Source organism: Pocillopora damicornis, chromosome 6 (assembly GCF_964200805.1).
Source record: "Pocillopora damicornis chromosome 6, jaPocDami1.2, whole genome shotgun sequence".
NCBI classification, from domain to species: Eukaryota; Metazoa; Cnidaria; class Anthozoa; order Scleractinia; family Pocilloporidae; genus Pocillopora; species Pocillopora damicornis.
Window position 1 is genome coordinate 14,321,578 of NC_142675.1, and position 72,089 is coordinate 14,393,666.

Below are 72,089 nucleotides of genomic sequence, written 5' to 3' on the forward strand. Positions count from 1 at the left end.
CACCACAGTTTTTTTAGAAACCTACCCCCTTTATTTTTTTTCTTGCGGTGTAAACCAATATTGTTTTCAGTCTTAGTTTTTCAGCTTTGATATATTATTCATTGTGTGTAACCGTCGGAGAGCGCGGAACAAAGACTTTTGAGCTTTTTTATGTCGTGAAAATAGCCGATTTTGGATTCAGAAGAATTTTGTCCGGTTGTATTGAGTTGTGTTTTAGATAAGCAAAATCGTTAGTTGCTTGAATTTCGGGTAGGATCTTCAATTTATGACAACTTAAATTTGTAGTATTCTCTGTAAATTAAACATGTAGCAGGATTGGTCGACAAAGTTAAAGGTAGTAAGTGGAACACTTGGCTACATTTTCTTGTGGCCAAACGACTCTGGGGTTTTGAAAATAGTTCTGAAGTCCTTGCAGATGATGCAACGCCGGCGCTATAAAAGAAGGCACACCAGTTGAACAACATTCGAAGCTTATAAAAGATATCACTGTCGAATTTTCCGCGATTCGAGTGCCTATTCCCGAAAACCATCAAGTTGTGACTTTGCCAGGAGGTTTATCAAGAAGTTTCTCCACCCCTATATAACGTTAGTCTGGATTATATTCAGCAAGCACTCATAAACGAGGAAATTAAAAAAATGGAACTATTCTCCATGTATTTTAGCATTTATTCCCGAAAGGCAATAGATATATCATGGTGTAATGAGCATAAATCGTCATTTTACCTGCGTTTCGGCACACCACACCAGCGTCTTCACTATGTCCACAGTTGTTAACTCCCCATCCGCCATGGCTGCATTCTGATATTGATGTCTCATTTCCTACACATTTAATGCCATCCAGCCATATCTGACCAGTTCCTTGTCCAAATGCTGCAGCATCAGACACTGATAAAGCTCCTTCGAATTCAAGCTCATGACAAACTACATTAGCGTCCTGTAAGTCCCACGAGTTGTCACAAATGGTTCCCCATGTACCATTGTAAAACACTTCAACTCGACCAGAAGATGGTGATTTTATGGGACTCACCAAACGCACTGTTGGTGATATGAAAATACAATCGTACTTAGGCTAATAAACTTTGTTGTTATGTATTTTAGGGGAAACCAGCTAAAGAGTCAACCATATATGTCTGAAGGCACTAAGAACTCGAGATCTTTCCCTTTTGTTTTTTATTTGACACTGTAAACGGTAGCTTCCCCTCGCAGGATATTCACTTCCTTCTTTTCTCCTCTCTTTATTAAATCTCCGACTAACTCTGACACTGTAGAACGTTGACCTCACTCTTACTTAGATACGCTTAATACCAACTATGCAATAAACGCTTTTACACATACATTTATTAAATTTGCAACAGCGAATATTGCATTTCTGGTGTTCTGATTAGTTATCTTAACTTCGGTTATCAGCTCATACTCCGAGTCACCTTGTATGTAAATGAATTGCGCCAACTGTTGCGAAGCTGAAAAAGCTCCAAATATCCAGACGTCCAGGATTTGGTGAAATACAATGAAACAATTATTAAATTCGTGGTTGTTGGATACGAGCCTATTTATAGGCAACTCGGTGCTACGCGTCCCGTTGACTATTATCATCTCAGATCTAACGCCCGTTCATGGAATAGTTGTTAAATGTATGCGATCGGTAGGAATGGGTGGTCATGCGGGTCAACTCGCCTTGGAAGATTAAATAGTTCTTGTTAGAGCATTAAGCCAAATTCTTTCACGAGGATCTTACTAATGAACAACAACGAACCTAATGCTGCTGATCTGCCAATTAATCTTTGAGTGCGAAAGCCAAAAAAAGAACTTTGGTGTTAGTCCACAAGGAAGTCTTTTGATGAACTAATCACAACCCCTGGCGGAAATTGGACAAGACGGTCAAAATCAGAAAAATCATCGTACTAGCCAACACCCGAATTACCAACAAGCTCATGGGCTTTAACGGGAACCCCCCTAAATAAGTCTTTTAGGTGAACTTACAATTACAACTACAAATTTTTTTTACTTTTAATGATTTCTCGCCGCCTTACCTGCAGGTCGACAAACTACGCCAACGTCATGATAATGATTACAGTCATGAACTCCCCATCCTAAGTGAGAGCATTCTGATATTGATGTCTCATTTCCTCGGCATTGCAAATCATCCAACCATATCTGGCCTACTCTTTTTCCAAGTGATGCCCATGCCCATGCCCATGCGAACGCTGTTAAAGCGCCATCGAATCCAAGCTGGCGGCAAACTACTTCAGCGTCCCTCACGTCCCATGAGTTTCGACAAATGGTTCCCCATGTACCACTGTGTTGCACCTCAACACGACCAGAAGATGGGTAATTAAAAGGGTTTACCAAACGAACAGCTGTGTAAGTGGAAATAAAAGGGAGCGTTTAAAAAGGCTTAATCAAAGAGTAATTCTAATTTACCTTTTCAAATAGTTCTGGTAAGGTAATGAGCAAATTAGAAACCGCGCCCTCTAAAATCCCTTTAGACCCAAGACTTACTTAAATTTTTAAACAAATCACGTTCCCAACATCACTTGTCCCAGACTGTGAACAACCGAACTCACATCACTGTACTTCTACAAACAACACCAATTTCTTGTTATTTTAAAAGCGTCCATTTCAAAATTTATCTGAAAAAAAAAATTAAAAAAAACCCCTCAAAATAAAAAAAACATGACAATCACGATGAATTCCCATCAAGCTTCTCGTCAATATCGTAAAAAGATCGTGGTTATCGGCCGTGAGGACGATGCTTTGTTAGAGAACGGACGCCTTCGATACTTATCCACCAATAACGATGATACCTGGTGATTAACTCGCTCTATTGAGTTAGAAAGAGCCTAAAAAGCAGCTAGAGCAAGAAATTTTTAAAGGGAAAACACGAGACCGAATGAAGTAATTCTTCCAGTTCGAGAGGTTGCAGAGAAAGTAAATAAGACCCACGCTAAGCGCAAGAACGCCTAGTTGATCTATTCTGATTCCCTGACGACAATGTCATCTGCACATGTAGGAAGACATGAACTGAACGGTCTCTGAACATTGCGAAGATATCATGTTTTAGTTACACGATCAATAAAATGCATGAAAAAATCCAGCATGCTCATTGGCTGAGAACTAGTCAGTTCAACCCAAACAGTGTGGACAGTTGAAATTGAGTGCAAAAAGTTCAAATTAAAGTAATTGACGGAAAATTCGTGGGGGCAAGATAAAACAAAATGGCGGACGGGTTGAGGGAAAGTAACAACGTTATAATTCAGAGATTGAAGGAGAAGCAAGGAAGAGGAACACCCAAAAAAGCGCAAAATATTATGACTAGAGTATTAAAAAGCACCTAACAGAGGCCTTGAGCAAAGTACACCCCGGCAACCGTTCGTAAGAGAGACTGGGAACATTTCGAGCGTTCTATCCTTCGTGTAATGTTACTGCTATTTACCCATACCTAGCAGAGGAAGAATGCAAAAGCTCGATTATTCGTAACAAAGAGCTCGAAATTAAAAGCTGCAACCAAGTTCGTGAGGAAAAGACTAATTGCTCATGCAGCAAGGCAAAGGCAAGCGTCCGAAGAAGGCGAGAAGTAAAAGAACAACAAATGAATGTTACGCTATCAAATGTCAATGGGAACTAACTATCGAGCACACCACGCTCGGCGGAAGGCACGACGGAATTCTGTCTCTACTCTTCTGCACTGTTTACATTCTTCTCTTCTTCTCTACTTTCCACTGATTAGCTCTAGAGAACATGTTTACATATTCACCATTGATATACATGAGTGGGTATGCTAGTAGACAAACTATGTACGTCAATTTGTGGAAGTTAGCCGACACTGTCGCATTTAGGAAACTCATTGCGGACAGCTTAAACCTAAATAACTTCGGAATTCGAGTTCATACAGTCACTTCATTCCAAATATAAACGAAATACTACATCATACTGAACCAAATAACTAACTGACTAACTTCACTAACTAAACTAACAGGAAAATGAGCCGTATGGAAAAAAATAAGTTGGAAAGTGAAGTCTTGAAGTACTTGTCCATACAGTTTGGGGGCTCCTGACCCAGCATTTTGGTCTTGGTCTTTACAGTTCAAGATTTTTTATTTAGATTGGATGAAAAAAACAAAGAGCACGTTGAATTCATTAAGAACCCGAGAAAAACACAACAGTCCGGACTGTCCGCAAAGCTCAAAGGCGTTCTTCCAAGATTGTTCGCAACTGTAGAAGAAAGAATTCCCGTTGCAATCCTCAAAGATTTTTTATGGCGTTGTACTCTCAAAATGCATAAAACTGGTCTACTTTATCTTTCTTGAGAGCAAATTTTTTCCTTGCAAGACTATTGCAAGCGACAGCCGATGGGAGTGAAGAAAATTAACGACGTGATGAAGTCGGTCATTAAAGGAACAACCCTGGAAGAAACAGTGAAAACCGTATCCAATTACAGCGCCAGGAAAACTGTTTAAGTTAAAGACAACAGGCCTAAAGCGAAAGTCTATCGTCAAAATAACCGGCCACAGAAACGAATAGTTACTGAATGGTTTTTAGGAAGAATATCAAAGAATACAACGGCAGTTCTCCCACGCTATCAGCCACGAAAAATCAACATTCCGCTAGCTCGAGGAGATAGCCTTACTTACAACTTCAACCGAACAGCTTTCGGGTTTCAGATGACAAGTTATATATCTGGCCAGAATGATCAACGTCAGTGTTTCATAAACATAAACCATTTCCACCATTACCAAGTCACTTTCAACATGGGAAACACAGCAGCTCCTGAAAAGCCACACTTAGCTACACTATATGAGGAGGACGGTATTTCTGGTTTATCTCTAGAAAAGCTTCAAACTTTTGATCGATTTCGTCTTAATTAGAATCGACTACAAACATTGATAAGACGAGTTCTTAGAATAAACAAGTTTATAACGAGTAGTACCAGTACTCATTAAGGATATACCCTGAACAGCACTCCAATTAAGCGGCAATTTTTTGGTCGCCATGATCAATTGAAAAACAAGTTGTCACTTTCAAGCAATAACCTTGATGTAGACGGAACCAGCGAGCCATGACACGGAATAGGCACGACTAAATATGAAAACAGAGTCATTGTTTTCCATGTATATTATTAACAAATAATCATATGATCTATCTCTATTGCACTCAAAATCTTGTGATTACCTTTAGAAATTGCCGCATTTCGTTGATGTCTATGACAACAAATGATAATCTAATACGTACCTGCGGGTCGGCACACAACACCAGCGTTACTATTCTGTCCACAGTTGTGAACTCCCCATCCTCTGTGGGAACACTGCGATATCAAAATCTCATTTCCTACACAATTTACGTCATCCAGCCATATCTGGCCAGGTCCATATCCAAATGCGGAATCACCAGGTGCTGATAAAGCTCCTTCGTATCCAAGCTGATGGCAAACTACCTCAGCGTCTTGTAAGTCCCATGAGCCGTCACAAATGGTTCCCCACGTACCATTGTACAACACTTCAACTCGACCAGAAGATAGCGAAGGGCCACGACTTACTAGACGAACTGTTTGTGTGAGGAAAAAAAGTTTGCTAAAATCCATGATAAAGCCGGTCGACACATAACATTCATGTGGCCAATTTCAGAGAGAGTTAAAAAATTAGATTTAAAATATAGGGTAGTTTGCCTGGATACTCCCCTTCGATCATTTAGTGTCTCACAATCAGTGAAAAAATTGTACTGGGAGAGAGATCTGGGGGGGGGGGGGGGATCTTGGGTGATCATTAAAAAGGGAACGAAGACAAATAATTGTTATGTTATCCTATAACTATTGGTTACACCAAAATTTTTTTCGCGTTGGTTCATTCATTCTTTCCACGGACGGAGCAATTCAAAAGTGAAGGGAAGAAATGAGGTTTCCCTGATTTTACTGAGATTGTTACGCCTCTGTATACATTCATTATTGCTTTACCTGCGGGTCGGCAAACTACACTAGCGTCATAACTATGCTGGCAGTAGTGAACTCCCCATCCCATGTGATTGCACTGTGATATTGATGTCTCATTTCCTACACATTGCACATGACTTAGCCATATTTGTCCTGCCCCTCGTCCAAATATTGCTCTTCCTGGTGCAGATAAAGCTCCATCGTATCCAAGCTGGCGACAAACTACAGTAGCGTCCTGTAAGTCCCATGAGTAGTCACAAATGGTTCCCCATACACCTTTGTATTGCACCTCAACTCGACCGGAGGATGGCGAATTGGTGGAACTCATTAAACGAACTGTTGATAATAAATACGTAGAGAATATTCTGAGTAGTTGAACTCCATAGTTGTTCGCCAATTCTCTGCATGAATAGAACCAATCAGTAAATTGTGAACCATACATCTGAGCAAGAGAAAATCATGATAATAGGAAAATATTTTCTCTTGATCTAAGTAATGAAGGAACCCTATTAGTTATTTTTTAAGTATAGGGTAGAGTTGTCCTCTTCTAATAGAATAATGAGATATAATCCCTGGTGGCAGCCCTCAGCGATGAATTTATGGTGAAGGTAATGAGTCATATATTATAGCTAAGGTTCATCAAGACCTGAGGCAGCCAGCTCATAACCATCTCAGTTAGCAAAGCAGGGCCAGTGGCATAGTGGAATTTGCTGTAACGATAATGATGCGTAAGTTAAACAAACCCATTAGCTCAGGGTGAGAAAATACCTCGTCTTACTAAACATGATAAATACTTCAACATCAGGTGTAGATAGCAGTGCCGCCAAAAAAACTACTGAATAACCATAATTCACGCAATCAAAACATTGCCAGAGACGTGAAGTCCCCTGAACCCACAAAAATGGAAAACTACGCCCTTAAGAAGACGGACAAGACATGGTCGCACCGCCCACGACCTGCCTGAACTGAAAATGGAGGGTATGGTCCGAAGGAGACCATTGAATTTTGTACTAAGAAATACGTTGAAGTGCGCGGCAAAGAAATGCCAGCTTTGATAAGCCATGTTATCAGACAGATGTTAAGCGTTCCTGGGCATATCCCCATACCCATCAAAAATCAAGTCAGGATCAATTTCCTAGGAAATGGGGCCTAAACATCGATTCTTATCACCGCATCAGCATAACTCGCTCAAACGCAATTAGAAATTTTTAGATTTTTTGGCGGAATAGCGTGTCTTGTTTGCTCTAAATGGTACATGCTTGTTCCAATAGACGATGGTAAGAAAAGTTAGCAATAAGGAACTGTTGAGGACCATTCGAGGAATGAATGCTGCATTAAAGCACTGAAATTAGATTGAAAAGGAACGAATTTGGTTAAGAGTGTACCCAAATTTAATTTGCGAAGTGGGGGAGCTTTTTATGTGATTTAAAAATTCACTTATGAATTAGGGAAATCCAACGAAGACAACTTGTAGACTTTTAACTCTCTTTTTCAATAAATGCAATTGCCTGTAACTAAGTACAATAATGTACATGGGTTTACAAAATAGGGCATTTCACGCGTGAAGTTTAAAAAGTGATCAATACAGCTTTCCATTATAGGTATGGAAAGTAAATCAAAGTGCTCTATGAGCAAACTCGTGAATTGACACATGATTTTTTGGATTATGTTTAATGTTATCTGGTTTAGGGAATTTTGTGATTGATTGTCGTATCTAGAGTACAAGCAGTAGTTCAGTGTTCGCTAATGTAGCAAAGAAACAAAGTAACGTTGGGATAAGAAGGCATTACAATTGAAATGATCATGCTATTACATTTGACAAGGGTGGATGATGTCATGTGTTTTAAACGTATATCATTTTTGTTTCTGGTTCAAAAGAAAAGGTTGGAAGTAAATGTGGGTGAAAAGTGAAATTTACTGTCTATCATTGTTAAAATTAGAAAATCAAGGCAATACTGTCTTAATGAAAACATTAATGATTCCCTCTTTATCAAATGAGACAAACGGGAACGAGTTTTGAGTGATATTTCTGAGCCAAGACTGCCACCGTCATTTTGGATCTCCGCCTGGGTAGATTTTAGTCACGTGCTAGGCAACGTATAATCACTAACAAGATAGAATTTCATTTCAGGCCTATTTATCAATTTTGCGGTGTATAACTTTCGCATTTTAGTACTTAATACGTATTTTGAATCTTCAAATTGTCTTGAAACTTAAAAGAAAATTGTTCGTTAAAAATTCACTGAAAATCGGTAGCTAAAATTGTTTGTTTAGGTGTAATTTGATTATCGTGTAAATTTGTAATTACGTCAGTCGCCGGCATCTTTTGTTGCTTCACACAGGAAAAACACACGATACGAAATGTAATGATCGTTTTTAACTCGTGAATTGCGCGCATGCGCAAGAGCGAGTTATAGATACGATGTGGGGAATGGAATTCGCTCGCTCGCTCGCTCGCTCGCTCGCTCGCTCGATTGGTCGATTCCTGTAAACTTTTTTTAGATTTTAGGCTTTTGAGTGCATTTTATAGTTTTTGGCGAGCAATAAACAGACGAAATGGCGACCTTTGTTGCTAAGAATAGTGGTGGGGTGAAAAAGAAGCCAATGATAATCTTGAAAGAGTTTTTTTTTCGTTTTAGTTTCAACAAGCGGCGCCAGCGACTGGCAGGCATGCAAGGATTCACACTGAAATAACAGAACAACCTTCGTTTTTCATAAAATTGTAATTTACAATCCTTGAACTTGAAAACAATCCCAAGATTCATTGAAAATATCACTTACTGCGAAGCGCTCGGAGTTTACAGATGTTCAAAAGCTTTTTCTGTTATAGCGTGAGATTGAGGACAAAGTTGATCATTACGTTTCGTCGCGTGTGTTTTTCCTGTGTGAAGCAACAAAAGATGCCGACGACTGACGAAATAACAAGTTAACACGAAAATCAGATAACACCTAAACAAACAATTTTAGCTACCGATTTCAGTGAATTTTTAAAGAAAAATTTTCTTTTAAGTTTTTAAGACAAATTGAAGATTCCATATAGATACAACGTACTAAAATGCGAAAGTTACACACCACGAAATTGATAACTAGGCCTGAAATGAAATTCTATCTTGTTATTGATTATACGTTGCCTAGCACGTGACTTAAATCTACCCAGGCGGAGATCCAAAATGACGGTGGCAGGCTTGGCTTAATTATATCACTCAAAACTCGTTCCCGTTTGTCTCATTTGATAAAGAGGGAATCGTTAATGTTTTCATTAAGACAGTATTGCCTTGATTTTCTAATATTTACAACGAAAGACAGTAAATTTCACTTTTCTCCCACATTTACTTCCAACCTTTTCTTTTGAACCAGAAACAAAAATGATAGACGTTTAAAACACATGACATCATCCACCTTGTCAAATGTAATAGCATGATCATTTCAATTGTAATGCCTTCTTATCCCAACGTTACTTTGTTTCTTTGCTACATTAGCGAACACTGAACTACTGCTCGTACTCTAGATATGACAATCAACCACAAAATTCCCTAAACCAGATAACATTAAACATAATCTAAAAAAATCATGTGTCAATTCACGAGTTTGCTCACAGAGCACTTTGATTGTCCTCAATCTCACGCCATATCAGAAAAAGCTTTTGAACATCTGTAAACTCCGTGCGCTTCGCAAGTGATATTTGCAATGAATCTTCGGATTGTTTTCAAGTTCAAGGATTGTGAATTACAATTTTATGAAAAACGAAGATTGTTCTGTTATTTGAGTATGAATCCTTGCATGCCTGCCGGTCACTGGCGCTGCTTGTTGAAACTAAAACGAAAAAAAAACCACTCTTTTAAGATTATCATTGGCTTCTTTTCTACCCCACCACTGTTCTTAGCAACAAAGGTCGCCATTTCGTTTGTTTATTGCTCGCCAAAAACTATCAAATGCACTCAAAAGCCTACAATCGAAAAAAAGTTTACAGGACTCGACCAATCGAGCAAGCGAGCGAGTGCTATTCCCTACATCGTATCTATAACTCGCTCTTGCGCATGCGCGTAATTCACGAGTTAAAAATGAGTTTTGAAACTTTACGATAAGTTTACGGCTCGGAAGGAAGGTCATCCTGTTGGGGCGATTAGCTGTAACATGCTTTACTGAACAAACAATATGTATTGTGAGTAAACTAAACTCGGAATGCTTGCTTGACTAATGGTAGCGGGAAGAAATTCGTCTCTAATTTCCAGATATCTGCGGCAACTGGACTTCGGAAAGACTGAGAGACAATACTTGCTTTCATTCGTCTTTAATGCTTCAAAATACTACAAAATGTAAGTTAATGTAAATCTCGAATGTAAAACGTGATTTTAGAAGCTTGGATTCTTTAAATCTCGAGATATTAGTCTCGAAGGTAACTCATAACTACCTCATCGATGGTTAGATGCGAGCAATAAATCAGGCCCCGGTTGTTCGAAAGTTTGAATGAAACTCTGTTCGGTAGATAACGCTATAGGTTTTGCTCTCACTTATCAACCAGATAGCAATTTATCCGTTTGATAGCGTTGTCCGACCTTTATACAACTGGGCCCTGGTCTAAAGTAAGTGAACATTACTCACGTAAGTAAATAACAACACGTGTATTTGACGTGTCTCAATTGTCTTATTATCTGCTTCATCATTTAATTTAAAATTTATCAGTTGTCTTTACACAGAGATGACAATAATCCTTACTTGATTTAAATTCTTGGCTAATTTTACCTAAAAATAAAACTCTGACTAAAGGTGAGCGCTGGCTCAATCCAGTAGCTGGTTCACCTAAAGTGATAGGTCATTTTGCACGAACGGACACATAACACTCGAATGACAAAAAAAGTTTGCAGCTCTGATGGTGACCACCGTCGAGGTTTTCGAAACGCAGTCTCTAATACCGGCAACAGTTTTTCTCAAGGCTACCTTCATCCTGACGATCAGACCAAATGATTTAAAGTTTACTTATCATTCGGGCAAATTCTTATGATAATGCTTAAGTTGACGCACTGTAGCACTTACCAGTAACACTTGCTGCTTTAGTGAGAGACACCAAAATACCTGAAAGAAAAAACACTTTTTTAAGTTTTCTAGATTGAAATTATTTCTATATCTTGTATTTTATGTAATAAATACAGAATTAAAATAACAAATTATGGAGGGGCAAACTCCACCCAGATTTTACCTCCTCGGCGCGGTCTGAAATTAGCATACTCACATAGACGAGCTTAGGATACTCTTAGCTAATAATTATGTAGATATTCTATCAATAAACGAGACTAAACTCGAAGAAGATACATATGATAATGAAGCCCACATCCCTGGATACGAAATAATTCGTCGTTACAGAATTACAAACGGCGTGGGAGGGGTATCTTTTTATGCAACAAACTCTGGAAATTTTATCATTCGAAATAATCTTTATATGAATGCCCTGAAAACTTCTGCTTGGAAATTCGAAGGCTCAGATCAAAACCGGTTGTAGTTGTCACGTGGAATAGACCACCAGACGCTCCTACTGGCATCTATTCGCCTTTCGAATCTCTTATCGGGAAACTTATCAGTGAAAATGTAGTGTATTTCGCAACGGGAGATCTGAGCGGTAATATGACTTCTTCCCGATTTGACTCAAACTGATGAGTATTGCTGATGTTTACGGACTTAGCGACTCATCTCAGGGCCGATAAGGATCAGACCTGAAGCCCACATCCCTGGATACGAAATAATTCGTCGTTACAGACAGAAAAATTGCCCTGAACTGGATGTCTAATGGAGATAATACAGTAACTTATAGAAATTTCCGGAAATTTGACGGACAAAGCTTTCGAAATGACATCTTATCCCAATCTTGGGAGAACGTTTATGGATTCTCCATTCCAAATTTGTACGCATTTTTGGCCCTAGCTAACAGATCCGCTCCACTGAGGACAAAGCGCGTTCGCTTGCGTAGTTCTCCGTGAATCACATCAGGAGTAAAAGGTTCAATGCATAAACGAGACGTCTTAAATATTAAAACCATTGACCAAAAGCTCCCATTGATTGGGTGTTGTACAAATGACAGTGGAATGTAACTAAAATATAAATAAGATAAGTCAAATCAGCATACTATCAAAAAAGCTTTACAGAGTACAAGGGTGCTTCTCGAAAGACTTAGCAGAAATCAACGAGTTAACGTCCCGGAAATCTGAGAAAACTCCAGTGACGGCACTTTTAGAAGTGAATAAATTGACGATAACTAATCCGAAGGAGATATCAAACGGGTTTAATAACCACTTTTCCACCATTGGTCTAGAACTTGCCTGTGAGATTTACTCGGATGGCTGAGACTACCAAAGACATCCCATGTGCACAGATACACGATTTCATCTCCATGCAACCAATGCAAACAAAGTCTTTTCACTTATGAACAAACCAAACACGTCCAAGGTAACTGGCTTAGACAGAATATCTGCAAGACTTGTTCGGGAGCGCACCGACCTCATTTGCGATAATTTAAATTAAACTATCAGACAGGGTAAACTCCCAGAAGACTGGAAATCTGCTAGAGTCACACCCCTTTTCAAGAAAGGTGATCTAGTCAACGTAAACAATTACCGTTTTATCTCGGTTATCTCAGATTTGGTCAAGGTATTGGAGAGAACAGTTTACGAACTATTATATGCCTATTAAGAGAAGCACGATATAATATGCAAACATCAGTCGGGATTTTGTGCTATTTACTTAATTGTTAAAGCTTTGCTTGAGACAAGTAACTCCTGAGCATATAATATAAACGTTGGTAGGGTCAGCTGGGTTATTTTTCTAGATCAAGAGAAAGCTTTCGATACGGTTGACACAACAACAGTGCTCAGTTAGTGGGTCCCTATATGACAGCCGACTACTAACCAGCGGTGTCCCTCAGGGAACCATCCTCGGTCTACTGTTAATTTTATTATACTTATGTGACATAAATCGGACCTTCCAAATTGTTTGTCAAACTGTGAACCGAGGATGTACGCCAATGACATGCATCTCGCATATGCAGATAATGATGGCGGCAACATTGAATCATGTTTTAATGAAGACCTATTGAATTACATACTTGGTTAAATGCAAACAAACTTACTCTATATATGAATGAGACCGAATTTATACTAATAGGATCTTGCCAAATGCTAAGTATTCTTACTGCTTCCCAATCAGTCACAGTGATTGGTGCTCAAGTGTAACAGGTCTTAACTCCAAATCACTTGGTGTAACAATTGAAGACAAACTCAGCTGGAATTGCCACATCGAAAACCTAACAAAAAAAAGATCGCTTCTGGAATTGGGGCCATGAAACGTGTTAGACACTTGGTTACCTAGATGACCTTTCATCTTATACATCAAGCTTAAATACAGCCTCTCTTGTAACTTTACAAGAAAAGCTGCAAAAATTGCGAATAGAGCGCTCTGACATTCTCACTTATGATGCTGACACTGGCCAATTGTTAGGAATTGGAAAACAGTGGAACATACAAAAAGGCCACCATGGTATTCAAATGCCTACATGGGTTAACTTCGAAATTCTCTGAACGCAATACAAGCTACGACCTGAGGGACTCCAAGAACAAACTCAATGTTCGATTTGCACGCTCAAATTATTTAAAAAATAGTTTCAGTTACAGTGGCACCACAATGTGAGATAGCCTTCCTTTCAAGTCTGGGTGCGCGCAATTCCTCGGGATGTTTACACGAGAAATCAGCAAACCTCTCTCAGGCACGGCATTCGTGAAAGCATCAGTATAGTGTAATTGATATAGTTAAATAATTAATTAGTCAATAGTTTTTAATCCTTTCGTAAATAGCTGATGAATTGCCCGTGATTAAATAAAGTTTATGAAAATAGGGTGGGTGCTGTCGAAAGAGAAACGTAGAGAAATTTTTTGTGGCTTGACTGCGTTAATAAAGGGAGGTAAGTTTCTAAAGAATCTGTGGTGCTGCGTCGGTGGGAAAGTATAACGAGGTAATTTAGCTTTATCAACTGAGTTGATAACGTGAATTGGCCGACGTAAAGAGTTAAAAAGCTGACGTTTCGAGCGTTAGCCCTTCGTCTATCGCAGGGCTGACGCTCGAAACGTCAGCTTTTTAACTCTTTACGTTGGCCAATTTACATTATCAACTCAGGTTATAATACCAAATTACCCTAAACTTCGTTAAGACCTGTATTGTTTATGACTACTCGATGTCACCAGCCAGAAATCACTGTTCCTACTCTTGTAACGTATCTGTGACAGGGGCACTGAAAGCTGGGAGAGTAATCAAGTGGCCCTTATAAACTCGTTTCAGACAAACTTTCGCGCATTCTTCCATTCCCCCTTGTGTTTGGAGGAAGTTATGTTTTTCTAAATACATTACTCATCAGTCCTACATTGCCTCGTATTACCACTTTGTGGTTCATTTACTGGACTGGACTGTATCAGTGTATCCGAAGCGGACTAATAAATGAAATACACGCACAAATTTTTTTTTTTTTAAATTGAAACGATCATCTCTCAGCCAAAGAACGATGTCAATCACTTATCCACTACTTTTAATAGGGGCAGAAGTATATGGATACACCTGTTAAAGCATAAGTATATATATCCCTAATCTCAAAGCACAGCGTTAAAAATACTCCCTTAGAATGTAAAGGTAAACGCTGCAAGCGTTACACTTGTGCGATGGGAGGCAAACAACGAAAAAAGTGTTATTTCGTTAAAAATAAGTTTTGGTTCGTCCTCATGTTAAATAACACTTTTGAATGAGACATGTTATGATTCTTCTCACGATGTGGTCACTTTGGATGTGGATCGTGACGTTTCAGGCAATGAGGTCGATTGAGTACGCGTCACCTTTAAGCTGTTGTGCTTGGATGAAATTATACGGCTGTGATTGGTGCATCTTCAGATCAGGTTCCCTTTGTGATCTGCTGCCACACGGCTCTCCTGCTTTCGTGTTTCAGAGCACGCCGACAACAACGGACACCGCTCGCTCTAGAACGAAGTAAAGTTTATTGATCGTGATCCCCAATTCTGCACACGCAAGGTGAAAGAGGCAATTTACATAAGACTTCACCTTAACAGCATTAATAGGGACAATGGAATAGAGATCTTAGAGGCCTGGATGCCAACGATCAAGAAACACAACAGCAGGAGAGCCGTGCGGCAGCGGATGCACCATGGAATTCCATCCAATCACAGCCGAGAAAAACAGCATGTAAATAACCCGTACTTAATCGATCTCATAGCGCGAGGAAGACTTGCAGTTTGCAGTCGAAACGACTCGATCCACATCTAAAGTGACCAGATATTAAGACAAAAAATGAAAAAATATATTGACAACAGAAATAGGGAAAGAAACGTAGTTTTGCCCATCCCTCCACATTTTAGAAGCTAAATATTTGATGCATCTCTTATAAAATGATTTTCATGAATTTGAAAACTTTCAGGATTTGTTTTCATTACACGTAATGTTTTTTAGTAAGAAGATGACCTGAATGGATCTAATGTTATTTGTTTCAGTTGCACATGCACTCGTAAAACTTTAAATAGTGTTTCTGTTAAAAATGTTGATAAGATGAACTTGCTCCTCTTTAGGAAAGTAATCATGAATGGTTCTGATCCTAGGAGAACGTAATCACATACGAAGGATGAAATTCTGCTGGTTTTTTTTTAATATAGGACATTTAATTGATATCGTTCTTTGGTGATAGAATGATCATTTACATAAGGACAAATGTTTTCGTCGCGTGTGACTGGTCTGTGTTTTACTAATCCGAGCTATGCTCATCCGTGTTTTACCAGTCCGTGTATTTTACTCATCTTCGTTTTACTAATTTAGTTCAGTCCAGTCTAGTCGAGTCCATGATTTACAGTATGTTTTTGTTCTTTCAGTAAACTGATGACTACTCAAGTTGTGATCAGTCACCCACGACCCTCAAGACTTCAGGCGCATGGCTGACGCAATAGATTTATGCCTCAGGAGCGCACCGCACACAAGGTGCGCGACGAAGAGTAAGGTCAAATCAAATGAAATCTGTACATCTCAAAACATGATAAATGAGCTGCTAAATATTTGTAAAATATAGCCACGACGGTTTGCGAAATAAACTCAAAGAAAGAATAAAATTGCTTAAAAAGGTAAAACAAAATGAAACCTTTAAAACCCTAAAACATGGCTATATGTGTAACATATAGCCGTATGGCAGCTAAATAGATACGCGAAAATCAGCATGAAGACAAGCATTAAAAAAGACAGCTTAAGACTACATTTGGCTTCTGCTATAGCACAATTTGGTAACAAGTAGTAATATTAACAATAATAATAATAATGATAACAAAAGTAGTATAATAATAATTAAAAGTGGCTAGCTTGAAAGGCTCATGTTTCCCGGCATAGGATAAGATATAGACTGGACCATTGGACCCCCGGACTATTGGACTATTATTTGGACTATTTTTTTGGGACCATTTGTTTGGACCATTTTATTGCGGTGGGGTGGGGGGGAAAGAGGTAGACCATTATTATTTAGGGAGGGGTGGGATGCAGTCTATCAGTACTCAGGGGGGGTGGGAGGCATACTGTGGGGTGGAGGACGAACTTTTAGTAGGCAGAGAGGGGTGGGAGGTAGTTGTATTCGCAAATGCTACTGATTAATAGAGTTTTTGTTAGATCACAGAAATTATTTTGAGCGGATTTTCGACTAACTATTTTTATGTCAAAATTTTTGCGCTGGGTCGTAGCCTTTCCTTATTTTTTGTCATACGAATGCGAAACCAGCACCTAAACACTGGACTAAAATTGTTATTGAAAATATCGCCAATTCTCGTTTTCGGTCCTCCAGTGTTGGGTCACGCGTATGCCCTCAAAGTCGACTTGTGTTAGTGCTAAATGATACTCACTGGTTAGCATGAATCACCCAACAGATGCTTCACGTTTCCCTTTGTGAATACAGTATATCATTGCGAAATTTATCTACCTTCCTTTTGTCATTAATCTTAACACACGACAGAGATCACGCATCAAAATATTTCCATATCTGTCGTTTGAGACAGATTTGTCGATTTAAAGACTTTGAAGCCCGTTTCCTTCCATTCAAGTATTCTTCTGTACTTTCTACAAAGGTTCTCGAGCTTGTTACGGAAGCTCGAGGAAATAGAGACTTTGACAAGAAAACAAGCGGGAGCTAAGTATAAAAGAAAGACGAATAAATTGAGGAGTCAGCCACTTAAAACTGCCCAGACATGCACCGCCTGCGGTGCTTATTCGAGTAAATAAGGAAATTGTTCAGTAGTTACGAGAGAGAGGGGAGAGCCAAACATTGTGTTACTGTTGTCAAAATGGTCGAATTTTCGCGTTTTCGAACTGTCCATGGAAAATAATTTCGCTAATTCACTGATAAGCTCCTCTTCTGCTGTGGCACCCTATCATTATGTAAGCCGCATGACACTCACTTTTCGATCATGTTCCAGTCAGTCGTAAGCAACCTTTTGGTGAATAAATATCTACTTGTTTAACAGAACTTGGCTTCCTAGAAGGCCCTTCGTTCCACTTTCGAGTTAATGACGATTTCAGTGAGCCTTGAATGAAACTCAAAGGCGTACACAGGGGCAAATACAATGTGGCGCAGCTTTCAATAATTTGTTTGTCCGAGGTAAGATTTAGCTAATTAACTAATTAAAAGATGAGCCTGTATTGCTGATGGGTGATGAACGTGCAGTGGATTTGCACTAAGACAGTTTAATTCTTAACTCAAAGTTAATTTTTATCGCGTGATAGCATATTCAAACTTCGCCCTCATTACAATGATCATGCGATGGACATCTCGAGTCACAAACTGATTTGTTTAAAATTCATTAACAAAAAGAAGTTATCATGAAAGAATTGCTTACCTCCAAGAAGAAACATAAACACTCCAAGCTTCATTCCGAATACGTTGAAGATCCTGATAAGTCGCATTCCACAATAGTTTCCTGGTACAGCAGACATATTCAGCCTTGAGGGCGTACAATAATAAGACTGTTGTTTAATCATTCAGTGGAACCAATGTTTGTCTTAAAACGTCTGTAACATATGCAAATCAGTCCATTTGTGACGATATATTTATTATCGGCGTATGAAATTAAAAGTAGCAGATTTCAGAAGGAAATATTTTGTTTGAAAAACATAATGAGGGTATTGAGTAAGTTATGTATTGTGTGCTTGTTCTAAGCTAGTGTCTTATTCGCTTAAACTTGTCGAGAAGATAAGACAACCTCGGTTTTAGAAATAAAAAATGTAACGTAAATCAAAATACGATAGCTCAAGATTTCGTTGAAAGCTTGTAATCATCCCTCGGGTGGGCTCGCAGTTATTTCTCTTATGGTTCTGAAAAAGAGTTCTAACTCGCTCAGCAATTTGATTGTTCAGAGTCAATAAAAAGGCATTTAAAAATCAAGCTAAATGGTCGGTTTAGAAGTGAGATAGAGCTTGTATTAGGTACCAAATTGGATAATGTTGCATTTGCAAACGCTATTGCTACTAAAACCATAACCCGAGAGGTGATTTATTTGAATCAACAATTATAAGATTTTCCCGTCCCAACAAACTCTCAGATGACAGTTCTTTAATGCTTCTTATTTTGTTGAGTATGGGGAAATTAGGAAACTCAGCCATCTAGAGAATTTTTCAAAGCCAACAAAATTATACGGGTCCATGGGGCAAGTGCAATTCATTGTCTTTGATAGATTTATAAGTGCTTATTTACATCAAATTGAACTCGAAATCATTTTGTTACGTATTGATAATTTACCTGAAAAATGGATATAAAAAACTGCGATGACCGGAGATCGCCATGATTAGCTAGCCGCGATGGATCCGTTAGCATGATCACACTCACTCTGACACCGTCATGATTTAAGTATGAATTTTAACAGTTACGCCAGTTGGCCATATTTTTCATCATTCCTGTTTTATCCTGTTTTGCTCTGTTTTGTTTTTTAATACGAAACTATGTAAACTATTCGAGTGTTAGCTGTGTTATATTTTTATTACCGTACGTAAACTTGCAATTTAACTAAGCGTGAAAACCTTCAAAACTCGGACTGTCCATTTCGTTTTCTCTCGAAGAATTTTCGCTTCTGCTCACGTTATAATAACTTCAAAAACTCATTAATAATTCATAAGCCCATTAACCTATCAAATGGTAGATAATACATCACGTGCAGTGACTTTATATCGATAAACCTCATCCTTATTAGTATGCGGTGTTTTATCAGATATAAAGACACTGCACGTGACTTATGAATATTAATTAATTATCAACACAAAAACTGACACAACAAATATATTACCTGTGCTCATTCTTGTCCATTATCCTCACTGTATCATTACCATTTACATCTTCCAGAAAACGCTGAATTCCGCACACAATGCTGCACAGCGACCGGGGAGGATACCTTTCACCATTCTATTTGCACAGTTCTTCGACAAATTTAATTAGACAAAAGTTCAGTGATTCAGCCGTCATAGTGGCTATATCAGTGTCCAGGCGTTGCACTTTAGACTTGTCAGTTGTGAAGGTGCAAGGCTCGATTGCTGGATTTTTGTTTTCCCTACCATTCTGCCATTCTACTAAAAGTTTTATTGACCACTTTGTCACTGCACCTGTTGACTTTGGGATAGCATTCTCGATTAAATTCCTCTCTTCCTCGGCATTTTTAGGCTTCCGAAAAGCTCTGGAACAGGACGCCATGTCCTCTTCGGTTAGTAGAAGAAAAGTACAAAACACGTGTTTTGATTTTATTGCATACTAATTTAATCCCTAATGTTTTTCTCGTATGCTAATTTCTAACGTTCACAAAAGCATAATTGTTATGAACTCTCTTGACACACGCTTTTCCATGAATGTTTTTGAAGCCGTTCAAGAAACTCGCAGCACGTGTTTTATCGGGTCAAAAACCACTCGGCTACGCCTCGTGGTTTTAAACCCGATAAAACACTCCTGCTCGTTTTTTAAACATTACGTAAACTACGGCGCTTGGCATGTTTTCAAACCTTTTTTGGTTCTTCTGTTGCTACTTGCCGGCTCGCTTGTTCCGAAATTTCAGTTTCAATTAACGAAAAAACTTGAGAGAGGTCCGGGAATTGTTTGGACAGAGCAATTTGGCAAATGGCGTGACAGCTTTAGCTCAGCTCTAGCTCAGCAAACATTATTCGAACATACATACATTCTCTTGTGATATATGCAAAAATCACGGTCGAGATGAGTGCAGTGATAATAACACTTACCGAGACCATGGGTATTGTTCACTGATAAACTGGGTATTCTAGATAATTATTAGAAAACCGCAAAATTCATATCTGTTATTTTAACGAGATAAATTTGAAGAATCAGTCCCGTGATTTAATCTAAGATCTTTTGAACGCGAGGTTTGGCCCACTTGCTCGTGGCAAAAATTCCAATCTCTCGTGTTGACTGCTAAGCTCTCCATCTGAAACGCACCAAAATATCAGAACATTGAATTAACTTATTTAAAGCAAATAAGTCTTGAAAGAAAGGGACAGCGCATAGAACCACTCAAATAATCAATGTACTATATAGCCTCCCACATTAAATAATCTGTTTACTGAGTAAAAAACAGTTCCCGCGAAAGAATTTTTTAGCTGCAGGGAGGGAAAGCGGTTAATTGCAAGGAAGCGTCAGTTGCTGAGGTCGGAAAAAAATAAATTGTATTGTCATTGACTGGAAGAGGTTAATGTTATTTTTAATTCCTTGAGCTTTACGGATCCTTGAACATAAAAGTAAACACTCACAGACCTCATTTTTGAGTTTGCATCACTTTCCAAAAACTATCATGCTGATAAGTGCAATTTCTAAATTTATATTATAAGACAGGAATAAACCAGGCTAACTGTATTCTGCCTTACCACATCATTATAGTTCTCCTCGTTTTTAATTCTGATCCTCACTCACGTGGTCATAGCAACTAGGGCCAAAAGTACCAATACGAGTCGTTTGTTCATCTTGATATCTGAATTGTTAAGAAGAAAACAAATTTAACAGAGAAAAAAATTAAATATTCATGATTAATAAACGTTTTGCGAGTTTCAATTTGTTCTCCCTTGTTAATTATTTAGTAGTAGATTTCTTCATATTGCAATGCGCGTGATAGGTTCTCCATTTTGTACTACTAAACTTCAGAAGATGCAGGAAAAAAGGGTTCGTAGCTATCACTCAGGAAAACAGGTAAGGTTATGTCCTCAAGATCGCGCACCCTTCCACCGAACAAACTGATCGATATATAGATTATGCCTGGGAAATTTGAAAAAGTTTACACTAAAAGGACAAACTGAAAAATTACGATTTACTTAGTTATGTTTTGTTTGACGCGTCTGGTAATGATCGGTTTGAATGAAACAAAGGTGAAAAAAGTTTTGTAGGGTGCTGGTTTTTTGGGTTGTAGAGAGGAGATACCTTAAAAAATGATTTCATAACGGTCTCTGCCTGCCTGCTTAACACAAAGCGCGACAGTGCGGAGAATCTTTCTAATGCCTGAAAATGTGAGAGGTTCTGTCACTGAATAAGTGCTCTCTAACACGTGTGGAGAAGTGCCGGTAGGTTTCACCGACGTAACAGGCACTACAGCCAGCACATACAAACTTATAAACCACATGTGAACGGAGCCCGTCAGCTTCCATGTTTTAAATCACGCCTCTACCGGTTTTCAGCTTAATATAAAAGAGGCTATTCATATTCAAAGAGAACAACCATCTTTGAATCAACAATTACACCATGTAAATCTAAAACTATCTTTTTAATTCTCACACTTGCATGCTTTACCTCTCTTCTTGTTGTCACTATTCATCATAATTAGCATTGTTCTACTAACTATATAATTCAACTTCCAACGATTAGTACAGAAGGTGACAGAAGTTTCTGTCGAAACATGTTTTACAAACTCAAAAGTTTTGTCGCTTTCTTTAAATTCCTGACTTGCCTGCTAATATCAAGACCCTTTTATGTGATACGTTTTACTTGGAAGTATTTTTTTCATTACATTAAAGTTCACACGGCAACCAGGTGGACAATCAGACATAGTTTGATGCTACTCTGCATGACAGGACGGAAAACGCGTGCACTGTAAGTACCTCCCGTTGTCCCATACAAAGCCTTAGAAAAGTTTTCTAAGGCTTTGTATGGGACAACGGGAGGTACTTACAGTGCACGCATTTTCCGTCCTGTCATGTTTGTAGATTTAATGAATGTAACCGAAGAAGTTACAATTCATAGACCCAACGTTTAGACACTCCTGTCTAGTGCCTTCATCAGGGGTGATCTAAACGTTGCAACAAGAGGTCCTTTTCTATGATCACTTATTAGCGGCCTTTTTTCTGACGAGGTGTAAATAGGCGTCAGGAAACAAACCGCCATCGTCACGATTTAAAGGAGCGTGGGCGGAGTTAATATGCCAAGCCTCCAAACAAAGGCGCTGGTGGTAACGCCGATTAGTGGTGATAATTTTAGAATTATCCTACCCAATTGTATGGTTAGTTAGGCATATATGCTCCGATAAAGCTGAATTTTCCTTTTTGCAAAGGAAAACCGCTTTTTGGTGCTCTTTTAACCGTGTACCAAACTGACGTTTGGTCTGTCCGATGTATTCGTTGTCACAGTCATTGCAAGGAATAGAATAAATGGCGTCGGTTCGTTGTTCTTTCGTGACAGGATCCTTAGGTTTGGCGGAAATATGCCCCAAAGTCTGAAAAGGTTTTTGAGCAACTTTAACGTTGTGGCTATTCAAAATTCTCTTGATGGGTTATGTAACACCCTGTATGCAAGGAATAACAGCAAAACCAGTCGCTGGTTCCCTTTCATCAAGAGCGTTACTATTTGTAACTGGTTTTTGGTAGTTACGGAGAAAAGTTTTTGTATGGCCATTTGCCTTTAGGACATTGGAAACATATTTCCTCTCCTTAGCCTTCGAATCGTGTGAAGATGGTAGACAGTCAGCCCTCCTAAGTAAAGTTTTGGCTAGAGACTTTTTTATGGCATATAGGGTGGTTGATTTAAATGTGTCCAGAGGGGTACAGGGTAATTTAGAGACAAATGTCTACCGTAAACCTACCCACACCGACAAATACCTCACCTTCGATTCTCACCATCCTATTTTCCAGTGGGAGACGACTGCTCTTCCGGTGAAATCACTGCCATGCTTGGTCATGAATTCCAGTGGCTAAGACGGTCCGAAGATGGAAGTTTTATTTAACCTTTTTCGGCAAATTAATTTTGTTGCACTATTTGCTTGACCAGATAGAATTTTGGAAACCGGAGCAATATCCTTAAAGTAGCGATTCTGCGAAGTAATCTGTACTTCTGTCGAGGAAACATACATCGATGTATAATTTTTGAATTACAGTTGTCAGTTTTTGGCCCATTTGTAGTACAAGTCTTCACTTAAAAAAAAAAGATCTAGTTAAGATGCTACCCTTTCAAATGAGCAATCAGGCATAGTGTAAAAGTTTTGGTAACTCCATGGTGAATTACGAATAATCAATGCCTGGTGACTTGCTATTGAAATGTTGATAAGGCGGCTGATTTCATATTATAACTATCGACGAGATCATCTAAAATGTTTTACCTTATGACAAGCTTAGGTGATCAAATACAAGCGAGATGTTTACTTTTGCGCAATACATAGCAAAGACTTCAGCAGACTGTTTGTCTCTTTCGTTTAAACGATGATGGGGTGGATTTTCCATAAGAATTAAAGCTTCGGTGCTAGTGCCTTTGAATTACACAATAGGATGCCCTAAATAATTATATTTTGAAAAAAAGGGAAGCAAATGTCTCACTTCCTGGAAATAAATTTCTTCGGGATATTTTTGTGCTCAGTACATGTCATCCCAAGGTTGTTCTCTGGATAGTTATAAACGGACTTTTAGTGCCGAATCAATCAACTTTCGTGTCCAAAAACCAATGAACGGTGGCTTAGCCCGACTGTGAACTAAAGACATCGGAGATTAAAGTGGCTAACGAGGTTGTGAACCCACTGACGGATGCAAGGTAGGCCGCAGAAAAATGATTCGTTCACTTTGGTAGAAGATTTATTGGATTTCTTATTAGGTTTGGCATGACAGACCATTCAAACGAAACCTCATAGAGTAAGAGTTGAAAAATCTGAACTATATGCGCCATAAAGGTGAACATTACAGTGACTGGACAATAGTTTATGACAGTACAATATATCTGATGTATTAAATTCAGATATTACTTGTAAAGCCCGTGTTGGAGTAACTGATGGAAAAAGCCATACAGCCAAAGACAATAGGATTATCTTAATGTATTGTCTCTATTTACCAATCTGAAATACAAACACTCAACCAAAAGCAAAAGCTAAGAAAAACATCTCTGTCCAGAAGGGGTGACGCTAATCGACAATTAGTTCACGCTTTTCCCTGTAAACTCAACAAAGGCTCAGTTAAGAACACCCAATCCCACCCAGATACATTAGCCTAATTTATACATTTTGTTTTGTAGAGCAAAGCCACGACGTTTGAATCGCTGTCGCGCCAGAGTCGTTTAGCAAGGCAGACCTTGCCGAACTTAGTTTAAGTTTGATTCAGACGTCCTGCTTCTGGCGTGCTTTCCTCAAACTTAATTCCTGAATTGAGGTTGAGACGGTAGTAGCAAAAAGTCTAAACTGTGTTCACAAGAAATAGCGTTAACGAATTGTAGAGCAGTGTGACTAGCATCAAATTTCTCCCCCAAAAAAACCAACCCCTGAAAGGAAATGATCACCTGCTGAAAAAAGACCTTGATTGTTATAAAAGTTGTCCTTGTGAGCACCCTAAGAAATGTATAAAAAACAATATGGATGCTTGAAGTGAAGTAAACCAGAGCTAAAGGTTTTGGCCCACAGAATAAAAGCTGAGAAAGTATGTTTGGAGTCCCTCCTGTTTAGTCAGAGTGTAAGTTTTCGTTCTTGCGATTCTCTACGTGATTTAAACGAACCCTTCAGAGGATTTTTCGCCAGGGAGTGTCGAGATAAATACTCGGCCGAGACTATCGATAAGTGGGATGGGATTTCTGCACACCAATTGTTTAATTATGATGACGGATTAAGACAACTTGTTTTGAACTTGATTGAGAGAACTTGTTTTGTGATTGGGTGACAGTGATGTAAGATCAAGTACACAACAAATGCATGTGGTGATGGTAAAGTCAGCTTTCGCGCATGCTCCCTTTTAAGGTGACACAGCGGCAAAATGAGTGTGTATGCATGTAACAAGCGAGAAATTTGATGCATGTAAAGGAATGGGGACGACAATTTTTTTAAAGTAAGACTGTTGAGGCATATTGGTGGCATTTTATAAATTCCCATAGTCAGTTTTCATTTTGGTGGAATAAGCTGAAATTTATGTCGGACCTCCTCCGTCACATATCTCACTCAACAAAAACATGTTGCACTAGTAGGTGTGAATTGAGGGGCTGAGTAAGAGCATCCGTAACATGGCTACGAAGTTTGTAGCGACTGAAAGCTAACAACTAAAATAAAGGGAATGTTGGTTACCCTTCAGAGCCTTCCACGAGAATAAATTGTATGAAATTGTTCAACTGGTTCACATCAATAACAGTCCAAAAGAAACAGTATGGTAAAACCTGTCCCTGGTTACCGACCCTGATAACTCATGTAACAATATACTTAGAAACATTACGCGCTTCTGATTGGCCGAAAACGAATGCATTTTTCCTGTAAAACGAGTGCAAAGTTGTAACAAGACTGTCAAAATTTCGTCTGTCTTGACTATCTGTGATGCCTTTTTCGTGTAAACTATTAACGACTAACAATTCTCGTGCAATTTGGTGTAAATAAGCACTTGTAATTTTTTAAAGACTAAAAGTCGCACTCGCCCTACGGGCTCTTGAAACTTCGTTGCCTTTTAAAACGCGAGTGAGATTTACTCGTGCATATTAACACTAAATTACACTCGAAATCATGCTTTTAGTTATAACTATGCTGTTTTAAACATGTTTCGAGGGGTTCAAGTCCCTGATTTGTTCCTATGCGCCGCCTTATGACATATGTGCCGTTGCTCCTATTTAGCACGAAAATATGTTCAGATATTTTCCCGCAGACACGATCTGTTCCGAGAAAAAACATTTTTGAGCTGTATTTGCTATCGTTTGCTATATTTTTGCCGCGCGAGGGACAAAATGTTTACGATCAGCTTAACGTTTACTGTGTGGGATGTTCCGCATTTTTCAGCGTTCTCTGGTACGACTTTATAGACAAAGAAATATTTCTCCTCTTCTCCAAACTCTCTGTCACATTGAATGAAATTTTAAACGCAGAATTATCGTATTGGACATAAGCTTTTGAAACTAGAGAATGTCACTTGGGGAATATATAGACAATAGCCTCTATTGGGCGCGAAAATAGGCACGGATATTTGTCCGCGGACATTATCTGTTTCAAGCTACGAACAGTTTTCTGAAAGCGAAACTCGAGGAAAATTGTGAGCATCAAGGAACAGGTAGTGTCCAGGGACAAATGTAGGAGCATATTTTCGCGCCAAATAGCGAGTTATGTGTTAATCATCCTTCGATATTTTGCAATGCGCGTGAAATAATATTTACGAACCGCTTACTATTTACGGTGCAGGAGGTTTTCTTTTGAGTGTTATCTGTTACGGCTTGATGAACGAAGCAAATATTTCCCTTCTTCTGTAACAAACACAAAATGCTCTTTCATCTTGAAGAGACTGCTTCTACGCTTCTTATCTTGTAGAGCATAGAGAAGTATAAACTCGGACTTCTAGAGAAGGGTCAGGAAGGAAGTCAAAGGTAGACTTCAACGATGAATTTAACCGTGACGCGCAAAGGTGAAAGTTGCCGTATGACGTGAAAGTGAAAAATAAGGAATCGCATTATCAGCTTGCTGGCCCCTTCTTAATATCGCGTAATAAGCGCAAATTTTAAAACAAACAGGCACAACTCGATAGATTCCTTCTAACGAGGCGACGTTCACTTACAAAAATTACAAGGTGACAAAGGAGTACTCGGGTTCCACACATGGCAGAGATTTTTAACTTATGCAGATGTAATTCAGTTTCGAAAAAAGAACTTCAAGGGACGAAAGGTCAATTGCATCAAATAACGTGACTTTTGAAAACTCACAGTCAGTAACACCTTAGACTTCGGAATTTGCTCTAATTGACAACCGTATTGAAGCGCAATGGGATAGGACAGAGCCCCACTTTAGGTTGTCGTTGTGTTTCAATATTTTGAAATTTTTTTATTTAGTGGATAACCTACGGTACAAAGATGAGACGAAAAATATGGCTATGGTCAGTCTTCAGAAGGAAATTAATTACGATCCATCGGCTCAGCTGATTGAGTAGTCGTATCTGGAAAGTACGAAACTATCGCGCTCTTCGGCCAAATTGTACACCTTTTAAACAGTAGAGACAGTACAAGAACAACTTAGAAAAAACCGCATAATGAGACTTGTGCTCAGTTTTCAGTGCCTGAGTCTTTGCCTTCGGTATCAACAGTATTGGCGGTCCAAGTAAAAGCAAAAAGAAATGTTCGACAGCTTCCCCAGAAAAAAGGAAACTTTGGTTTTCCCGGCAAAAGAGTTTTCAAGCGAGGATGGTCATTCCATAGAGCTTGTTGCGGCAAAATGTTCAAACAGTTCGCCAATCAAACACTGACGTGTACTTAACTACACTATCAAATCCTCGACGTTTACGTACAACCTCTTGTCGTAAATTCTCATGTTGATCAGCCTCTAAAAAGAAAAAGAAAACAATAACATTATGAAACTGAATGTGCTCCCCCTTTACGTAATATCATGAGTTATCCACATGAACTGTCAGGTACAAGTATTCTTTAGAATTACAGAACTTCATCATTCGCTATTTTTTTGGGCATCTCGGTGCAATTTTGCAGTAGTCTTATCATCTTTTATATAATGACTATAAAGATTTTTCTGTTGTTGGAACACTATATTTTGCTTCTCGCATACCGATAATAACCGATAATAACCTTTACTTTGTTTGCTTCAAGGAAACAACAGGAAGAAGCAATTCAAACTTCGCACAAATTGGAAGTGATGAGGAAATATCAAGTTAGGCCATCTGAATGACAATCTATGAATTTAAAGATACTCCAGCGTAAAAGAAAATTATCCACCATAATTTTCACCTTGTGTAGACTTTCCATGTCTTTAAGCTGTTTTTTTAATTCGGTGAAAGCTGGTCTTTCATCCGGGTCATTTTGCCAGCATCTCATCATGATCTGATACCTAGAATTTTTTATATGGAATACGATATTATTTCATCTTGCGAACACCAAACATCAGTTGATGTGAAAGAGTTTATAGAATATTTCCTGTTGTAAGGAAGGAGAAAGACTTGATAGAAGCTTACAATTCATTATCCACGAGTTGTGGTTTAGGCATTCTGTAGCCCTCTCCAAGTAAGTTGGCAATTTTTTTTCCATCCATTCTTGGGTAAGGTGAACCGCCTGAAAGAGATCAACAAGTCAATCGGCATGTTAATGTCTTAAACAATGACCATCACTGAAAGCACCACCCATATCATTCGATGGAGTATGAATTTGCATGGGAAGTTTATCTAACTGAAGAAAATGCAATGTTAAACGCGAAACTTTTTGCCGTACCGGAGTTCCCGTGTGTTTTGCGTTTGCGTGTTAATTACCTCTGAGTGTTTGTAAATTTTATTAGCTTTATTGTGTACTTGTGGTTGATATTTATATCGTTGCTTAATACTACGTATTTTATGTCGAGTAATTTGTCAAGTTTTGTGGATAAATTAACTCCTGTGCATCAACGTTTATGTCCACTTTTTAGAGGCAGCCTTGTTGTTTTTTTAAATGCCTGTATAGCTATGCACGTAAAATCTTCTCCTCTACTGTGAGTTCCCTTTTATGTATTTTCCTTGCTCAAGTTTAGTAACGATGACGTATGGATATTTTAAATAAAAGTATGAGCCCAATTACTTCGGTTACACAATTGCTCAATTCAAAGAAGTGTATGGCAAAAAAAATCCACAAAATCTCTTAAATTTCTTTCTCAAACTAATTAATTATCCATGAGGTTATCTTCCAATGAGGGAAAAGAATTGCGTCACGTGCATGAATCTAGATACTTGATAAAAACGCATATCTAGATCACTAGTGATTGATTTAGGAACACTTTCCTTTAGCAGTTTACTTTCCTCTTCACCGCTTTTTGGGACACGAAAACGGCTAACTGCATTACTTTCTGCCATAATCAAGCTCCGACTAACCATGGAGCTATAAACTAAATGAGCAAAACTACTATAAACTTAGCATACACTTTAAATTACCCAAAGAAACCCCAAACAGAAAACAGATGTATGATAGCTGATAATGATTTCCAAAATTATGCAAACAATGAAAAGAACGTAACAATAGTGTTACGATTTTATGTGGTAAATAATATAGGCAGTTTAAGAAGCAATCTAAACCTCGTGCTTCGGGTTTTGATGGTGGCATCCAAACATCACGAAACAAATAAAGGCACTCGGTCGAAGCGGCCTCATGCTTTCCTTTGTTTCTCAATATTTGGATACCGCGATCAAACCCTCGTACTCGTTTTCTATATACAACATCAAATGTTACCTATGGTGAAAATCTCGTAAAGAACAACTCCATAACTCCATCTGCAGGGAGGCAAAGAAAACATGAGTAAAATGGCTGGTTGAAAACATACACATTTTATGAGGCAGACGAAATATTTTGTTTGACAAAGTTTTTAATCCTTATTTATAGTATTAAAATTTACATAATGGAAATTTATAACCTAGTGCGGGCTTCTATCATCTTATTGGTAACTATTGAGTCATCACTGTACAAGGTCTATAATTTCCCTTCCAGTTTAACCACGGGTCTTAATCGTTTTAAAGATTGAATTTGAGGCATATAGTGAAAAGGTAAGTATGCCAAATATCATGAGATTCGGAAACTGAATGGACATTTAACTCTAGAGGCAACGAAATTAGCTTTAGAGTTAACGATATTTCGATTCCCGAACGCGATACGGGTAATGGTTGGAAAAAGATAACTAACTTGCTGATTTCAAGTGAGGCTTTGCGCCATTTGGACTCTTATTCGGATCGGTAATTATCATTTTCAGTTTTCAGGTAGCACGCAATTATTATATCGTGGACAAATTGTGTCTGTTGTGTCATACAACAATTGGTCGATGCCTGTAACTGTGCGTATATCGAGTTGTGGGTGCACTTGGAAAGCCAGGGGAGCGCTCACGAAGCAAGAATTGCTGTCAGCCGCTCCTAAAGGAATTCTTACGCTTCTCTTGTGCTCTTCAAACTTCCCACAAACATCCATACCAATTCCTACCTCTATTTACGCACACTAAGCATGAACCATTTGTTTTATAGACGCAATCTTTAAGAGTTATGATCAGGTATACTTACACGTCACTTTTGGTGGTATATGCACCATAGAGCAACGCCTCATAAGCTGTCCACTTCACTGGAAGACGGCCCTAAAGATTTGGGTAACAGAACAAAAATAGTAAGCGATCAATCAACGACATTTACAATTGAAATAGTACTCTATAAGTATCCGTTATTTAACAAATAGAAGTGGGAATAAACACTCGACTACGTCTCGTGTTTCTCCCTACACTTCTTTCGTGCTCTAGCCCGAAAGGCTTCTCTATTTGTTTTATAATAAAGAATCCCTTAAATTCCCCATGTATTACTTTCAATGTTCAAAACAAACTTTATTTCCAAAGCGAAGAACAGTGTCGTCAGCATGCTCTATACTCTCATAGAGCACGCTACAATAAGCCAATCAGAACCACTGTTAGAATGGTTCAAATAATCTGATTGGCTGTACAAGACAAAAGCTGTCAAAAGTGTCAAACCATCAACGTTCAAAAACCATCAAAGTTCACACTCTGCGATAGTTTACAAACTAAAATAATTCGGCAGGTCGAATTTAACACTTTTGCCTGAAATTTTTAATTCAGAATCTTGAAGTGAAATGTTAAGTGAACTTCAGCCGAATTATGGCTCATAAAAACACGCGGGTTTTTTCACATGACAAGGTAGAAAACAAACTGTTCAAGGCGAGTGTTTTTTAAATGAACGACAGCCGAATTCACCGGAACATGAAGATCGCTCGGGATGACAGCGCCGCAAAACTCGGCTGCAGTGACTGAAGTGACTTTCCACTCAACACATTGGAAAGGATATCAGAGGGAGCTCTTATTTTTTCACTCGAAGGGCGGCCGATGTAGTTTCTGAGGCTTGCTTTACTGTGATGACCGGAGATCGGCATGATAAGTGAGCCGCGATGGACTTCAGCATGATCATATTTGCTCAGACACCGTCATGATTAGTATGAATTTTAACAATTATGCCAGTCTGGTTATATTTTTCATCATTTCTGTTTTTTTCTGTTTCGTTTTTGAACTCTGAACTTTATATACTATACGAGTGTTGGCTGTGTTTGATTTTCATTACCGTACGTAAGCTTGCAATCTTACTGAGCGTGAAAATCTTTAAAACTCGGAATGTCTATTTTGTTTTTCGTTTGAGGATTTTCGTATCTGCCCACGTTTTAATAGCGTAAATAACGGCGCCTGGTATGTTTACAAACCTTTCTTTGGTTCTTCTGTTACTACTTGCCGGCTCGCTTGTTCCGAAATTTCACTTTCAATTATCGGAAAAAAGCTAAAAAGAAGTCCCGGAAAAGGTCGAACATGGTACAATTTGGCAGATGGCGTGACAGCTTTAGCTCAGTTCTATGCTCTATACTCTCATAGAGCACTCTCTTTCACCCAATGACAGCGCGCGTTATATCCGAACTTTATTATAATTCCTCATCAGGTCCAATCCAGAGATTCCATGATCGAAACCATGAAAATGTCACCTCTGCCACGAGAGTTATTGCGTAAGGTGATTATGCTGAATGTTATATAACTGAGTACTCCCCATTTTTGTATTACCTTTGTTTTTCGTTCATAAATATTTTCCTGTTGCACATCTCTAGCCATTCCAAAGTCTGTTACCTTACATGTTCCGTTTTCTCCAACTAACACATTACGGGCTGCAAGATCTCGGTGGATGATCTAAAGGAATGGATTGTGAAGGAAGCGAAGATCAGTGATTAAAAGAGGAAAAAAACTGAAAAAAGGTTCAGTTCTGAAAAAAGGCCATATTTAGCGAAATCAACAACGTGCGTATTTCTTATAAGCCTAAGTGATAATAAATTAAATGTGCTAGTACTGATACAGTTTCCAAGAGAAATGGAGAAAATTTTCTTTCGATAATCAGTGAACTTTTGGCAATTGAAAACTTTAAAGGAGTCGATGAGACCAAAATAAGTCGAGAGTGAGGTACATCTGCAAGGCTGCACGACGATCGCCAACCGAAAATAGAAAAATGATGATAATAACAAAAAAACATGGGTGATAGCATTGAAAATTGGAGGGTGCACCCTACAAACCCGAAACCAAACAGTAAGAATATGTTTGCTCCTGTGAGGTGTATTTTTAAGATATCAAATAGTATGCATGAAGGAAAAGCTTACCATGACGGTACGCCCCACAAGGAATTTTTACAATTATATTATGCCTTTCGTATTTGTGACTTACAGATTTTGAGGACAGGTAACTCATGCCATCGGCGATTTGCCAGGAAAACTTCATCAAATGTTGTGACGTCAGATTCGTTTGTGGTTTAATATCCGGGTCTTTGTAGTAAGTGTCATTTAATCCACGGCTCTTTCTTAGGTAACCAAGCAGATCTCCAAACGGAACATATTCAATCAGTACCAGAGGTTCCTCTGAAAACCAAAAGAAAGCGTTTTCCTTAAACTTGAAGCAAATGATATTGACGAGATAGTCTTAGATGGTAAATTTACAAGGAAAATGCGTATGGTAAAACAAAACCTACACAACCAAAACATACCAGATTCTGTAACACATCCCAGAAGTTTGATGACATGAGGATGTTTTTTGAGCTTCTTCATCGTTTCAAGTTCTTTCATCAAATCTCTCTTGTCCGATTCAGCAGCGTTAGCTGGAGAATTAAATGCAAATATTTATAATATGCATGACAAAAACCTAAAAAAGGAAAAAAAAAAAGGGGTAAGAAATATTCTGAAATCAATACTTGACTCACTTTTAAGCATCTTAATGGCCACTGTAGTCGTATCAGGTCTCCCTTGAAGTCCTACTGCCGTTCCCTTGGCAACCTGTCCAAAAGAACCTTTGCCAATGACTTTTTCGATTGTAACATTATGTCTTGGAACTTCCCAGGAGTGTTTTGCTGGATGAAGAGGCGCGTAACCTGGATTTGTACTTTGTACAAATCCATTATCTTTCCTGGGTTCTTTGAGATCCATGTACTCAGAGGAAGGCTGCGTAACTGCGCTTGAATAGCACTGACTTGGTTCGATTTCTTCCCATGAGCGGTTTGCTGGATGAAGAGGCGCGTGACCTGGACTTGTACTTTGTACTATTCTGTTATCTTTCTTGGGTTCTTTGAGATCCAAGTCTTCCAAAGAAGGCTGCATAACTGCACTCGAATGGCGCTGACTTGGTTCGATTTCTTCCCATGAGCGGTTTGCTGGATGAAAAGGCGCGTGACCTGGACTTGTACTTTGTACTTTTCTATTATCTTTCTTGGGGTCTTTGAGATCCATGTCTTCCGGAGAAGGCTGAATGACGGTACTTGAATGGCGCTGACTTGGTTCGATTTCTTCCCATGAGCAGTTTGCTGGATGAAGAGGCGCGTGACCTGGACTTGTACTTTGTACTTTTCTATTATCTTTCTTGGGGTCTTTGAGATCCATGTCTTCCGGAGAAGGCTGCATGACTGTGCTTGAATGGCGCCGACTTGGTTCGATTTCTTCCCATGAGCGGTTTGCTGGATGAAGAGGCGCGTAACCTGGATTTGTACTTTGTACAAATCCATTATCTTTCCTGGGTTCTTTGAGATCCAAGTCTTCCAAAGAAGGCTGCATAACTGCACTCGAATGGCGCTGACTTGGTTCGATTTCTTCCCATGAGCGGTTTGCTGGATGAAGAGGCGCGTGACCTGGACTTGTACTTTGTACTTTTCTATTATCTTTCTTGGGGTCTTTGAGATCCATGTCTTCCGGAGAAGGCTGAATGACGGTACTTGAATGGCGCTGACTTGGTTCGATTTCTTCCCATGAGCAGTTTGCTGGATGAAGAGGCGCGTGACCTGGACTTGTACTTTGTACTTTTCTATTATCTTTCTTGGGGTCTTTGAGATCCATGTCTTCCGGAGAAGGCTGCATGACTGTGCTTGAATGGCGCCGACTGGGTTCGATTTCTTCCCATGAGCGGTTTGCTGGATGAAGAGGCGCGTAACCTGGATTTGTACTTTGTACAAATCCATTATCTTTCCTGGGTTCTTTGAGATCCATGTACTCAGAGGAAGGCTGCGTAACTGCGCTTGAATAGCACTGACTTGGTTCGATTTCTTCCCATGAGCGGTTTGCTGGATGAAGAGGCGCGTGACCTGGACTTGTACTTTGTACTATTCTGTTATCTTTCTTGGGTTCTTTGAGATCCAAGTCTTCCGAAGAAGGCTGCATAACTGCACTCGAATGGCGCTGACTTGGTTCGATTTCTTCCCATGAGCGGTTTGCTGGATGAAGAGGCGCGTGACCTGGACTTGTACTTTGTCCTTTTCTATTATCTTTCTTGGGGTCTTTGAGATCCATGTCTTCCGGAGAAGGCTGAATGACTGTACTTGAATGGCGCTGACTTGGTTCGATTCCTTCCCATGAGCAGTTTGCTGGATGAAGAGGCGCGTGACCTGGACTTGTACTTTGTACTTTTCTATTATCTTTCTTGGGGTCTTTGAGATCCATGTCTTCCGGAGAAGGCTGCATGACTGTGCTTGAATGGCGCCGACTTGGTTCGATTTCTTGTAGCGTCACCACTTTCTATTAAATCAATGTACCCGTTCAACCGTTTGGAAAATGGGTTTGTAACAATGAAGTCAACAACAGGTTATACTAGGCAACAACAGCTCACGCATTTTCATCGGACTTATGTTATTTTCTTCCTTTGTCATGACTAAAATCAATAAAAAGTATGCTCTCCACCATTGAAAAGAATCATGATCAGCGGATTGATCGAGATTTATGGAATTATTTGAAGATTTATTTGAAAAGCAAATCTCCACCGAAAGCAGACCTTTAGATAAATCTAATAAAACAACCGAGAACATCCACGACAGAGTTCATAACCGGTTATGGGTTATTTATCACATGGTATCTACCACCCATTTTAAATGCATTCCTTCTGCTTTTTGGGAAAATCCTTTTTCTCTTCGTTCAAAAATTTCCAATGTCTTGTAAATGTAGTACATTAAAAGTAAGATCACGAACTTTCTCCTCGCACCGATATAACCTTAATGCCTTAGCTGTAACTTACGTCGTAAACACTTCTTTTTTCTTCGTAAGACCTACAATTAAGAAAAATAAGATCACAATAATAATGAACATTTTAAATAGTAATACTAATAATGAATATAGAACTTACATTGCGCACTTTCCATACAAGTATGTTCATATGCGCATGACAAATTATGAAGCTAAGGTAAGGATAACTAGCACTGATGCGAATTTACAAATAAAAACCTAAGAACTTCCAAGTCACTGATAACTGATTAACTTAGTCATAAGCTCGCTTGAAAAGTAGGTTTTAATAAGAATAAATTAATTTATAATCTTCGACGAGGCATTTGAAGTTAAATCCAAGACTTCGGCGTATTTAGGCAATTGAAGGGCCATGATTTCGCCCAAAATCATGGTAAACAGTATTATGATATGGCAAGATAGACTTGAGGTCAATCCAAGCATTCTTGAATAAATGCTCAGGTAATGAAAGACTATTTAAAAAAAGAACGAAGTAAAAATTCTCGAGAACTCAAAGTTCACGGCAGCCATTTTGGCTCTAACATGCAAATATTTAGGAAATGAATTTCATCAGTTTTTTCATTTTATTTTAGGATGATACCATATCTGAAGAACGATCTCAAAACCATCCCACGTGAGAGCAAATTCTTACCTTTGTTTCTCTACAGTGCCTAAGGAGGAAAAAAAGGTAAAAAATCAGAATTCTTTGGATAGAGGTAAAAAAGATTTGTCTTACTTCATGACGGATGCTGTCCCACCGCTCTAACATAAGTAATGAAATTGTTACTCACCCCTCCTGTGTAGCCGGATTATGTAAATTACCAGAAGAAGGATTATGAAGGCAGGAATACCAATAAACGCTCTTAACATGACATCGTTACTTGAGCACTTGCATTCTTCAGGACCTAAATTGATTGGTTTCATGAGGCTTAATGAAACAACAATTGAGCAATGTTTTACCCTGATCCTGGCTAAAATACTGATCTAATGACATGGCTTAGGCACGTGAACGAAAGAATGCTCACTATGACTGTCTTAATACCAAGGCAAAACAGTTTTCTTGGAGTCCCGTGAAGGAAAAAGGCAAACAAATAACGTAACGTTTTTTCTTAACTATTTCCTCTAAAACTTTAAGAGAAAACCAGGTCGACAATGTGGAAAGGTAAAATAAAGTAAGAAAGGTTTGAAATTTTGGCACAAAAACCGATGTTGACATGAAACTTTGCAAACGATTGCCTCGACTACGGTACCTAACCTGAGAAATGACTTGTCAGAGGTCTACAGTCTAACGTTTACAGGGTAGTCCCCGACCGTCTGTGACAGAGCAAGTTTGTTAACCTCTTAATGTTTTACTTGCTTCAGTTCGTAACATCGAAATACGATCTCTAGTTTTCAGCGTATAAAAAAGAAAAGCAATTACCAGTGGGAGTTGTTTGGGATGATGTAGTAACCGTTCTTGATTGTAATCTATCATTATTATTACGAACCCCTTGATGATAAATGCAATATTTCAGCAGGATGCTCCGATCGCAGAAACAGTTTTAAGGTGGTCCTGCATTACGCGATAATTTTCAAGGACTAGTATAACCATTAAAAGCCACATAAAAGTGTAATAACAATAGTGATGCAAAATTGTCTGAGAAATCCAAGAAGAGCACTTATTTCCAAGTGTTAAACAGAGAAGCGCAAGAATCAAAGGGAAAATTAAGTCAACTTGTTTCCAAGGAATCGATGGTCATGGACTATTTAATGTCAAGTTTTAAACAATGTGACTTGACGAATGTTTAATACAATTATGGATGTATGCATGTATACGTATGAAAATTATTTTCCCCAGTAGAATAACAGGCGTTATAGCATTTTAGCTTTCTCAAAACTTCTTCAGATTAACACGCATTAGTCCCTCTTACAGGGTTGAAAATAAACCCTCCTAAACCCTCTGTTCTCTTTCCTTCTGCTGAATAGTATGTCGGAGGAAAGAGAGCTGTAACATGCCATTAAAAAAATAAATAGCAGTAGAATTTGCTGAAGCCTTGTACTTTGCCAACGGCTTTGCTGACAATATTGCTGGCTGACGTCGGCCTCAGATTCAAAAAGTAGCTTAGATTTATCAGTAATCATACTTAAATCTATTTGACTTACCAACAAGTAGCAAAAACCGTACGGTTGCATTTCCCAATTCATTTTTTGCAAAACAAGTATACCATCCTTCGTCACTTGAAGCAACATTCCTAACCTCAAGAGTTGAGCAGTTAGTCATTTTTCTGCCGTTGGTATCATTTCCTTTGTACCATGTGATATCAGCTGGGAGGTTTCCAATACTTACAGGACAACCAATAGACCTATCTTCTCCTAACTCCAATTTAATAATGGTGCTTGCCTGGGTGGCTGATGGTGCATCTAGAAACAGAACAGGTGAATGAAGAATTACCCTCTCAGTGAAGGTGGATATTACACGGCGTGGTGAACCTCGATATCAAAGGCCTTTAAGGATATGAAAATAATTACATTCTCTAGCCTTTAAGCAAACTGTGCGAGCAATTATTGAAGAATAAAATTATATCTGCCCTGATTGTATTTGTATTTTTTAAAGTGATATTTCTTTAATTAAATAGACTTAACTATCTATAACATGTCGGTTTTTTTTCATTTCTAGTTTTATAGCCCCATAGTTTCTTTACATGAAAATGACAACGAAATTTATGATGGAAGTCCATCATATGCCGGGCTGTTAACGTGCCCAAAATTGAATTCAAATATTCCTCCTCCAAAAATTTAGTTTTTCATAGGTCCGTATACAAAATAACTTCGGACCTGGAGATTTTGCCCGAAGCCATATTTTCAAGACTTCTATCAAAGTGCAAATAATTAATATTTGTTATTATGAAATTTTCGAATTTGACTGACTGTGTTCTGATTGGTTCACACAACTGCGGTTATCAGCTCATATTCCGATTCACCTTATACGGAAATGCATTGCAACATGTTGGAAGTTGAAGAGTCTTGCTGAAAATATTCAAACTTTCTGGATTTAATGGAATTTACTGTGCAACTGTTCCATTTTTGCTGGTTGGCTATTTACCACCTCATATCCAACGCGCGCTCATGGAATAGTTGCAATAATTATATGGAAAGGTAGTCCTGAGATTAACCTAAGAGTTCTGATTGGTTCTAAGTTGGTCGGGGTTTTGCCAAGGGCTTTGTAGCAAAATGTAAGTTATTTAAAAGATACAGGCTACAGTTTAGAAAACGAGCCCTGTAGCGGCTGGTTACTCAAATGTTCCGCTCTTTTGTTTGCTGTTGTTGTTGCTTTTTTGAACAAGTACCATAAAATTGTACATAGAGACGATGAAACAACTTAACTAGGTATGTTTTTTAACTTTGGACTGTTAAAGGGCCCTGACCGCAAACTTAAAGAGTTCGTATGAAAAATAAGATACTTGATAGATAGGTTTTACCTCAACCATCGGATGATCACAGGTAACAAAATGATCATCATTGGTGAATTACTGTGGAAAGAGAAACAATTAGGTCCGAACTAATCAAATTTTGACGAGGGTTTGAACTCGTGCTTCCATGGAATGCCTTAAGTTATTTTTGCCAAGCTTTCAAGAAGCGAATTGAATCGGATTTAGAGGGCTAAAATGATTAGAAAATAATTGTTTGCAAGATCATAATCTAACTGACCTTTTAGTTGGCGGCACACTACGCCAGCATTTTTACCATGACCACAGTTATGAATTCCCCATCCTCCATGGTTGCACTGCGTTATCGATGTCTCATTTCCTTCACAGTTAACGTCATCCAGCCATATCGGACCAGTTCCTTGTCCAAATACTACATCAGCAGGTGCTGATGAAGCTCCATTGTATCCAAGCTGGCGACAAACTACATCAGCGTCTTGTAAGTCCCACGAGTTGTCGCAAATGGTTCCCCATGTACCATTATAAAACACTTCAACACGACCAGACGACAACGAATTGGTGGAACTTACCAAACGAACTGTTGTCAATGTGAGAATATAAGGAAGCTTGTTTAACATTGTGAGGGCTCATCATAAGATCTGATTTTGTTCTGGAAATGATGCTTAAACACTACATAAAGGTCTATTAAAGTCAGCGACGGATTACGATGTGTATCAGGAGCCTCCTTGAAATATTTTTGAAAGAAAGATTGTTCTGAATAGCTTGTAAGCGGATATTTTACATGTATGCTATGGATGGTTTTACTTGTACTTTAGTTAGCACTGATTCACTAAAAATAGCGTTATACGCAGCACTTTGTAAAAACGGCTAAAAATGAGTAAAACAACACGAAAAGTTAATCTGTTGGCTTTGAGTTGTTTATTGTGAGCGTGTATCGCCAAATTACCTGCAGGTCGGCAAACTACGCCAGCGTCCTTATAGTGACGACAGTTGTGAGCTCCCAATCCTAAGTGATTGCAGTGTGATATCGATCTCTCATTTCCCACACATTGCACGTCATCCAACCATATCTGGCCTGTTCCTTGACCAAATGCTGCGTTACGAACTGCTCGTAAAGCTCCATCGTATCCAAGCTGGTGACAAACTACATCAGCGTCCGGTAAATCCCAATAGTCGCTACAAATTGTTCCCCATATACCACTGTATAGCACTTCAACACGCCCAGCATGTGGTAAATAAGAATTCACTAGACGAACAACTATAAAGTGGACATAAAAGTTGATCAGTAGTTGTTAGTAAACTAGTAAGAACTGGCATATTCAAATGTACTATCAAAGCCAGGCAGCTTTGCCAATTCGGTATAGGCAAACTTTCGAATAAAGCGCAGGGTTAAAGTAAATAATAATAATAATAATAATAATAATAATAATAATAATAATAACAATAATAATAATAACAATAATAATAATACCTTTTTATATCATATCAGGAAAATCAACTTCCGAGGGACAAAAAAACTGTCTTGTTATTAACTGAAAATAACAATTTTCATTTCTAAAATTCTACAAACCAGATAATAATTTTTTATAAACGCTCGAAACGTCAGTTTTTTTACTCCTAACGGTGGCCAATTTACGTTTCAATTCAGTTGTTAACACTAAATTACCTGCTATACTCTCCCACCGACGCAGCACCACAGTTTCTTGAGAAACTTACCCCCTTTAATCTAAATGTGTTTGAAAGAGCTTCTTGATGTATACCATCTCAACTCTTGCAAAGTCAAATTCTAAAATCAATCATCCTGAATACAATTTATGGGTATCATTAGAGGTTGCAGTCGTGTGCTTTAAAGATCAGTAAATGGAACCACTTGCTATCTGTTGGTAGGAATAAGATCGCGACATGGAAGGTTTAATTGAATTACTGTCAAACACGCAACGGCTTTATCTTATTCTGATTAGTCTATTTTTTATGCTTGTTAAATATGGTAATAAAACGTACTTGTATCGTTACTCTACCTTTGGGTCGGCAGACCACACCAGCGTCTTCACTATGCCAACAGTTCTCAACTCCCCATCCTTGGTGACCGCACTGAGATATAGATTTCTCATTTCCAAAACATTCAACGTCATCCAGCCATATCGGACCAGTTCCTTGTTCAAACGCTGCGGCTCTGGGTGCTGATAAAGCTCCATCGTATCCAAGCTGGCGACAAACTACATCAGCGTCTTGTAAGTCCCACGAGTCGTCGCAAACGGTTCCCCATGTACCATTATAAAACACTTCAACACGACCAGACGACGACGAATTGGTGAAGCTCACCAAACGAACTGTTGTCAATGTGAGAATATAAGAAAACTTGTTTGACATTGTGAGGGCTCATCGTAAGATCTATTTTTGCGCTGGAAATGATGCTTAACCAGTTCATATGGGTCTGTTAAAGTCAAGGATGGATTATGATGTGTATCAAAATAATAGGAACCTCCTTGAAATATTTTTGAAAGAAAGATTGCTCTGAATAGCTTGTAAGCGAAGATTTTACATGTATGTTATGGATGGTTTTACTTGTATTTTAGTTAGCACTGATTCACTAAAAATAGCGTTATACGCAGCACTTTGTAAAAACGGCTAAAAATGAGTAAAAAAACACGAAAAGTTAATCTGTTGGCTTTGAGTTGTTTATTGTGAGCGTGTATCGCCGAGTACAAATACCTGCAGGTCGGCAAACTACGCCAGCGTCCTTATGGCGACGACAGTTGTGAGCTCCCAATCCTAAGTGATTGCAGTGTGATATCGATCTCTCATTTCCCACACATTGCACGTCATCCAACCATATCTGGCCTGTTCCTTGTCCAAATGCTGCGTTACGAACTGCTCGTAGGGCTCCATCGTATCCAAGCTGGTGACAAACTACATCAGCGTCCGGTAAGTCCCAATAGTCGCTACATATTGTTCCCCATATACCACTGTATAGCACTTCAACACGACCAGCATGTGGTAAATAAGAATTCACTAAACGAACAGCTGTAAAGTAGGCATAAATGTTAACCAGTGGGTATATTAGTAAGCTAGTAAGAACTGGCATATTCAAATGAACTATCAAAGCCAGGCAGCTTTGCCAATCCGGTATAGGCAAACTTTTGAATAAAGCGCTGGCTTAAAGTGAATAATGAATAATAATAATAATAATAATAATACCTTTTTTATTTTAATAATGTTCAATAATCTTTATTTTCCAAATAAAACTAAAAAATATCATATCAGTAAAGTTAACTTCCGAGGGAAGGTCTTGAAAATTGAATATGTACAATAGAAAACTGTCTTGTTAATAACTGAAAATAACAACTTTCATTTCTAAAATTCTACAAACCAGATAATAATTTTTTATAAAAATCATTTAGCAACAACTAATAATAAAAAAAATGCATCAATTCTCTGCTTTAAATGGTTTATCATTTGCTTTTATTTCTATGGATCAAAGATAAATCAACAGCATAAAAAGAAAAAAACTGATTCATAACATGATAGTCGCATAGCTTCCTCCCTTCTTTGCAGCAACTAGCTCTGCGAGTCTACAATGGTATCATTTACATTCTACCGCCGTTCCACTTGTATTTTTTAAAAAAGAAATATTGAAGAGTCCTTTTCTCGAGACGCTCACAGAAATTATTCACCCTTCGGCGGGAAGCATGGCATTCGGCAAAGCTGTTTGTCCGCCTAGCAAAACGACACCCGATATTTATACTTCGACTCCGATTTCTCCTGTTTATCTTTTCCTGAATTTTTGCGTCCTTTTAATTTTACTGTCGTCAAGCGATACAAGAAAACCGACTCGAAGTGCAGGCTGAAGCAACCATCATACATCTACAAGAGGATAATGCTTCCTTCACTCGAGGCTGCCATATTTCACCAATTCAACGAACAAGTTTCAACAACCTGTTCTAAGCAGAGTTGTCTCACTCAATCCTGGCTCTAAATCATCCTTGCAAATGCTCTATTCGCTTATAAATCATCGTAAATGCGAGAGAGTCAAACCGAACGAATGTAAAGACTTTGAGGGTATGGACTACTTCAATTGAATTTTCCTTCCTGTCTTTATTGAAGTAGTGTAAGGAATACTTTCATCTTAAATGGTTCAACATCATTCATAAACTGCAGATTACTCGACACAAGAGGATAAGTTTTTGAATAAACGCCTGAATGGCCTGTTAAACAATCTTCTTAGCCGAAGTAGTATCGGTACTATGTACTATGTACTATGTACTATGTAGCTTCTACTTGGCATCAGAACGATTCATTACAGATAATTGCATCTTAGATCATTGAATAAGAACCCCTGGCTTCATATCAGTGAGGAATGATCGAGACAATCGAGGTGGCGGCGTAGTGTTAAGAAAACCTAACTGTCCATCCAGTCTATAGATGGGATAATCTTGATATAGAAGCCACAATGATGTGTCACCACCTCTGTGAGATTAGAGCCTTTTATGATCGGCTCTATCTACAAACCCTCCCTGGCGACTTTGATTCTGATTCGTTAAAAAGAAAATCTTACAAAGAAGCGGCATCGTTGGCAACTGAGCCTCGTCAATATCGATCATCGACTTGACTCATGTAGTACACCAAGAGGTCAGTGTTTTTGTGTGTTTCATATGAAGTTTTACCTTAATGTAAAATTGTTTAGCAACTTTATACCAAGAAACGACAGTATGCCACACACTGACTAATAGCAGAGGATAATGACCTTTTTTTGGGGAATGAAGATGCAACATCTCATTAATAATTTATCGTAAAGCATTTTCCTAAGTTAAAAAAACCTTTTATCCCGCGAAATCGGGAGGACCAGCCCTGGCAAGACAGCCGTTTAATAATTGGAAAAATAGGTCACTCTTTGTCTATGGATAAATGATTTCAATATCTCATCGCCTTCCCTAATGAGAGCTACATCCAAAATTGCTTTACGCAATGCCTTGGAAAGGGCTATACATGAACGATTATCAACAAGAAGTAAGCCGCCATAGCGAGTTTTGGCATTTTGAACGACTGACACGTCGACCGTTAAGTGTTTGTCAGAGCACAGCAGATAGCTGAGGGTCATAATCCACCCATTAATTTCCGCGCTATTTTATTGGCTACTTTAAGTCACGTGGTGGAGAACCGGACTGTTATCACACCATAACCCCTTCTACGTCGATATTTATCCTCCCATTATATCTGTCGAAAAGAAAAAAAGCCATCGAAAAAGGCCAGCTTAAGAGTGTTATCTTCTGATCTCTATTATTCTACTCGGAAGAAAACAAATCGTTTGGTAGAGTCAGGTTAATAGCGAGACTAAAAAGCCTTCAGCCTTTAGAGACACTACATAGCTACATTTTACCATAGCTCATTACTGACCCCAGTGATGAACACATTCCAAGCCATAAACACGTAATCTTAATCGCTCTGACGAAGGGCTAACGCTCGAAACGTCAGCTTTTTAACTCGTTATGGTGGCCAATTTACGTTTTCAACTGAGTTGCTAACACTAAATTACCTGCTATACTCTCCCACCGACGCAGCACCACAGTTTCTTGAGAAACTTACCCCCTTTAATCTAAATGTGTTTGAAAGAGCTTCATGATGTATACCATCTCAGCTCTTGGAAAGTTAATTTCTAAAGTCAATCATCCTGAATACAATTTATGGGTATCATTCAAGGTTGCAGTCGCACGCTTTAAAAAATCAGTAAATGGCACCACTTGCTATCTGTTGGTAGGAATAAGATCGCGACATGAATGGTTTAATTGAATTACTGTCAAACATGCAATGGCCTTCTCTTATTCTGATTAGTCTATTTTATGGTTGTTAAATATGGTAATAAAACGTACTCGTATCGTTACTCTACCATTGGGTCGGCAGACCACACCAGCGTCTTCACTATGCCCACAATTCTCAACTCCCCATCCTGGGTGACCGCACTGAAATATAGATTTCTCATTTCCAAAACATCCAACGTCATCCAGCCATATCGGACCAGTTCCTTGTTTAAACGCTGCGGCTCTGGGTGCTGATAAAGCTCCACCGTATCCAAGCTGGCGACAAACTACATCAGCGTCTTGTAAGTCCCACGAGTCGTCGCAAACGGTTCCCCATGTACCATTATAAAACACTTCAACACGACCAGACCACGATGAATTGGTGAAGCTCACCAAACGAACTGTTATCAATGTGAGAATATAAGAAAGCTTGTTTAACATTGTGAGGGCTCATCATAAAATCTGTTTTTGTTCTGGAAATGATGCTTAAACAATTCACAAAGGTCTATTAAAGTCAGCGACGGATTACGATGTGTATCAAAATAACGGAAATCTCCTTGAAATATTTCTGAAAGAAAGATTGTTCTGAATAGCTTGTAAGCGGATATTTTACATGTATGTTAAGGATAGTTTAACTTGTACTTTAGTTAGCATTGATTCACTAAAAATAGCGTTATACGCAGCACTTTGTAAAAACGGCTAAAATGAGTAAAACAACACGAAAAGTTAATCTGTTGGCTTTGAGTTGTTTATTGTGAGCGTGTATCGCCAAATTACCTGCAGGTCGGCAAACTACGCCAGCGTCCTTATAGTGACGACAGTTGTGAGCTCCCAATCCTAAGTGATTACAGTGTGATATCGATCTCTCATTTCCCACACATCGCACGTCATCCAACCATATCTGGCCTGTTCCTTGTCCAAATGCTGCGTTACGAACTGCTCGTAAAGCTCCATCGTATCCAAGCTGGTGACAAACTACATCAGCGTCCGGTAAATCCCAATAGTCGCTACAAATTGTTCCCCATATACCACTGTATAGCACTTCAACACGACCAGCATGTGGTAAATAAGAATTCACTAGACGAACAGCTATAAAGTGGACATAAAAGTTGATCAGTAGTTGTTAGTAAACTAGTAAGAACTGGCATATTCAAATGTACTATCAAAGCCAGGCAGCTTTTCCAATCCGGTATAGGCAAACTTTTGAATAAAGCGCAGGGTTAAAGTGAATAATAATAATAATAATAATAATAATAATAATAATAATAATAATAATAATAATAACAATAATAATAACTTTTTATATCATATCAGGAAATCAACTTCCGAGGGAAGGTCTTGAAAATTGAATATGTACAATAGAAAACTGTCTTGTTAATAACTGAAAATAACAGTTTTCATTTCTAAAATTCTACAAACCAGATAATAATTTTCTGAAAAATCATTTAGCAACAAACTAATAATAAAAAATGCATCAATCCTCTGTTATAAATGCTTTATCTAAAAGTTTTCATTTGTTTTTATTTCTATGGTTCAAAGATAAATCAAGGGCATAAAAAGGAAAAAAATTGATTCATAACATGATAGTCGCATAGCTTCCTCCCTTCTTTGTAGCAACTAGCTCTGCGAGTCTACAATGGTATCAATTACATTCTACCGCCCTTCCACCTGTATATTAAAGAGTCCTTTTCTCGAGACGCTCACAGAAATTATTCACCCTTCGGCGGGAAGCATGGCATTCGGCAAAGCTGTTTGACCGCCTAGCAAGACGACACTCGATATTTATACTTCGACTCCGATTTCTCCTGTTTATCTTTTCCTGAATTTTTGCGTCCTTTTAATTTTACTGTCGTCAAGCGATACAAGAAAACCGACTCGAAGTGCAGGCTGAAGCAACCATCATATATCTACAAGAGGATAACGCTTTCTTCACTCGAAGCTGTTATATTTCACCAATTCAACAAACAAGTTTCAACAACCTGTCCTAAGCAGAGTTGTCTCACTCAATCCTGGCTCTAAATTATCCTTGCAAATGCTCTATTCGCTTATAAATTATCGTAAATGCGAAAAAATCAAACCGAGCGAATGTAAAGACTTTGAGGGTATGGACTACTCCAATTGAATTTTCCTCCCTGTCTTTATTGAAATAGTGTAAGGAATACTTTCATCTTAAATGGTTCAACATCATTCATAAACTGCAGATTACTCGAAACAAGAGGATAAGTCTTAAATAAACGCCTGAATGGCCTGTTAAACAATCTTCTTAGCCGAAGTAGTATCGGTACTATGTACTATGTACTATGTACTATGTACTATGTACTATGTACTATGTACTATGTACTATGTAGCTTCTACTTGGCATCAGAACGATTCATTACAGATAATTGCATCTTAGATCATTGAATAAGAACCCCTGGCTTCATATCAGTGAGGAATGATCGAGACAATCGAGGTGGCGGCGTAGTGTTAAGAAAACCTAACTGTCCATCCAGTCTATAGATGGGATAATCTTGATATAGAAGCCACAATGATGTGTCACCACCTCAGTCTGTGAGATTAGAACCTTTTCTGGTCAGCTCTATCTACGTACCCTCCCTGGCGAATTTGATTCTTATTCGTTAAAACGAAAATCTTACAAAGAAGCGGCATCGTTGGCAACTGAGCCTCGTCAATATCGATCATCGACTTGACTCATGTAGTACATCAAGAGGTCAGTGTTTTTGTGTGTTTCATATAAAGTTTTACCTGAATGTAAAATTGTTTAGCAGCTTTATACCAAGAAACGACAGTATGCCACACACTGACTAATAGCAGAGGATAATGACCTTTTTTTGGGGAATGAAGATGCAACATCTCATTAATAATTTATCGCAAAGCATTTTCCTGAGTTAAAAAAAACCTTTTATCCCGCGAAATCGGGAGGACCAGCCCTGGCAAGACAGCCGTTTAATAATTGGGAAAATAGGTCACTCTTTGTCTATGGATAAATAACTTCAATATCTCATCGCCTTCCCTAATTAGAGCTACATCCAAAATTGCTTTACGCAATGCCTTGGAAAGGGCTATACATGAACGATTATCAACGAGAAGTAAGCCGCCATAGCGAGTTTTGGCATTTTGAACGATTGACACGTCGACCGTTAAGTGTTTGTCAGAGCACAGCAGATAGCTGAGGGTCATAATCCACCCATTAATTTTCGCGCTATTTTATTGGCTACTTTAAGTCACGTGGTAGAGAACCGGACTGTTATCACACAATAACCCCATCTACGTCGATATTTATCCTCCTACTATTTCTGTCGAAAAGAAAAAAAGCCATCGAAAAAGGCCAGCTTAAGAGTATTATCTTCTGATCTCTATTATTCTACTCGGAAGAAAACAAATCGTTTGGTAGAGTCAGGTTAATAGCGAGACTAAAAAGCCTTCAGCCTTCAGAGACACTACATAGCTACATTTTACCATAGCTCATTACTGACCCCAGTGATGAACACATTCCAAGCCATAAACACGTAATCTTAATCGCTCTGACGAAGGGCTAACGCTCGAAACGTCAGCTTTTTTACTATTTATGGTGGCCAATTTACGTTTTTAACTCAGTTGCTAACACTAAATTACCTGCTGTACTCTCCCACCGACGCAGCACCACAGTTTATTCAGAAACTTACCCCCTTTAATCTAAATGTGTTTGAAAGAGCTTCTTGATGTATACCATCTCAGCTCTTGCAAAGTTAATTCCTAAAGTCAATCATCCTAAATACAATTTAGGTCTATCATTAAAGGTTTCAGTCGCACGTTTTAAAAAATCAGTAAATGGCACCACTTGCTATCTGATGGTAGGAATAAGATCGCGACATGGAAGGTTTAATTGAATTACTGTCAAACATGCAACGGCCTTCTCTTACTCTGATTAGTCTATTTTTATGCTTGTTAAATATGGTAATAAAACGTACTTGTATCGTTACTGTACCTTTGGGTCGGCAGACCACACCAGCGTCTTCACTATGCCCACAGTTATGAACTCCCCATCCCTGGTGACCGCACTGAGATATGGATTTCTCATTTCCAAAACATCCAACGTCATCCAGCCATATCTGACCAGTTCCTTGTTTAAACGCTGCGGCTCTGAGTACTGATAAAGCTCCATCGTATCCAAGCTGGCGACAAACTACATCAGCGTCTTGTAAGTCCCACGAGTCGCCGCAAATGGTTCCCCATGTACCATTATAAAACACTTCAACACGACCAGACGACAACGAATTGGTGGAGCTCACCAAACGCACTGTTGTCATTGTGAGAATATAAGAAAGCTTGTTTAACATTGTGAGGGCTCCTCATAAGATCTATTTTTTTGGGCTGGAAATGATACTTAACTGGTTCATAAAGGTCTAAAATGTATGTTATGGATGGTTTTACTTGTACTTTAGTTAGCATTGATTCATTAAAAATAGTATTTTACGCACCACTTCGTAAAAACGGCTAAAAATGAGTAAAAAAACAAAAAAAAGAAAATCTGTTGGCTTTGAGTTGTTTATTGTGAGCGTGTATCGCCACATTACCTGCAGGTCGGCAAACTACGCCAGCGTCCTTATAGTGACCACAGTTATGAACTCCCCATCCTAAGTGACTGCAGTGTGATATCGATCTCTCATTTCCCACACATCGCACATTATCCAACCATATCTGGCCTGTTCCTTGTCCAAATGCTGCGTTACGAACTTCTTGTAAAGCTCCATCGTATCCAAGCTGGTTACAAACTACATTAGCGTCCTGTAAGTCCCAAAAGTTGCTACAAATTGTTCCCCATGTCCTTCTGTACAGCACTTCAACACGACCGGCACGGGATAAATAAGAATTCACTAAACGAACAGCTATAAAGTGGACATAAAAGTTGACCAATAGTTATTAGTAAACTAGTAAGAACTGGCATATTCAAATGTACTATCAAAGCCAGGCAGCTTTTCCAATCCGGTATAGGCAAACTTTTGAATAAAGCGCAGGGTTAAAGTGAATAATAATAATAATAATAATAATAATAATAATAATAACAATAATAATACCTTTTTATATCATATTATAATATGTACAATAGAAAACTGTCTTGTTAATAACTGAAAATACAATTTTCATTTCTAAAAATTCTTAAAACCAGATGAAAATTTTTTGATAAAAATTATTTAGCCGTAAACTAATAATAAAGAATGCAGTAATCCTCTGCTATAAATGGTTTATCTAAAAGTTTTCATTTGCTTTTATTTCTCTGGATCAAAGATAAATCAACAGCATAAAAAGAAAAAACTTATCCATAACATGATAGTCGCATAGCTTCCTCCCTTCTTTGCAGCAACTAGCTCTGCGAGTCTACAAAGGTATCATTTATATTCCACCGCCGTTCCACCTGTATTTTTTGAAATGGAGATATCGAAGAGCCCTTTTCTCGAGACGCTCACAGAAATTATTCACCCTTCGGCGGGAAGCATGGCATTCGGCAAAGCTGTTTGACCGCCTAGCAAGACGACACTCGATATTTATACTTCGACTCCGATTTCTTCTGTTTATCTTTTCCTGAATTTTTGCGTCCTTTTCATTTTACTGTCGTCAAGCGATACAAGAAAACCGACTCGAAGTGCAGGGCTGAAGCAACCATCATATATTTACAAAAGGATAACGCTTTCTTCACTCGAGGCTGCCATACTTCGCAAATTCAACGAAAAAGTTCCAACAACCTGTCCTAAGCAGAGTTGTCTCACTCAATCCTGGCTCTAAATCATTCTTGCAAATGTTCTGTTCCCTTGTAGATCATCGTAAATGCGAAAAAGTCAAACCGAGCGAATGTAAAGGCTTTGAGGGTATGGACGACTTCAATTGAATTTTCCTCCCTGTCTTTATTGAACTAGTGCAACCACTACTTTCATCTTAAATGGTTCCACATCATTCATAAACTGCAGATTACTCGACACAAGAGGACAAGGACCTGTCTGTCTTAAATAAACGCCTTAATGGCCTGTTAAACAATCTTCTTAGCCGAAGTGGCATCGGTGCTATGTACTATGTAACTTCTACTTGGCATCAGAGCGATTCATTACAGACAATTACATCTTAGATCATTGAATAAGAATCTCTGGCTACATATCTGTGAGAAATGATCGAGAAAATCGAGGTGGTGGAGAAGTATAAAAAAAACCTAACTGTACATACAGTCTTTAGATGGGATAATCTTGATATAGGAGGCACAAAGATGCGTCACCACCTCTGTGATATTAGAATCTTTTCTGATCAGCTCTATGCAGACCCTCCCTGGCGACTTTGATTCTGATTTGTTAGAACGAAAATCTCACAAAGAAGCGGAGTCGGTAATATTGATCGTCGACTTGACTCATGTAGTACAACAAGAGGTCCGTATTTTTGTGTGTTTCATCTGAAGTTATACCTTAACATGAAATTGTTTAGCAACTTTCTACCACGAAACGACAGTATGCCTTTTATCCCGCAAAATCGAGGACCAGTCTTAACGAGACAGCTATTTAAAAGTTGGGAATATAGTTCGCTCTTTGTCTATGGAGAAATGACTTCAAAATCTCATCGCCTTCCCTAATAAGAGCTACATCCAAGGTTGCTTTACGCCATTCCTTGCATAGGACTATACATCAACGACTTTCAACAAGAAGTAGGCCGCCATAGCAAGTTTTGGCATTTTGAACGATTGACACGTTGAGCGTTAAGTGTTTGTCAGAGCACAGCAGAGGTCTGAGGGTCATAATCCACCCATTAATTTTTGCGCGATTTTATTGGGTATTCTAAGTCATGTGGTAGAGAATCACCGGACTGTTAGCACGCAATAGTCCTCGTCTACGTCGAAATTAATCCTCCGATTATTTCTGTCGAAAATAAACAAGGCCATTGTTTTCAACTCAGTTGTTTACACTAAATCACCTGTTATACTCTCCCACCGACACAGCATCACAGTTTCTCTAGAAACTTACCCCCTTTATACACTTTACTATAGCTTATTACTGACCCCAGAGATGAACACATTCCAATTCTTATGCGCTTAAACTTAATCTAAATGTTTTTTTTACAGAGCTTCTTGATGTATTCCATCTCAGCTCGTGTAAAGTTATTTTCCAAAATCAATCTTCCTAAATACAATTTAGGGCTATCGTTAAAGGTTGAAGTAAGACGATTTAAAGAATCACGGAATGGCACCACTTGCTATCTGTTGGTGGGAATTATTGTCGAATATGCAACAGCTTTCTCTAATTCTGATTAGTCTATTTTTATGCTTGCTAAAGATGGTAATAAAAAGTGCTTGTATCGTTACTCTACCTTTGGGTCGGCAAACCACACCAGCGTCTTTACTATGCCCACAGTTCTCAACTCCCCATCCTCTGTGACTGCACTGTGATATGGATTTCTCATTTCCAACACATCTGACGTCATCCAGCCATATCTGACCAGTTCCTTGTCCAAACGCTGCGGCTCTAGGTGCTGATAAAGCTCCATGGTATCCAAGCTGGCGACAAACTACTTCAGCGTCTTGTAAGTTCCATAAGTCATCACAAATGGTTCCCCATATATCATTATAAAACACTTCAACACGACCAGATGACGGTAGATTGGTGGGGCTCACCAAACGAACTGTGGGCATAGAGATAAAATTTAGCTAGGCATACATGGTGAGCGTTCGTCAAAAGAAATGTTTTAATCAGTGGGGGAGCCAACGGCCAACATCAGTCATGTAATTGTTATTGCATTTGACCAGGTCGTTCGATGGAATATACGAAAATATGAAAAGAACAACATTGGAAATACCTATTGAGAAAAGGTGCAATACAAGTTTGGTTTACTTGAATTCGCTCTGCCAGCATCATGAGGTAGGAAAAATGAAAAATCGAGAGAACGAAGGAAAGTCTGTGTATTCTAAATTATATACGATGTAGGAGTATCACCTCCTTACCTGCTGGTCAACGTCTTTAGCATGCCCAAATTTGTGGGCTTCCCATCGTTCGTGATAGAAAGGTTAATTTCATTACTGTTAAATTTTGTAACGACTTTCTCGTATTCTGATTGGCCCTTTTTTACATGCCCAGAAAAATTGGCAATAAAAAGTGCTCGTAATTTTGACTTAAGCCAAAGACGAGAATCGTGTAAGTTGATGCACTACAACACTTACCAGTAACACTTGCTGCTTTCGGAAGAAGCACCACAATACCTGAAAGAAAAACCACGAAAACTTATTTCTAAATTAACTTTTGCAAGCCCTGTTATGTGCATGAATACTCGACATCATCAGCCAGTAATTATTGTGCCTTCTCTAGAAACTTCTCTGTGGTAGGAGCACTCAAATTAAAGCCGAATAGGTGGCCAAGTTTTATTATACAAACTTGGTCTTTCAATCGATTGGAAAATATAATTTTTCCACGTACTGGACTGGACTGTAACAGTAAACCTGACATGGAATAATAAAAAATAAACGCAAAAACACATTTTGTCTTTATTGAAATCATCACCTCTCAGCCAAAGAACGATGTCAATCAATTGTACAATACTTTTAACAGAGGCAGAAACATAAGCATGAGCTTAGCGTAATGTTAAGACAGGCACGCGCCTAATTTAGAATCCCAATGTTAAAGTTATTGACGGAAGGATAGATTGGTGAATGATAGATTTAAGTGCGTGGCTCTGAGGGTGAAATGTGAGAGGAATGCGATCGTTATTTTCCTTCTGAGCCGTTTGTAGTGCTGACTGTCGATCAATTTGTTGGGCGCGGTGGTGGCCCGCTTGAACGAAAGAAACAGGTTAGCCACGTTCATCGAAAAACTGATAGATTGCCTCTGATTTTCCGGAAAAATCAGAGTCGTCACTACATAAACGACGAAGTCTGATTGAACTGTGAAAAAGGTATGAACTTCTTTTCGTGTGATGGATGTAAAGATGAATATAACAAGTAATTATGTGAATCTGTAGTGCATGTAACGTTGCCTAAAATTGAAATTTTTATGTCTAGAAAAGCCAAAGAAGTGTCGTAAATTTCCTAGGTATATTTCAGAGCCGGGTGAAAGGAATTGACGGCGGTTATAAATTGAGTGAGCTCCTCTTTGGTAGAGGCGGTGGCGCCGATGCAGTCGTCAATGTAGCGGCCGTAGAGTTCAGGTTTGGGGCCATGGTATTGACTAAAAAATTGGTGTTCGATAAAACCTACGAAAAGATTGGCATAGCTGGGTCCCAATTTAGTACCCATGACTGCGCAATTAGCTTGATTGTAGTGGTTGTCACTGAATGAAAAGCAATTGAATATGAGTACTAGTTTGGCTAGACGGAGTAATGTTTCAGAGCTAGGTTCCTTAACAGTGCATTAATCGAAAAAATGTTTGAGGGCCCAGAGATCTTCATTGTTGTTGGGAATGAGCATCCATAAGTTTGTTTTGGCCAAGGAAATTAAAGTCACAAAAAAATGCTAATGCATGTTGGCTGTCCTTCATGTATTATGGTAAAGTTTTGACAATAGGTGCTATAATTTTGTCTAAATAGCTTGAAATGAGTTCGGTGGGACAACTGCAGGCAGAGACGATAGGTCGACCTGGGTTGTTAGGATTGTGGATTTTAGATAAAAAGTAAATACACAAAGTTCTAGGAGCGGTGATGGAGAGAGTTTTTGCAGTGGCCAGCAATTATAGTTTAGCTATGAGATCGTTAATCGTGTTTTTGACCATGTTTTGGTTGATGAAAGTGAGATCTTTGTCAACTTTTACATAAAAAGAGGTGTCAGAAGTTGCCGCAAAGCTTTCTCTTTTTAGAAGTCGGCCCGCCACACATCGACTGCGCCTCACTTGTCGGCCGCTTTAATAACTATGTCTGCGTTTTTGTAGACTTTTTAGTGCCGACCATTCTTTCGAAGAAAGGTTAGAAAATTTGGTGTCACAATTGAATTTAAGTTTGTTAATATCGTGGCGACACTTTTTGATGAAAAAACCTAAAGATGCGAATTGGCCCCCTGGGGAGTCCATTTAGACTTTCGAATCTGGAGTGTTTCGAAAGTATCTTTGTTAGAGGTGTTAGAATTATCCTCTGTCGTGAAAAGAGGCTTATAATTTTTTATTAGTTTTATGATGAAGAAAACAATAAATTCGCCACGCATTCGTTAAAAATTTTCAAAACCAACTTTAGTTTCCGAACGAACAGAGGTGGCATGAGCATACTTCTGTACTCTCATAAAGCTCGCCAAAATAGACCATTCGAATCTTTGTTAGATTGTTTTAATAATTTAATTGGATAAGACTAAAGCAGTCAAATGTAAAACCATCAAAGATCGCAAACTGAAATAGCTGACAAACTGAAATAGTTCACAAACTGAAATAGTTCACGCGCTGAAATAGTTTACAAACTAAAATAGTTCAGCAGGTTTTTTATCATTCCTGTTTGATTTGTTTTTGACCAAAGAACTATTAATTAACAATTGTTTATACGTCACATGCGTTCATCGAGATATGAAGCACGCGGGAAGTTTGGAGAGCACGAAAGATGCGTAAGAGTTGCTCGAGGGCGTAGCCAAGAGTAACTCTAGCTTCTTGAGTGCTCTCCAAACTTCCCAAGCACTCCATATCTCGATGAACGCACAGCTGACGTCTGAACCAGTTGTTTTGTAACATTTTCAACCAGATGGTTTAAATGTTGTAAAAGGGTTAATATTCCCTCTGCTACACTTCAGCGCGTTGATAATTTTGTTTAAGGAAAACATTTCGCTACGCTGTAAACGATCTTGTCTTAGATTGGTCAAAAAACTGACAGGTGAATCCATGCGTGTAAATGAACTTTATTTTCTGATTGAATACAAAATTCTCGAGGGATTTGTTTACTGACGTCATGGGCGTGCACAATAAGAAAAGGAAGCACGCTCACGCAATTGAATTTGATTAGACAAATTTACGCGCTGTTAACAGCGTTTCAACTCTATTACTGTAATTAAGCTTGAGACAGTCTTAAAACGTGAAAACCTTCAAAAAGTCGGACAGTCTACTTTCAGCGTTTTCTCTTTGGTGTTTTTTGTATCTGCTCACGTTATAATTTCGTCAATTTCGACGTTTAGCATGTCTACAAACCGGTGTTTATTTCTCCCGTTGATACTAGCTGACTCGGTGTTTTCATCAATACTTTGGTTCCGAAATTTCACTTTCTATCCAAGTAATTTGTTCTGTTACTTACAGGTTGTTCTGGATCAATTGAAGCTAGGAACTCGTTGTCATATTCGCGTTCTAGGTCATGCAAGACTTGTGGGTCAATAGAAAAAAGAAAAAAAAGAAAAGAGAAAAGTCCGGGAAATATTCCGTCATTGCACAAATTGGTTGATGGTGAGACAAAGTTACTCCGTGCATCTGCACTCTGCCGGGATAAAGCACGACGTTTCAGCCAAATCAGAACGCGTAAAAAAAATTTTAATAGAGAATAGTCATTTGATGTGAAAATAGCCTCCTTGTGGTTTACTGAACTAAACAACTCTTCCACTTTCCCAAGTTTTCCAAAAATACGATGCGAAAAACTGTTCATGATCAGTCACCAACGATCCCAAAGAGTTTAGACGCATGGCTGAAGTCGTACAAAACCTGTTTTCTCTGCCTTGCATAGTCATTCACGAGATTTTCCGAGCTTTCAGAAATAAGAATTTAAGAACAAAAATTAGCGGAGGCTATGTATGAGAAAGACAAATTAAGTAAATCGAGGTATCAGCCACTTGTAAAATATCTATCAACAGAGGACTTTTCGTTTCAGGTTCTCGCAAGTTAAGATTTCGAACATCTTTGAATAAAACGCAAAGGAGTTCACAGGGGTAAAAGCACGGAGGTGCAAGTGTCAATAATCCGATCGTCGGAATTGCGGTTTGGATCATTATTTAATTTCAACTTGAGCCTATCTTGCTAATAAAATTGAAAGTGTGGTAGATTTTAAGCTAGAACAGTTCGATTTTTCGCTATTAACATTTATCACGCGATATCAGATTCTGGCTTCGCCCTCATCGATCATCATGCCATACTCTCGAACTACAAATTAGTTTGTTTAAATAAACGTCTAAAAATTAACTTATCAAATCGAAAAGTGCTTACTTCCAAGAAGAAACATGAACGCTCCAAGCGTCATTCCAAATACTTTAAAGATCCTGATGAGTAATCAGCTTCCCCGTCCACAATAGTTCCTTTACAGTTGGTCACAATTACAGTGGAACCTCGATTTAACGAACCTCTATATAACGAAGTCCAGGATATAACGAACAATACTTTTCAGCCCGGCCAAAGTTACAGTAAAATGTATGGGAAAGAATCTCGATACAACGAGCCTCGATATGATGGAATCCTCGTTATAACGAACACTATCGAGAAGTCCAGACGTATAATATACCCCGATATAACGAGGCTATGTCAACAATTGACAAAAGCCAGACCAACAAGAATCAAAATCCTTCAATTCTGTAATAGAACAACTTCACAGTTAACAGCTCATTATAAATGCTGAAACTGACACTGTCGACAATTGTCCTCCGTGCTTTAACCCTCTAAGTCTCAAGATCTGATTGTTGATTCTCCCCTCTAGCCGCAATACATCTCCTTGTCAGTTAGTTACGAGAATTTGTGTTGGATCAAGATGATTGGTTTGAGTATTCTTATTAACTGTGTTCAGGTTAAAGTATGGATATTATGGGGAGAAGTCACATGCTGATCACTTCTGGGAGTTAAAAGGTTAAAAAAAAAGGTGCTGTAGCTATGTAGAGACCTATACAGCGCACTGTAGCTTCATAAAGAAATTAAAACACAAATGTTATTTACAGTGATCGTTCCGATTCCAAAATGCTGGGTAGTACGATGTCACATCACAAAAAAAATTAACCATCCCTCGATATAACGAACGTCTTTAAGATATGCAAATCAATTCTCTCTGTAGTGATGTAATGATGTAGATTTACGGATGCTTGAAACGGTTTTCCGAAACACCCACCGACTGCTTTCAAAGCGCTCAAAAACCAACTTTCCTTGTTTGCAGGCGAATCAATTTCATAGGTGCAATAACCAAAGGATTGAAGTTTGAAATAGTGGACGTAGTATGTCAATCACTATGGTCTCTGTTTAGGGAGAGTAAGGTGTGCTCGAGTTTGTTTTCGAGTTCGAGTTCGTGTTGGACTTCGATTTACGTTTCGAGTTTTAGTTTAAAAATTCAATTTTGACACAAGTTAAGAATTCATCGCCGTACAATAAGTACTCCAAAGAGACTGATTGAATCTCCTTTCCAAGCTACATCGCCAGGTAAACTCTGATAGGGGCAACTAAAGGCAATTATAAGATGGTTATCCTCCCACGCGGAACGGAAACTGTCCCTAGGAAAGGAGATACTTGCATGGTGAATCTAACCATGGTGCGAGAAAGTGAATGCCCACATGGAACATTTTTCTTCTTCAGGTTTTATCTACGGTTTATGTAGCAGATTGAAGATAAATTGGTGACCACCTGATAGTGATTCTATCAACATTGCTTTTTACAAATACCGAAAAAAAAGCAAGAATTAATAAATAAACGTATGTATAAAATGATTCTGGTACCAAAGTCCTCTGAACCTGAAATTAAATTCTGTATTGACTACAGATCTAAAGAACCGCGGAAAAGCGGGAGCAGTCATTCTTCCACACTTGATTTCGTTAATTATCAACAGGACTGCAGGACTTTGAAAGCAAGTTTTCCATGAAACGAAGAACCAATTTCTTTCGTTGGTTATTTTTGCGGTTGTAAATGGGTAACCTGAAACGATTATAGTAACCATTTCATTCTTTTGTAATATCACTCCTGATAAGAGCAACTTCCTATAAGATCCATTTTCATAATCATAGCTATTTTTCGCGTGTTTTTCAGCAGACTTATGCATTGAGAATTCTACAGTTAATAAACTTACACAATACATCCCCGCGACACGTACTTATGGAACCATTGCCGATTCCATCCCATGCATAGCGTTGATGTCCTCACTTGGTTGCCTTTAACGTCGAACAAATTAAGTTGCTCATCGCTGCTAATGACATCTCATGGATCTTCCCATAACCACGTATTTGACGTTTGGAAGACGATTACCAATTGCGTTACACTGAAGATGTACGCTACTTCCTCCAGTAACTGAACTCGGACACTGCAAGGCTTGAACTTAAAATAAATCAAACTGAGTTAACTTTAAAAAATTAGTAATCAGATCGCACGAAATTCTTGTTCTAGTTGGTTAATTTGGATCATGATCGAGTGTTCTACTGAGTCAAGACACACGGTCCAACGCTAACATGAATATATCACATTTAAAAATATCTTACGTTAAATCAATACCATGCTGCCTTGTGCTCAGTGAGATACTCAGTATACACGTCTCTGTCATTATCCTTTGAATCCAGATCTATATCATTTACAACGTTCAATCGCTCTGACGAAGGGTTAACGCAAGAAACGTTAGCTTTTAAACTCTTTACGGTGGCCAATTTACGTTATCAACCCATCTAATCATTATTAAATTACCTTTTCATACTCTCCCCCCGACGCAGCACCACAGTTTCTTTAGAGACTTACCCCTTTACTCTTTCGCCTTATATCTTCTTCCGGCAACTTACACTGTTAGATTCGTGGCGATCTCAGAAATCTTTGCGCAATTGCAAAGATCCGATGCCCTTTTTTGGGTTGTTAATGGTAATCAAGCAATTTCACCTCGTCCATTGAGAAACGCCGAGTCAAAAATTACTCATCAACTTTTTCAAGCATTTTGATCCGTGTACTTACAACCGAAACAAACGATAGCGTTAGTAAAACTGTTAAAATGTTAGTAAAACCTTGCAGACCAGATAACCTTACCTAAGAAGAAAAATTATCACATGCCGGATCGGTGAATATCCTAATTTTATTTAATTTTGCAACAGAAGGCAATCGCCTCTTTAAAACTGATAACAAACTTAAAATTTCTCAATATATTTTAACAGCTGTCAATTCATACTGTTTGAATTCTAAGAGCCAATTTAAGCCTTTTTGATAAGAAGTGTTGAACGAGCATTTAAAAAGCTCAGTATGTAGCGCTCGAACTTTCTTTCCCCTAATCTGTAATCAATGGTAATCATGTGTTCTGTTGTGCCCATGAGTGTCAATCAGAACAGTAAATTGACTCAGAGACGCTGTATGTCATTGGGTAGGTGTTGAATTATAGAACATGAGTTATTTATTGATGGGTTTTAGTGTAGGATGGTTGTGAAAATAGCAGACACAATAATGTAAAAAGATTTGAATTCGATGAAACCAATACGTAACTGTGATTTTAGTCTACACAGGTAAGTTCATGCCTCAAGCTCAAAACTCACAGCTGATCAAACATTGCGTGAAGAGATTGTCCAGTGCTCTATCACCGGACACCGTCTAATGAAACTCGGCTTAAAGCAAAAAAAATAATGCCATGGTTATTTCTTATTTTTTATTCTTGAAAAAATTACTAGCCTCTTCTGCTTTTCTAATCATTCTCATACTTGGTAAATACTTACACAAATGGTACATATTTTCAAATGTAAATATTTATTTACATTTGCATAATGGCAATTCACATCCTTCTTTATGCGACAATCGAACCAAAGACGTATCATCTTGTTTCATCTATCGTGGTTGCTCATTATCCTTTGGCAGTAAGAAGGGCTTAACGTCAGTCTGGTCTACAAAAAAAACTTAAAAAGATGGACGAGAAAAAACATTTTAAATGGCAAATCCAACAATGTGAATAAGACATGAAGTTCGATCCAATTAGTCTATATGTAAAATAATAGTTGATGCAAACGAGACAATGCTTGAAGCACACCGGTTCTCTACAATGAACTATAAATGGCGTGCATAGTGCTGCTGTTAACTTAAGGGCTTTATATGACGTAGCTTTCACTTATATATCGTTAATTGTATTCATTAAATAATAGAAAAAAAATTCTACTTATATGACCATACCAAACGTTGGTGGACCTTTCAGACTTAAGAGCGCTTGTCTGTACAAATCAAACATATCGCGACAAGGGTGGAAAATTCGATTTCTTTCTTATTTTAATGTTAGATAGGCTAGGCTATAACTAAAATCACTGGATACTTTTTTTGGCAAAATATCTTTTTATTTCGTAGAAAAATACAAATAACGAAATTCCGTTAAAATCGTCATTTTTAGCAGCAAATTATTGCACGAGTTTGAGGGCTTCGCGTGCAAAAACGAATCACTATCTCGTCTTTTAAACACTCAAATATTCTTTTTCGATCTCACAAGACCTCACAAAATGATTTTTGTAAACATTGCGCTCTTCTTTGCGCTTAAAAATAATTTAATTTCGAAAGCATGCATTTCTCTTCAGTAAAAATACTTCGTAAATAAAATTAATTTTCACCATGTGCTAAACCTTCAAATGGATTAAGCTTGAATTTCGAAAAGATGTCCTCAATATAACTGTAAAAATATGTTTGGGCAAATGATTGAGAGCGATACAAAAGCTTCTCAAAGTCCGTAAAAATGCTGTTATTTGACCTTTTGCGGTCAACATTCCAATCGCGAGTCACATATTTGAATATGTTTCAACCCATATTAGGGCCGAAAAATGTACATAGAAAGAGATATTTCCTAATGCTCTAACCTCATTTGCCGCAGAAGACCGATCCAGAGACCATTTTAGTGTGATTCTCTCGTCGTTCGTCGTATTTAGGTCTGTATAAATGATAACTTCCGATGAAACCACCAACCCTGTCGAACACCATCTTGTTGTCAAACGTTCGATATCTTTCTTCACTGTAGCGTCTTATTCAACGGTTTAGTTGACTGCGAGTATTGCTTAGTTTACAATGCACTAAAAGATTACATCTGACAGTCTAATTCAATGCTAAACGAGTTGACTACAAACATGTACGCCCTTTGAGTATTTGGGTTGTCACGCAATACCGGTGACAAAGGAACTTTAGGGGGTAGGTGAAGGGCAAAACTCCATATAATGAAGCGCTACCAGAATTGAACTCTTGGAACCCCCAAAATATTTTATTCTATAAAAATTTTTGTAATAGTGTCATCTTTGTCTGGTGACAAACAGTAAAATACATTTATTTATTGTAGGGAATTATTCTTGTTTTTTTGGCGCTCTGTTCCTGTCGTACTTATTAGGGGTTTTTTTCTTTACACTAGAATTGCAAGAAATACCCTAAGAGCATGAAAGAGAACCTTTTGTAGATTTTTACAACACCATGCTACAAAACGCAGTGGTGGGGATGTGTGGCTTATTTGAGGCTGGGGTGCCATGTTCCGTGGCCAATGGGTGGGGCTTGCATAAGGGAGTGGTACTATTAACCACTGTTAACTGACCCAACTACCGTTTAAAACCTTAAACTACAGAGGGGCCGACATATGTGCGCTCGGCACAAAATAAGGTCGATCTCATCTTCAGGACCGGTAAATTTGAAAGCCGACTCATGACTTGCGATATTCTTGGTGCATGAAAGTAATGGAACGATTTCCGTTTCACGCATTCGATCTCTGGTATTGTAACCACAAACTCCGCCAATAAGCGACTTGAACGAACAACAACCTTCCATTTTTTTTATGTAACAAAGTTGACCGTGTAAGTTAGTGTATTTGTGAAAAACAAAGTCCGAAGCCCCGCCTCTAAGCGAACAATAGGCATCATGTAATTACCACAAACCAGGTTTTGTTTACTTAGGCTTACTATTCATAGCAGTTACTAAATTTAGCTTTTCAACGAGTATTAGCCAAAGGCCCGATCTCCGCGACTTACATGTAAGAGATTTCGATGATTTCGATGTTCACAACAACAAAAAAACTCAGCAGCAGGGTGACGTCTTTTTTACTTTCCCCTTCCCCTACCCCCTAAAAAATAACTTTCCATTGTATGATTTGCATTGCGTGACGACTCTCCGTATACAAAACTACTTTGACTGCAACATATTTGTAGTGCCACTTTTAAAAGCATCGATCAGATCTACTGCACCACAAACCGAACAACACTCACAGTCAACTGAACCGCTGAATAAGATGTCACAGTGCACAAAGATGTCAAACGTTTTATAACGAAGTTTGGTGATAGTTCGCAGATTGACAGGCAGTTTCATCGGACGTTATAAATACGACGAGCGACAAGATAACCAAAGTAAAATGGTCTTTGGATCTTTCTTCTAAGGCAAATGAGGTTAGAGCATTTGGAAATGTGTACCCATGTACATTTTCCCGCCTCATGTGGGTTGAATCATATTAAAGTATGTGTGTGGCTCGCGACTGGAATGTTGACCGCGAAAGGTCAAATAACTGCATTTTAACGGACTTTGAAAAGCTTTCGTATCGCTCTCAATCATTTACCCAAAGAAATTTTTACAGTAATATTGAGAACATCTTTTCGTAATTCTACCGCCCAAAGCTTAATCAACTTGAAGGTTTAGCACATGCTGAAAATTAAATTTACTCACAAAGTACTTTTACTGAAGAGAAATGTATGCTTTCGAAATTAAATTATTTTACACGCAAAGAGGAACGCAGTGTTTACAAAAATCGTTTTGTGAGGTCTTATGAGGTTGAAAAAGAAGATTTGAGTGTTAAAAAGACGAGATTGTGATTCATTTTTGAATGCGAAGCCCTCAAACTTGTGCAATAATTTGCCGCTAAAAATGACGATTTTAACGGAATTTTGTTATTTGAATTGTTCTCTGAAATAAAAAGATATTTTGCCAAAAAAAGTATCCAGAGATTTTAGTTATAGTCTAGCCTATCTAATATTAAAATAAGGAAGAAATCGAATTTTTCACCCTTGCCGCGAAATTTAGAATTTGTCTGATTTTTACAGACAAGCGCTCTTAAAGTGCTCCAAGACGGTACGCCTACCACTCAAATTCAACGCAAACGTACCCAGGTATCTGCTACAACATCAGATACGCCAGTGCTGAAAAACAAAAGAGTAAACCTGAAAGAGAAAACTCCAAGCTCGTGTAGAGCAGCCAATGGTCCCCTTCTTTTCGACAATCAATCGCACTCAGGGAAGACGTTATTTGCATTAGGTTGAACCATTACTAGCACTTGCTACTTTAAGTGCCAATGGTAAAGCAAGCACGCCTGAAATGCCTAAATAAGGTAAAACGTATACCTTAAGTAAACAAAAAGGCTGAGGTAACTATGGAGTCGTAATTTATCTTTATTGTGTTGTTCTTGTTGCACACAATAAAGATATATTTGACTGATAATGATAAAGAAAAAACCACTTCATGGGTATTTCTTTATATCTTTACGCCTTGTCGGGCTCATTTGTTGGGCCTGTTAGTATTGCTAATTACCTATTCATTTCATTAGCAAATACGTATTACAAATTATAGATTGAAATAGAAGTAAAAACAGAGCATTCCAATATCTGAATGCTCCGTTTTAACTACCTATTCCAAAAAATGTCTCTAATGAAAGCAAATATTTTTCTCTCATCCAAACTGAGTACAGTATACCGAAGAACAACTTTCATTCACGGCAACGATTCAGAGAACCACATAATCCAACATCACCTGCTGTTCTGAAGGCTCCTGATGGTAAACTGGCGTCACCTCTGACGCCTCTGTAGTTAGCATAAACTCTAAAATGATACCCAGAGTCCTCTTCGAGGCCAACAACCTCAGCAACTGTGCCCGTCACTGTGCAATGATTCTGCCAAATAGTCTGTTTACACGTTGCGTTCATCCACGCTGTTTCTTCTTCAGGTCTTATATTTACGGTATATGTAGCATAATGAAGATTAATTGGTGACCACCTTATAGTTATCGTGTCAACGGTGTTGTTTACAAATTCTGGAAAACCAGGAGAATCTACAAAAAGATATAAAGGGAATTAAAAAAAAAAAAAAAATATATATATATATATATATATATTTATTTATACATACATACATACATACATACATACATACATACATACATACATACATACATTCATTCATTCATTCATTCATGCATTTATTCATTCATTCATTCATTCATTCATTCAATCAAACAAACAAACAAACAAACAAACAAACAAACAAACAAACTCTCAAGCTGGGGCTGCGGAACTGCACAATCTACGGATCCCTGAATTTTCACACTCACTGTTAAAGCGCGGTGAACACTAAGATTAGTGCTCCGTAAACTGGCCGAGTATTCCGAAAAAAAAAAGATCTCAGTTGATCCACCTATCCTTTATTTTCTTTGAAAATGATTTTTCGGCAATCCAATCTACGAAGTAAATTTTTAGATTTTCCACCGAACGAAAGCACATGCTTGCTACTTTTTTGAATACACAAAATATGATCCCAGAAAGGACATCTACTCAAAGTTTTGCAGGATTTCCACCAGGATATTCAGTAGCACTCTAGACGTGCTTTTCTGCCTAACTCAAGTAAATCGATTTTATTCTGATTAATTCAAAGTTTATAGCGTCATTCACAGATATAGCACTTCTCAGTCAAATGTTATGCTAACACTTGAAAGGTCCTCCTCAGTTATCCGTTCTGCAGTTAGTCGGTTCTACTGATTCAAACTGATTTAGATGACAATTTTAGACCATAGAATCCAGTGATAAAAGTCATTTTAGACAATATCTATTTACCGAGAACAGTTACTTTGACTGTTGCATTGTCTCCTGAGCCCACTTCATTTACAGGGATACATATGTATATTCCAGCTTTCCTCACAGTAACACTAAACATCCCAGAGCTGCTGGTGGCGACGCGGGTACTATCGAATTTCAACTGAAACACATGAACTGCGGGATTAGCATCTGAAGTGCAGTTTAGGAACAAACTACCTCCAGCTAAAACGACAGTATCATTCCCGTCAGATGTCATTCGTGTACCAGTCGGCAAGTCTGTAAAATAAACATAGTTCGTTATTCTCGCAGTCAGCCTCAGGGCCTGATTGGGGGAACGATTGTATGTTATATCACTCCCACAAAAGAAACAACTTCTTAAAAAAAATAATAAAACTTTATTGTCATTATTATATTATTTTACTTCTCGCATGTTACTCAGCTGAAACATGCTGAGCAAACTTTACAGGTAATTGACTTACAAAATACATCCAAGTAACATGTATTGATCGAGCTATTGCCAATTCCATTCCATGCATGGCACTGATAAATCCCCGTATGCCTGCGATGTACATCAACCAGAACAAAATGACCATTGCTGCCAAGAACAATTCCTGTATCTTGCCATATCCATGTGATGTTTGGGGAGGGATTACCAGTAGCATTACACTGAAGATTTACGCTACTGCCCTCAGTTACTGAGCTTGGACAATGTAAGGCTTGAACTTGAGCTTCGACTGAAAAAAAAAAAAAAAAACAAAAACAGATGAAATTAACTGAAAAATTTTTGAATATCTGTAAAATAGGATAAAATTCCTTTTCTGTGCTATACTGAGGTAGAAATACGGTCCAATCACTAAATATCACATTTAAAACACGTTTGAGGATATTTGACATTTAGAAAATGTGATGTGCCTTATACTTAGTATTGAAAGTGGTTTGGTGATCATTGTCAAAAACAAGGCATTGTTAAAAAAGCATACACGCCATTCGTTGGTATTTTTCTTCAAAACCGGATCTTTGCTATTAACGACGTTCTGTGGTTCAGCTGCCCTACAACAGAAAACTTTCACTTTTTTCTTACCTTATTATATGAGGAGTCAATAAAATTCCTGTAAAATTCCCATAAAGAGGGAGAAAGGGACTTTTGTCATAAAAATATCTTGAGAAAAAGAGTATGCTGGTGATAAAGAGGAATTGCTCAGAACATACGTATGCCAACAGATGATCAGGACCACTTCCTTGAAGACACAGCCCATGTTCAGTGTTGAGATTAAGAAAGACACTTAAATGACAGGACCGTAACAATCAAATTTGTTATAACCTGAAGAAAATTGAAAAATTTCTGGGAACTTTACAAACTACGAGATATTTTTCTGAAGTGTTCATATGTATTTCACCATATCTTGAAACAAATTTAAGGAAAAAATTCACGATTTGTATAGTTGCTACGGCCATCCACCCATACACGCATGGGGCCTGTCCAAACGCTTCTAAATTCATGTATTAATTTCAGATTTCTTTTAATTCTTAACTTGCAGACTTGAAAGCTGTGAAGATTTCGAGGTCAGTTAAAACCTGTTTTAAGCGATTGGGTTTATTTCTTTAAATCTTGGTTAAAATTAATTGGAGAAAAAGAGAAAATTTATTACATGGAGAGTTTTTGTCACTCATTCAGGTACACACCTGGCTTTAGAGATTTCAACTTTATCCATTGGAGGTGTGAATAAAACGTTGCATTCATCTTGGCTTAATCTGTATATCATTTCTTCTTTGTTATAAAATAAATTCCTAAAATAGCATCCCTAGGACCTACTTTTCGGTGGAAAGTTAACTATTTTCGCAATTAATGAGAGTGATGGCTTACAATACACATCCACGCTGCATGTCCTGGTGGAGTTATTCCCAATTCCATTCCACGCTGAGCACTGATAAGTGCCTGCTTCGCTGCGCCTAACATCTGTCAGAGTTAGCTGTTCATTGGTACCCAGAACGTCTCCTGTGTCTTTCCGTATCCAGTTAATATTTGGGGGAGGATTTCCAGTTGCATTGCAATGAAGAGTCGCGTCATATCCCTCAATGATTGATGTCGGACATTCTAAGTTTAGAACCAGAGGTTCGTCTATAGGAAAAAGAAAATAATTTTGCCTTCGATTGGCTTATAAACCATTCAGTTTTGCAAACGTATTTTTCTGCGATATAAAGAAAAATTAAGTGCTTTAGAGCTTAATAATACCAAATCAGTCGTTGCGTTATGAAAAAGAACGATTATGGCAAAGGAGTCTGATTTAGTGTATATAACAATTTATCATATGAGCTACGGTGTTATACAAGGATTTCTAGCCCTAAGAAAAGCCGTAACAACACGCGTGAAGAAATACGATATTTTTTACGTGTGCTAGATATCGCCAATAAGAAGTGATTGATTGAGAAGTGATTTGCCACGAAAGAAAACTTATTTGGAACCTTCTCTTCAACAATTCATGGATCCGTCCCAGCAATTGATTCAGACTTTGAATTGAAGATAATTTGTGTGGATTAGAAAAGCAATATTACTAATAGCAGTTCTAGCCATGACCACACAGTTTTTGTCCAGTGTAATGAAACAGGAAAAAGTTTGACGTAAAAATATTTTTTACTTACAAAACACGTTCAAGTTACATGTTCTGGTGGAACTGTTACCAATTCCATTCATCGCCATGCATTGGTAATTGCCTGTTTGACTTCGATCGACAGCTGAAAAAGTGAGCTCCTCGTTGCTACCAAGAACATTTCCTGTGTCTTCCCATATCCAAGTAATGTTCGGAGGAGGATTACCAGTAACATTACAATTGAGAGTTAAGTTACTTCCCTCCACTTTTGAGCTTGGACATTGTATGTTTAGAATCTGGGGTTCGACTAAGGAGAAGAGAAAAAAATAAATTAGAAATAAATTTAACAAATTTTTGTAATGGAGTAAGGGCCTCGTGCTCAATACTTATCAGCTTGCCAAAACAAAGACTTAAGTAAGTGGTGGGAAATTTCTCCTCTCTAGAAGAGCAATTTAAGTAACTCTCGTTATGTTTAAGAGATCTTTTTACCGGTAAGGGTGCCTATAAATGACCCAATGGGGACACGTGGTACGAAAATTGGAATCTAGCCTCGAAAAAATTTTGCCCAAACTAACAGAGAGATAGTATGGCCAGCGTAGCTGGTTGGATCTTTTGACGAATGAAAAAACGATTTCTTCTTGTTTTTCCAAGAGGGCTTAATGACGATTCGTGGCTGGATCGCTTACTGTATTTCCTTTTCTGGCAGCTCCTAAAGCTGTTGTACCAGTTAGTCCTCCCCTTTGGCTCCTACCAGAAACGCCGACTAGAAGATATTCGCTCTTCTCTTCTCAGACTCTACAGCACAATGTAGAGGACACTCCAGCGATTTGGTAAGGTGTTTGCATACCATCAACTTTAACATTAAAGTTAATTGACTTAAAAAATACATCCAAGTAACATGTACTGATCGAGCTATTGCCAATTCCATTCCATGCATGACACTGATAAATCCCCGTATGCCTGCGATGTACATCCAACATCATAAGATGATCATTGCTGCCAAGAACAATTCCTGTATCTTGCCATATCCATGTGATGTTCGGAGAAGGATTACCAGTAGCATTACACTGAAGATTTACGTTACTGCCCTCAGTTACTGAGCTTGGACAATGTAAGGCTTGAACTTGAGCTTCGACTGAAAGAAAAAGATTGAGTTCACTTAAAAACTTTTGAATATCTGTCAAATAGGATGAAATTACTTTTCTGCGCTCTACGGAGGTAGAAACTCGGTCCAACCATTAAATATCACCTTTAAAACAAGTTTGAAGATATTTGACATTTAGAGAATGTGGTGTCGCTTTATAATCAGCATCGAAAGTGGTTTGGAGATCGTCGTCATAAATAAGTCATTAAAGAAAATAGTATACACGTTCTGTGGTACAGCTGCACTGCAACAGAATAACTTACTTGGTTTTCACCCCGTCACACATGGCATATTGGTATTCATCAAAGAGTAAAATTATCATTGACGTGATGGTTAACCACTTTTGGTCAACACTTAAAAAACGAAAAAAGAGAGAGATAGGGGCTTTTGTCTTAAAACTATCTTGTCAAAAATACCCTGCACGTAATTAAAAGAAAATCTGCCGTAAAATCTGTATTACGTTTAGTAATGCTTAATCGAACACACATAAAAACGAAATTGAGAAAATCCAGCTCAGTTTACAGCGAAATAAGAATTTGAAAAGGCAGTAATTGAAGGAAAAACGTTACTTTCAAACTTTTCCCGACAGTTTCGTGAAGCAAGGAAAAGGGATAAACGTTTTGCTCACAATACACATCTAGGCCGCATGTCCTGGTGGAATTACTTCCGATTCCATTCCATGCACGACACAGATAAGTCCCCGTTTGACTTCGATTAACATCAGTAAGAGTCAGCTTTTCACTTCTACCGAGAACAGATCCTGTGTATCGCCAAATCCACACGATATTTGGCAATGGGTTTCCAGTAACATTACAATGAAGAGTTACGTTACTTCCCTCAACTATTGTGGTTGGACAATGCATGTCGAATATCTGTGGATGATCTGGAGGAGAAAATTTATAATATACATGAGGTAAGATAGGAATCTTTTTCAAAAAAAAAGATATAACTTTTGACTTTTCGTTCTTTTGTGTTTTACCACATTGGTTACGCCTTAGCGGGAACCACTGAACCCTTGCAAAATGTTGCCTCTATGGTAAAATCTAGTCCATGTTCAAAGTTTTGATTAGATACAAAACTTAAATGGCAGGATCATAGCAATAAAATTTGTAATAACCTGAAGAAAGTTGAGACATAACCAGAAGCTTTCCAAATTGTGTTGATATGTAATTAAGCTTATCATTAAATAAATTAAGGTATAAATTTTATCATATGGAATGTTTTTACGCTCATTTATCAGTATATACTAAAAAAAGGAGTACCGTTGAAAGTGAGCTCTAATCGGCTACTCAAACTCCGAATATCCATGGCTATTCACCTAAACGAGCAATGCGCACGGGATATGGGCTCGAAAATACTGTAATCATTGCAGGAATAAATAAGTTTAAATCACTGCGATAAACTTACTATCTCACTCTTTTAATTATATACTTAAACAACTGTTCACCTCATTGTCGGTTTTTAGAGGAGAACATTTACCTTTGTAAATTTCTACCACTTGACATCTTCACTTCGATAAATAATTGTTAATTGTGTGCTTGCGTCAATAAGTAAATTCCTTAGTATGCCTGGGCCTAATTTTACCGTATAAAATATACTTTTAAACTATCTTCCTAATTAATAACAATGAATGGCGTACAATACACATCCAGACTGCATGTTCTATTGGAGCTGCTGCCAATTCCATTCCACGCGGAGCACTGATAAGTGCCTGCCTCGCTGCGATTTACCGCTGTAAGAGTCAGCTTTCCTTTGGTACCCAGAACCTCTCCTGTGTCCTGCCATACCCAGGTAATATTTGGGGGAGGATTTCCACTTGCATGACAATGAAGAGTTACGGCATATCCCTCAAAAAGTGATCTCGGACATTCTAAGTTTAGAACCAGAGGTTCGTCTGTAAGAAAGAAAAGATAATTTTTGCCTTCGATTTGTTTCTCTTTTATTCAAAGTTGTACCTTGCGAACGGAGCAGGCAGAAAGTCTGACTCGCTCACTTATACAAAATTGTCGTATTTTCCAAGTTAGACTTTATTTTTATGGGAATTTTCAGCCCACAGTGGGAGATCTCAGTTCCTCACTCGAATTTTAAACCTGGTAAGACTATGTATAGTTTGTTTCTATTACTGATCAAACGGCTCTGAGTTGGTTTTCCTGGTTGGTTTTTATGTAAATTTGATACTTTCTATAATGATATAGATGAAAATAGAGTGCTGTAAAAGTGGGTTATTATGTTTCTTGAAATGGGCACACAAAAGAAACTAGATCCTACACGCTCATTGCATTTGCGAATCAGAGGGGTCTGGGATCCCACCATTTGATAAAGAAAGACGGATAGTCACAAGTTTTAAAGTTCAGTGAAATTTCAATTCATTTAGGAGATGGCGGTCTACGCGTGTACCATTGTCGGTACCCAGACCTTTAGGTAGTCCATGATTTGCAAACTGGGCATCCAGTCAATGAATATATTAGCCACACCTTGTAGACCTGCCATTGACTAGGTGATGATATGTTGATACTTTTCTGGCGCAGCATGTACACCAAAGATTAAACGTTTATACCGAAATATTCTGTCATTGATGGCAAAGGCAGCGATATCCCTTCAATCAGCATCCAACTCGATCTGTTGAAAACCCCATCTCAAATCCAATTTTTAGAAGACGGCACTTCCATTAAGACTCTCAGGCACTTCATCTATGGTTTGTATAGGCCACCTCTGACGGATAATGGCTTCGTTAGCCCTTCGCATATCAACACATAACCTTACGCTTCCTGACGCTTTTGGGACAATAACAACGGAACTAACCCATGTTGTGGGCCCATCAATAATGTCCTTTTCAAAGAGTTCATTAACCTTGGTGGTGGCTTTGTCTTTTAATGAAAAGGGCACTCATCCCATCTTTTGAACCACTGTGATTACACTAGAATCAATATATAGTTTCAACTTAAAATCCTTTAGTTTCCCGATTCCCTGAGAAACAATGGAACATTTTGCTTTGAGTTCTCCGACGAAAGTGTCATCGACAGTGTTACAGTTCCCCGTATTGAAAGTCTCTGCTGGACCCACACGAAGGATTCCAAGGTCTGTGGCGATTGCGTATCCTAACAAACAACGCCCTGTATTGACCACAATAA

General features: G+C 38.3%; 3 protein-coding genes and 1 pseudogene across 3 annotated transcripts in view; all 4 read right to left on the reverse strand.

Annotated features, from left to right (window-relative positions):
• The window catches only part of LOC113671737 (scavenger receptor cysteine-rich domain-containing protein DMBT1), a 38,343-nt gene extending 20,347 nt beyond the window's left edge, over window positions 1–17,996 (reverse strand). Inside the window, exons 1-6 of the mRNA XM_089210835.1 lie at window positions 17,827–17,996; window positions 10,958–10,996; window positions 5,948–6,259; window positions 5,230–5,541; window positions 2,031–2,357; window positions 724–1,035 (exon numbers count right to left, since the gene is read on the reverse strand). Coding sequence (XP_089066961.1) covers window positions 724–1,035; window positions 2,031–2,357; window positions 5,230–5,541; window positions 5,948–6,259; window positions 10,958–10,996; window positions 17,827–17,968 — 1,444 coding nt within the window. The 5' untranslated portion in view covers window positions 17,969–17,996. The remainder of the gene's footprint in view (window positions 1–723; window positions 1,036–2,030; window positions 2,358–5,229; window positions 5,542–5,947; window positions 6,260–10,957; window positions 10,997–17,826) is intronic.
• Window positions 17,997–27,189: 9,193 nt separating this feature from the next.
• LOC113665702 (uncharacterized) lies at window positions 27,190–57,118 on the reverse strand. Its single transcript, XM_089208645.1, has 24 exons — window positions 56,706–57,118; window positions 52,781–52,819; window positions 51,934–52,245; window positions 49,167–49,478; window positions 48,578–48,889; window positions 45,388–45,699; window positions 44,700–45,011; window positions 41,528–41,839; window positions 40,834–41,145; window positions 39,762–40,073; window positions 39,078–39,392; window positions 37,533–37,790; window positions 36,182–36,295; window positions 36,043–36,061; window positions 35,407–35,437; window positions 33,116–34,913; window positions 32,903–33,013; window positions 32,587–32,777; window positions 31,939–32,061; window positions 30,398–30,468; window positions 29,583–29,623; window positions 28,346–28,442; window positions 28,122–28,221; window positions 27,190–27,705 (listed from the first exon to the last, which is right to left on the reverse strand). The coding sequence occupies exons 1-24, from the start codon at window positions 56,737–56,739 to the stop codon at window positions 27,640–27,642; spliced, it is 5,904 nt and encodes a 1,967-aa protein (XP_089064771.1). The 5' UTR covers window positions 56,740–57,118; the 3' UTR covers window positions 27,190–27,639.
• On the reverse strand, window positions 53,221–54,842 carry LOC149044108 (uncharacterized; annotated as a pseudogene).
• Window positions 57,119–63,464: 6,346 nt separating the features above from the next.
• Window positions 63,465–72,089, reverse strand: part of LOC113674891 (scavenger receptor cysteine-rich type 1 protein M130) — a 37,165-nt gene continuing 28,540 nt past the window's right edge. The window contains exons 13-20 of the mRNA XM_089210837.1: window positions 70,598–70,852; window positions 69,587–69,841; window positions 68,694–68,949; window positions 67,867–68,120; window positions 67,091–67,345; window positions 65,706–65,960; window positions 65,245–65,502; window positions 63,465–64,466 (exon numbers count right to left, since the gene is read on the reverse strand). Coding sequence (XP_089066963.1) covers window positions 64,126–64,466; window positions 65,245–65,502; window positions 65,706–65,960; window positions 67,091–67,345; window positions 67,867–68,120; window positions 68,694–68,949; window positions 69,587–69,841; window positions 70,598–70,852 — 2,129 coding nt within the window. The 3' untranslated portion in view covers window positions 63,465–64,125. The remainder of the gene's footprint in view (window positions 64,467–65,244; window positions 65,503–65,705; window positions 65,961–67,090; window positions 67,346–67,866; window positions 68,121–68,693; window positions 68,950–69,586; window positions 69,842–70,597; window positions 70,853–72,089) is intronic.

Excerpts from the sequence above, each read along its gene's own strand:
- LOC113665702 (XM_089208645.1), bottom strand. The coding sequence starts at position 56,739 with ATGACGCTTGGAGCGTTCATGTTTCTTCTTGGAA. Across the intron at positions 45,700-48,577 it reads TGTGGTCTGCCGACCCAAAG|CTGTTCGTCTAGTGAATTCT; the intron begins GTACAGTAACGA and ends TCCACTTTATAG. Across the intron at positions 27,706-28,121 it reads ACATGGAAAGTCTACACAAG|AGGCTGATCAACATGAGAAT; the intron begins GTGAAAATTATG and ends TTTTCTTTTTAG.